The sequence below is a fragment of the Camellia sinensis genome, chromosome 6 (genome assembly GCF_055761805.1).
Source record: "Camellia sinensis isolate YWXY chromosome 6, ASM5576180v1, whole genome shotgun sequence".
Taxonomy (NCBI): domain Eukaryota; kingdom Viridiplantae; phylum Streptophyta; class Magnoliopsida; order Ericales; family Theaceae; genus Camellia; species Camellia sinensis.
In genome coordinates this window covers 87,562,209-87,634,297 of record NC_138966.1, presented here as the reverse complement: position 1 = coordinate 87,634,297, position 72,089 = coordinate 87,562,209, and the positions used below count along the sequence as shown (strand labels likewise).

General features: G+C 36.1%; 1 protein-coding gene and 1 long non-coding RNA gene across 2 annotated transcripts; one reads left to right on the top strand and one right to left on the bottom strand.

The window, feature by feature from the left end:
• Window positions 1-34,376: 34,376 nt before the first annotated feature.
• LOC114304636 (uncharacterized) lies at window positions 34,377-37,720 on the bottom strand. Its single transcript, XR_014332606.1, has 3 exons — window positions 37,437-37,720; window positions 34,805-34,882; window positions 34,377-34,671 (listed from the first exon to the last, which is right to left on the bottom strand). It is a non-coding gene; the product is annotated as an uncharacterized LOC114304636 (long non-coding RNA).
• Window positions 34,876-36,223, top strand: LOC145792756 (thioredoxin H-type-like). Its single transcript, XM_082874135.1, has 3 exons — window positions 34,876-35,605; window positions 35,722-35,844; window positions 35,928-36,223. The coding sequence occupies exons 1-3, from the start codon at window positions 35,255-35,257 to the stop codon at window positions 36,072-36,074; spliced, it is 621 nt and encodes a 206-aa protein (XP_082730261.1). The 5' UTR covers window positions 34,876-35,254; the 3' UTR covers window positions 36,075-36,223.
• Window positions 37,721-72,089: the final 34,369 nt, after the last annotated feature.

The window sequence follows — 72,089 nt, the reverse complement described above, 5'->3', positions numbered from 1 at the left end:
CGAGCCTGGTGCATGCAAGACTAATGAATGATGCAGGCATGCATAGCATAAGGTATGCTAAAGTAAACATGTCCTAATACTAACCATCAAAAGCAGGTAAGTAAAAGGGAGAAAGAAGTGGGGGTTGGAAGACATGCACACACGCACCCACACTTATTACAAATTTGCCCTCGCTCGGAGGGACCGAAAGAATAATACAAATTAATTAACCTATAAGCTAATTAAATATTACAGACCACCTAATTAATTAAGCAAATTAATTAATCTAATTTAAGCAATAAACAGCCTTGGGAAGAGGGTCCCATGCTTGCGTGCTCGGGTTTGCTCGGAAATCCAACGCTATGCACAAGTTTGCCTTTGTTTTCCCTGCTCTGCTCTTCTGAAAATTGCACAACTTTCAAGGTTGCTTCTCTGAGTGCTGTGGAGCACCACCGACCAAGTGGGAACACCACCGGCCATGTCCGGATGGTCATCGGCCATTTTTTGAGCTCTCGGCCATCAGTGGATGGCCGGTCGGCACTGAAGATGGCCGGCCGGCCAAATCTTCCTGCAGAATCTGTTTTTGACAGCAGCAGAGGGCAAAACATAGCATGGCAATGCATTTCAAGCAACGTATGCACCAATCACACCCCTTATCATATTCATGACTCAAAGAGATATGATTCTCGATTCTCGGACCACCAATCGCGCATTTCCATGCATGATAGCCCAAGGAACCAAGTATGCATTTTGATATGGAATGCAATGCACATAATCAAGCAAAGGGGTCTCAACCTCTATCATACTCAACTCAAGAGGTGAAGCATGCATGCCAATGCAATGCATCCTAGGTATGGAGGCTAGTATGCAACATGGCAATGCAATGTGTAATGTAGGTTAGGCACACAACCTAAGTAAAGAAGCATGTAAGGCATGAAGCAATACAACCTACAAGTATGCAAGACATAATATGGATGTTCAAGCATGCAAGCAAGCATGTGGCTTCATTCAATCATGCAACAACACACTAGTATGCAACAACACACAAGGTGAGCACGCAACAACATGCAAAGGGGTGGACTTAAACTAATTTAATCAGCCCTCAAACAAGCCTAAAACAGTGGCCAATGCTATGGAAATGAGGGCCTACACACACACACATGTACATGTTGATGGGCCAACACTTAAGCATCAAACAAGCAACCTTTAAGCACACTTAAAAGAGCCTAAACATGGGCAACTAGCATGCAATGTAAACTCTGGAAATCATGTTAATGATGGTGCCAAACCAATTTAAACAAGACAAACAGGGCATGCAATTGGTCCAAGTACTTGAGCCAAGCCAAGGAGACCTAAACCATGGCTAAGTCAACCTAGCCTCTCAAGGCCAAGAGGACTTAAAACAGGTTTAAGGCAGACCTAGACAATGCTAAGGGAACACCTAGATGGCATCTAAGTGGCTTAAACATGCAAGCATACAAAGGAGCACATTCATGGAGCGTGAGGCAACAACCTTTTAAAGCAACAAAGAAGTATCAAATGCAAGTATGCAAGCGTGTTATAAGGACTGAAATAACATAGTAAGTGGTTCCAAACCACTGAAATAGTGCAAGTAATGCATGCTACACACTCACACACCTAAGGCTAACAAGCCAAAATGCAAGGTGGCTATACTAAGCATGCTATGGTCGACCAAAACAACCAAGAACAGAGCTTAAGCATGCTAAAACAAAAACAAAAGCTTCACAAAGCTTGGCCAAAATCATGCCAGAACAAGGATTAAAACCTAAAGCATGTTAAGACCTAAAGATGGCATTACAAGACAAGTATGCTAAGCAAGCACGGTGTGTCTAAACCAACTAAAAACATAGCTATATTATGACATAATAAGCACAAAAATCAGTTAACGCATGGCCAACATGGACCTAAATTAGATGCTCCCTCAAGAGGCAAAAATAGCCCTTTTCAAGGACAACAAGGAGAGGGGGTGGCCCTCTCCTTCCTAGGACCTCAAGGCACCATCCTCATGTCTGAAATCCCTCAAGATTTCAGTGGTGAGGAGGCCCAAACACAATGGTCCTGGAGCTCAACCAAAATGGCACAAAACAAGGGCCAAACAAGCCTTAAGAGGGGTCAAACAACCCCAAAGCTTAAAACAAACTTAACAAACTATTTAGAGCAGACAAAAAGAAGAATTTTATATGTTATATTCTAAGCTCAAAAACAGATGCAAGATAGGCTAAAAAGCTTTGCAAAAATGGGGTAAAAAGGGACAAAAGTCTTACCCTTGTAGACCCTCTTCACAAACAATGTTCCAGCAGCTCTTTTGGTTCCAAACTAGTCCAAAAGCTTCAAGGAAAGACCTCTGGTACCTCAGCAACTAAGAAAAGGTGTGATGGTGGGTGTTTGTGTACAGAAATGAGACTAAACACACACTAAACACAAGAGAGAGAGAGAGAGAGAGAGGTATAGAGATAGAGGATATATTTAAACCCTAACCCTAAAGCTCAAGCTCTGAAAATGTTGTCTAAATTGTCTAACCCTTGAACAAGAGAGAAAATGTTCTCTTTTATAGACAATTAGTCTTGTAAAGCTTCCAAAGGAAGCTAACAAGAGGGCAATTCCTCCATACATGTGTATGGAGGGGGTGAAAGTGTATGCCAGCTGCACAAAAATATCTGCAAAAGCAGATGCACAGTAGTCGGCCGATGGCAACAAAACACAGCCGGTGGCCTCAAGCCATGGCCGGTGGAGTGTGGGGATGGCCCACAAGCCATTCCCTGCCCCTCCAAGGCAAAGCACAAGTGTTTGGTGCAAAACCAGACACAAAACAGTCGAGTCGAGAGATCCTGAGGCAAGGCGCGTAGCCGAGACCTCCGGGAACTCAAAACGAACACAAACATGGATGATCACCGAGTGTTCAAGCGGTGACGTCCAAGTCTTGAGGACGGTCAAAAATGGGGTGTCTACACTAGCCCTTGTATTAACAAAATTTGTTCAGAGGCATTTGGTAATCCTAGTATTACTGTTCGGTTATGACGCTAAACCTATAGGGGCAGGTTTGGGTCATGACGGGGTAGTTCAAACAGGATTGCAATTGATGACCGATGTTAGATCTTATTTATGTGGCTAGTAGTGAATTCTTTGCCCTAGGATTTTTCCAAAAATCAATATCTCAAACCCTAATTTTAATTGTCAATTTAGTTTCTAAATTTCATTATAATTCTTATTTATTCATTTTAACCATCAATCCTTTTATCAAAATTAATTAGGAACCTAACAATTAAATTAGTTTAATTTCTTAATTGTCCCTGCGGATCGATACTTGGACTTGTCATTATTCTAAAGAATTTGGGCATACTTTAGTATTTATTTTTTGTGAGCCAAGCGACCCATCAGATTGTATTGAGAAGAGTCAAAGAAATCCCTACCTCTTAAAGCGAACAGGAGAAATCCCAAAAATTGACATTGATGAAATTATTATCCAACTAGCTTAAAAAGAAACTCTTGCCGCAATCTACATTTTGGTATGAAAAACTAGAGTGAGATTTTGCCTAAAAATAGATGGATCTAAGGCTTGAAGAGCTTGGAAGCTAAAAAATGGTGGAAATGGGAGAGAGAGAGAGAAAGAGAGAGGCTGAAAATTGGGTTTTAACATGCTGTGATGACTTAAATAAACGGATCATCGCGGGCGTGACAGACTCTGCAGACTAGATAGTGGGATTGATTTTTTGTCACGGGCACAACCTTGGTGATCGTGGACGCGATCATAAGATCCCAATGACCCTAAACAATAACGTCATATAGATAGATAGGATCATGAATGCTCTACATCATAGTATATAAATAAGTGACTTTTAGTAATCCAAAATATATATACATAGATATATCTTTTCTCATAAGAAACGCACTTTGTCATTCCAAGAAAAAACTCATTTTCTTATTCTTTGCAAATCACCATTTTCAAGTCAAAAGATTACCAAACTTAAATCACAACTCGAAAACCAACTACACAACATTCTCCAAGACATCTACAATGTTTTATGGCCTTAAGCATAATGGCAAATAGAGCACCCACCACAATAGATACACTAAAAGAAACAACAATAATCTAAACACGTACTCTTATGTTTTACCGGTCACTGGCACAAAAGGCTAAAGGCGCACCCCTTGTAACACAACACATATGAAAAATCTAAAATCCCCAAGATATTGATTTATGACTATGTTTCAATTTAAAATAACAAGTAACAATCCCAAACAAACAATCAAGACAAATCAGCACAACGATTTGAAGTGGAAAAAATCATTATTGGAGCACCTCCAATTGTGATAAAAAAAAACCACGGGCCAAAGCCACAAAACAATCCATTAAGAAGACAAAAAAGAATTACACAAGAGTACTCTCAATTACCTAGCGAATCCACGCACGAATTGAACTAAACCTGATGTGCCTCTTCTACCACCGTCTTCACCTTAGAATTTTCTTGCCTAATGTTGAATCCACAATGCTGATGACGAATCTACGATGATGAGCTATTCCAGAATCTACTAAAGTTTTAGGCCCAAGTTCTCCGAAATCCATAGAAGAACACCGCTCTCTTTTGTGAATCAAAGAAAACAAACAAACCCCTTAATGATGTTAATATAAAGTTCATAGATCCATTGATCACTCTCAAATCATTAGGAAAACACTCAGAAAAATACCCTTCAACATAGAAAACCTTGGTAGTTTTGCTTTCCTAACCCTAAAAATAGCGAACGACGCACTTTATAAAAAACAGAGCCACGAAGACTGCTCGAGCGACCACTTCATCGCTCGAGTGAACTCATTAAAATGCGTGCCCATCGCTAGAGCAAAGACTCTACCACTCGGGTTGGATTTGCATCTAAAGACTCATAGTCTCACTAAAACAAAAGAGCAAATAAAATTACAACTGAAAGGAGTTTTGTTACACATGATTGCCAATTACAAAAACCTAACAACATATATGAAAACAAAGTAAACAACACTATCACATAAAACTATTCGGCTTCGTCAAGCCATAACTACAATAACATGTTTTATCGGGCTCAAGTTGGAAGGGAGCGATACTTATCTCAAAGTGCCATGCTATACCGGACCAAAGTCAGAAAGGAACGGAACTCAAACCCATGCTTTACCAAGAGCAAACTGGAAAGGAACGAAACCTATATCAATGCGCCACGCTTTACCGGACCAATGTCAGAAGGAAATAGACCGTCCATATAGCACATTCATCATCCAACACATCATATTTTCATGTTACTCTAAATTTTCACAAGTAATTGAACAGGATATAATACGCATAATCTATTCAACAATATCAATACCATCCTCCACTGATAGTCAAGGACAAAACCTTTAAACAATAAATACACAACTTTCATAGTTAAATCTTATTACAGATTCCATGATTTCGAATCACTAACATTATCAACATAATCCAAGGCAACCATTATTTCTTTCTTTTCTATGGTATATTTCCAACTCACAATGAGCACAATTATTCATTAATCTTAAAACCATCAGTTCTTCTCACTTTCCATTGTCAATTTCACATTTTACAAAAGAGTTACAACAACTTTTTTATTCCAAAACTAATCCCATTACTTCAAATCTCCAATACCACCCCATTTGCCAAAAACCCTTTTTAATTATCAAAATCTCAATTTGTTTTTATACAACATAACCCAACACATACACCATATTGACCAAATGATCACAACACTATTTATTCATTTTTAGCAATCATAGCTCTAATTCATTAAGGTAAACACTTAGCTCAACAATTACTCAATATTAACTCTTTTCACATTTTTAATATACAATATTTAATATGGTTCAACAAATACCAAGTCATCAAAACTTCACTTTCTCATGAACATTAAATAAACATTTAGGCCTTTTCATCACAACCCTCATACCTAGACACTCTATTTTGATCGATCTTAAGACTTAGGAGGTTTACTCTGAATACTCAATGATAAAAGTTGGAAGCTGCTATCTTACGAATTCCTCAACAGGAAAGCTGGTGTCACGACCCAAACCTGCCTCTGTAGGTTTGGCGTCGTAACCCACCAGTAATCCTTGGATTACCAAAGGCCTCTAAACAGATTAACATATAGTAAGGGGCTGCAGAAGCAATATATATAACATACATAGTCCATTAAGTTGTGTAGACATACATGAGACAGAGATTGCCAAAACTTAATTACGTACATACATGCATATGTGACGTCAAACTTCCATTGCTATCCATCACCATACAGGTAGTATCATAAGGGACTAACCCAGTGTACAGAGAAACAAAAACAAAAACAAAGTAACAAAACGTCCTTAACATGGTTCAGAAAACTTGATTTCTCAAAGGGAAATCTCCCCAGAAGGCACAGTGGCTAGTTGACCCAAAACTCTCCAGGCAGCAGCATAGGCTTGATCACGTGCCTGCTAATCTACATACATAATATAAATGGTGAGCCGAAGCCCAGTGAATAATAACACAGTAAAGGTTTGAATGAATGATGTTCGTAATAGAAATAAAGTCTTGTACATAATCAGATTTCAAATCAGAAACAGATTCATATACATAGTTATATTCATGTTCACAATTCATATATTTTTCAAGGTCATTTGTGGTACATCCCTTAGCGTTAACAAATTCGATGACCCGTAGAGGGATGACCATGAAGGCATTCTCATGACTCATGTTTACAGAGACGTTCCTGATGACCCATAAAGGGATGGCCATAAAGGCATTTCGACAACCCATGAAGGGACAGCCATAAAGGCATTCTGTTGACCCATAAAGGGACGCATATCATATGATGCTAAGGATGCCACGAATACATTTCAAAAACTTGGACAATAATTCATTCATACAAAACATAGCATTTTAGAAAACTGATCATTTCATATCATAATGTTCAGAAGATATTTAACATTGAACATAGCTTTACAAAGTTATTACTCACAGATGGTTCCGATAGGAAAGCAGAGAAAGCGGGCGATTCGGACAGTCTGTGGCGCGTGACCTACATCAGCACATAGTAAATATATATTGAAACATATGTTTGGAAGGCATTGAACTTAACTCTTTTCTTTCTTAGTGTATTTCCAAGTCTTATCCTCGTTATTATGTCTTAATTAGGGCTTAAGAATGCCTAGGATACAATGAGAATGCCAAAATGTGATTCAAAATACTTAGTCAAATTTGTTGAAAACAGGGTCTTTGCTTGAGCGAATGTTCAAAAATGTGAGTGGTCACTCGAGCACAACTTCCTTCGCTCGAGGTTGCGCTCGAGCAGTCTGTAAACTCTGCAAAAGTACTGGTTGCTTGATTTTTCCGCTTGATGCACACTCGACGGTCGCTCGAGCGTGAGACTGAGGTCTTCACTCGAGCGTAACTCTAATTGCTCGAGTGGTTTGCAAAACTTGTAAACTTTTGGGAGCATGCATTTTATGCTCAAGTCAACTTTTGGTCGCTTGAGCGGAATTGCAAAACAAAAGGTGGTCACTCGAGCGCAGGATCTATTGCTCGAGCGGATAAGCAGAATTCTAGAATTTCTAGATTTGCTCCCAAGGTCAAAACTCGAATTCAAAACCTTAGAATGTAACCTTTGGGGCCCAAAACTTGAGAAAACATGTTTAAACTTGTCAAATATCATGAATTCAAAACCTTTTCGCAAAATCAAGGTCCAAGAATAAGTCAATTATTCAACTTAAGTTTGAAACTTTTATGAATATAACATGCGTGCAATGTTATGAACTCAAACTTGCTCAAAACATGATCACTTTAGAAAAAACGGTGAGAAACTTGATAAAATCTCAAAACAAAGCTAAGATAGATCATGTGAGGTTTGTTTGAAATTCAAACTCAAAATGTGATGAAAATGCATGCATGCATGGCATAGCTTAAATTCACCTCTCAAAACTTAATTCTTGTTCTAATTCCTCTTGAATTCATGTGATATGTCTCAATTTCACAAGTAAAAGCTCAAATCCTTACCTAACCCTTCAATTAGGCTCTAGTTTGCTATATCTTTAAGCTTCCAAGCCAATTCCTTTTAATTCTCTAGCAAATTCTTTCCAATCCCAAGTTTGATCTCAAACCCTCTTGGTCTCTTCTTCCTCTCTCTCACGTTTTGTTTGTTTGTATAGGCTCAAACATATGATGAAGAAAAAAGATGAGTTGAGGCATACATAGGAGCCTTATATAGGATTGATTAGTGGTGATTAGTTAAAGCTAATCAAATGGACATTAACTTATTCTAATTTAATCATTTCGAATCGAATTTTAATTAAACCTACGATAAAATTCTAAATAACACAGAAACCCAGTCAATTTCATGGTCGGGTGCCGACAAGGCCATTAATTCGCAAAACAAATCAGAAATACAAACAGATATTTCTACAACAAACATATATAACCACAAATAATGCAATGCACATGTAATTAATTCAGAATTTCATCTTAATTTCTTATTAGGCATTCTTACTCATATGTTTTTAAGCTAATCATGGATCAAGGTTGTTACAGCTGGGTTCAAGCTTTAATCCCAACTATCCCAACCTAATACCCATTTTGGCCATGCTATTTTTGACCCTCTTAAAACCTTTTCTAAAAATGTTTTAGTTGCGTAGTTCCAAAAATTTCTACAATGTTCTAAGAATTGCGTTTTCGAACTCCAATTATTGTCTTTTTCAGTAGACTGAGCAAATGACAGAGTATGAGTGAATGAAAATAGTGAAATTCTCTAGAAATACTTGTTTTTCCTTTCAAATTATGCTAGCCTTACACTATTGAACTAACAGTACATTTTTCTCACTAGCCATATAACAACTTATGGCCGAATGGAAAATGTGGCCGCCCAGATGAATAATCATACGGTCGGTTGAATTGTCCAGGTACAGAGGATTTCAAAAAATTTAGCTTCCTCTGTAAGTTGTACATAAGCATCTTTGATATTTTTGTCCAAAATTCTATAAATGTATGTCTAAAACCTCTTTTTCAAGGGTTAAAAAATATTTTAAAAGAGCTAAAGACTTGTAAGAAGCATAGAGTACTCCCACACCGCCTCAATCATCTTCAACCTTCAATTCTCTTATACATACCACCTAAAACACCATTGAAGCTTGAGTCTTGAGCTCTTTGTTTAGAATTCAAGCCATATCCAAGGACCTTGAGGGTATTTGGAAGCAAGTTTGATAATCAAAATCTCTTTCCTTCCTTGAAAGTTAAGAGTTGAAACTTTTTTCATCTCTCTCTCTCGTCTTTCTCTTATTTTCTATAGTTTTCTTTGTTATTCTAAACATGCGATCCTTTTTGGGATGTGGATGGCTCATGTAACACTTCGTATTCCTTGGACTAGTGGGGTTGCTTTTGACACTTATTATCGTACTTGGAACCGCTTTGATTCATTTTAGAGTATTGATTGGGATGGTATCATAATGGTAAAATAGGATTGAACCAAAAAATTAATTCAGATAATTGTTCTATGAGCAGTCTTCACTCTTTTATATTTTTCTCTCTTTACACTTTAAATTTGGATGTAATGCTAAAACCATTGGAAAGCTTGTTTTCAGGGCTTTGATTTAGATAAAAGAACGACCTAAATCGGAGTACGACGAGGGAGTAATGCCCATTTGAAATTTGAGTACCTGTGCTAGATGCAAGTCTGCTTGAGCAAACTTTTTACCGTTTGAGCGGTCTGTTTGGGATTCTGAAATTCTGAGAGCTTAATTTCACCTCTTGAACCAAGCTTTGACCGCTCAATCGATCTGTTCGAAGTTAGGCACTTTAAAGTCACTTTTTGGCCCAAAGTTTTCATTCTTTCTTATTCTCTTCACTCCATCTCCTCCATACCCGAACCCTAGACCTCCAAACCTTGGTTTTATCTATTTTTCAAAATGAATCAACCATAGATCTTGCATTAAAGGTGAAGAACAAGTGAATATCAATATTTTGATCGATTGGATTGTGATTACTTCAAGGTTTGTCTTTGGGACTTCATCTTTTGCTCTCATCCTTAAGGTAGGGGTACTTTTAACTTGATATATTCATGATTTGAGATATATATATATATATATATATGGTTTTTTTTGTTAGTTATAGTAATATATGATATGATTTTGTACATAAAGAGGGTTTGATAAATAAAAAGGGTTTATACCCAAATATTTTGAGGAAGATTATGAATGTTTTGTTAATTATTGTTGTTGATGATACAAATTGACCCTTTAAGTGCAAAAGAGGGAAAAACCCTAATTTTCTCAAAAACCCTAGCTTTCAAATTTTATTAAATAATGGGGGTTTGGCTTAATTGACTCTTAAATCTTGAAATTTTATAAATAATTATGGAAATGGTGATGAGACATGAGATTATTGAATTTTCTTCGATATATGTATTAAAATAAATGAATATTGAGATTGTGGAAATTTGTGGGGTTGGAGAAACCCTTTATTGTTGATGCTAAATGCTGTTGTTAATTGAACAAACCTTAGGAAAATTGGATTTGAAAACTCATGCATCATGTGCATTATAATTTTCTCATGTGATTTTGCAATCTTGTGGATGTTTGGAAAATGTCAAAAGGGGTTGTAGCTCGACTTTTCGTGCTCCTTTTGGATACGATAGCCTTACAGTTCGAACTCCAGTTCTGAATCTGATCTCACAAGTGCAATGTGAAATAGATAAACACAAAAGAGTCCAAAGTTGGCAAATCTTTTGGAAAATCGATTTTGAATCAAAATGCCAAAAGTGGACTACTTTGCCAGATACAGAGTCGTCACCTAAATATTTTTGGAAAATTTAAGAAACCCATGACCCGTGCCAAAGGGCACGTGTCCGTCATCACCAAGATTATCTTGGCTCGAGAACTTAGGTACGAGAGAGGAAAGTCATGAATTAAGCACCCCACTTGCCCGATCAAAGATCAGCCTCTACTAATCATGATGTGATTCTTATTTACATTATATGCTCTTGTTCCAGTTATTAGGCTATTGTTACTATGTGATGCGCACACAAGTATAGACTAATTTGCAAAAATTGGAACATTTGATTTCAAGTTTGTTTTTGAAAATTGTTTTGAATATATACCACTTGAAAAAGTGATCTCATATGCACATTACTCAAATTATTCCTATTCAAGCAATTAGCCTTCATCTACAGGCATTCAAGAGTTATAGCACTTAAGCACTTAGCCTCATGGTAATCGTGCTTGAACTGGCAACAATTACACCCATGCGATATGCTAAAGCAATAAAAGCTCACCTAGTACTCCAAGGCAAGCCAAACAAAGCAAAATAATTAGAAAAATGCATGTTCCTAACTAATGCAATATGACTAATGCAACACATGCGATATGCAACTAATAAGCTCGACTACTAGTTATGACATTTGAAACAACTTGATAGCATGCAGTTTCAACACGTATTCTACAAAGTATGTAAACTACAATGCTTTGTTTAAAATGATGATCCGAACCTCATGTATGCAAAACAAATGGATGCAAACATGAGAAATGCTAAAAGAAACATGATGTTCTAAGCTATCCAACATAAGTGAGTAAATAAAAGGGAGAAAGATATGGGGTTGGAAGACATACACATTATTACAATTTGGCCCTCGCACAAGAGGGTCCGAATAAATACCCTAGCTAATTACTATGAATTAACTAATCTATTACAACCCAAATGAAATAAATTAACTATACTAGCTAATTATTACAACACCACAAATTAACTAACTAGTTTTAGCTAATTAAATAAGTACAACACAAAACTAATTAGCTATTCTAACTAAATTAACTAATTAGTTACAAGTCCACTACTTTAATTACGACATGGTACTATTACAACATTATTTCAACGGATCCCGAGAATCGAGGGATGGTTCATGCATGGATGCGGATTTCCACCTAAAAATGCTCTCTGTTTTGCTACTGGAATGCCTCTGTTGCATAATTAGAAAATCGCATTGTTTTTCCACCTCAGCCTCTGCTCTACTCTGCTCTGCTGGAAAAAGGACACTACCTAGCTAGAAAAAATGGCCGATAGGCCACAAACAGTGGCCTGCCGCCCAGTAAAAGTGGTCTGCCGGCCAGTAATGTTGGTTCTTTCCTACTGCAATAGAAAACTAACAGAGCACAAACAGAGCATTCTCAAGGGCTGTTTGTCTACCCTGCCTCTCCTTATCATCAAACAACTCAAAGGAGGGGTAGGCTTGATTCGCAAGACACCAATCGGTGCAATTTCATTGCGTGACGACTTATAAACCAAGGGGTACGATTTTGATAAATGCACAATAAAAGACTCTCAAAACCTCATCCCTATCATGGATTGATCAAGGGAAGTGGTTAACTTTGGAAACTTGAACCATTTCATCACTAACAAGTATGAAATGACCCAAATCTCCATGTGTTCAATTAATGTCCGATTGAACACCAAATCATTTTATTATCTTCTTTCATTTTAACCTCAATTTTATTACTCCATTTTAATTACCTTCCGTTCATTAGTTAATTAAGTCCAATAATGAAGATTAAGTCCACTAATGGAAAGAAGTGTCAAACAAAAGGTTGTTTTGGGCATGAGAGAAATGTCATGCCGTTGGTAATGAACCCCCCAAAGAGATTAAACCATTAAGCACAACGATCTCAATCTCAAGCTTAAATAATCAATCGGTTGAACCAACTCGCAAAACAAATAAAATGCCAAGAAAAGAGAGAGGTTGCAGAGATGATTAGAGGGGATCACAAGTATGGAAAGGTTGAAATAAATGCTGTCAACTCAAATAGGTTAGTGTCTAATGCCTAAAACACCAAACCTATGAGGACTATTACACTACAAGCATACTATACAAAGCATGAATGAAGCAAACACCTCAAAATAATCATAAATTAGACTAAAATAGTGCTGGAATTGATGTAAAAAATGCTAAAAGAGTAAGCTAAAATAATGGAGAATGTAAGCTAGTAAACAAGCATAAGGAGGGGTGGCTAACCCCTCCACTTATGGTACCTCAAAACAACATTTTCATCCTCTAAAAAACTCTGAAATTTAGTGGTAAAAAGCTCAAAAAAAATTGAGAAATGAATGGGAAACACAAGGGCAAAAGCATAGAGAACAAGGTTCAAAGAAGGGTGGTTAACCCCTCTACCTTTTGTAGCTTTAAACCACAAGTTTTAGCCCATAAAAACAGTGTAAAAAAAGTTCAAAATCAGCAAAAAAAGATAGAAAACAAGTAGTGTAAAGATGCTCAAAATTATACCTCTTGAAGCAAGGCAATTCTTTTGTTAACGAACCCACAAGTTCTCACTCTCAAGGGCTGAAATTTGGACTCAATAATCTCAACAAGGAGAGCTCTAATATTGGTTTAGGAAGTGTTTGGGTAAGGTGGGTGTGTTTCTAGATAGAGATATAGAGAGAATTTTAAGTTTTGGACTTTAAGGAATTTTTTGTAACCTAAAAACAAGAGGGTTGGCCTTATATTTATAGAAAAACAGCCTCCCAAGTCGAAAATGTCTGTATAGGAATAGCTGGAGCTTGTGGGGGACAACTGGAAAAAATATCTGGTTTTTTACACAAGTAAAGGGTAGGCCACTATTAGCCAGCAGGCAAAAATCTGCTTCCAAGCCCGACTTCAAACGGGCATATCTCCTTCATCCAAACTTGGTTTTAGGTGATTCTTTAGTCTAAATTGAAGCCCCGTAAGTCTACTTTCCAATAGAGATGGCCTCACATCTAAATTCTAAGTGTGAAAAGAGATATGCCTATTTTAGTGAAAGTTACTTATTTTTATCCTAACGGATTGATGCCCAATTTTTCTTCAACTCTAAACCTATAAATTAGATGTTTTTAAAGATTTCACCTCCCTTTCCTTTATTTTCACTTTGTCCTTACTCAGTTTACCGAAAAGTGTAACTTTTTTAACGAAATGCGAGCCTCGAAACATCGTAGAAACATTAGAAAAAATATTTTGAAAAAGAGAGTTTTAAGGTCTAAAATAGTTTTGGTCAAAAATGGAGTGTAAGGTTGGGATTTAGAAGCTCTTCTTGTTGAAGAAATCAAACGTTTATATAGCATAACTTTCATCATCGAGTGATCAACCTAAGGCGTCCAAGTCTTAAGGGCAGTCAAAAATGGGGCGTCTACAAGGGTAAATAGCATATGGGTTCGGGTAGTTGAGTTAGGTTTTGGTAATGGGTTGCGTGTTGTGTTTGGTACCCACGCAAAGAGTCAAGGCGCCCAATTGCCCTATATTGAGCTTATGGCCAAATGAATGTGGAAAAGACTTTTGGCGGTCCACGAGCCCGCTATTTTTAGAGTCGGCAAATGTGGAAAAGTATGATTTTGAGTGTCTACGAGCCCGCCATTTTAAGAGTCGACAAATGTGGAAGGGAATGGTTTTGGGTGCCCATCACCTTGTCATTTTAGAGTCGGCAAATATGGCAATATTTTCTATATATAAATCTATATATGTATATATGGTTTTGCAGCTCTTACTTGGTACGTCATAGCTTATTTGCCACCTGTAGACTCGACTTGCTTCGCAACCCCTTTCGAAGAGCTCGAATTGGTCCTACAGTTCGGACTCCTGTCGCGGTTCTGAATCTAATTTCACAAGTGCAATGTGAAACTGATAAACACCAAAGAGTCCAATCCGTCAAATCATTTTGGAAAATCGATTTTGAATCAAATAATGCCAAAACTGGACTGCTTTGCCAGATTATAGAGACGCCACCTAAATATTTTATTTTTTGGGAAATTTAGGAAATCCTGACTCGTGCCAAAGGCCACGTGTCTGTCATCACCAAAGTTGCCTCAGCTCGGGAACTTGGGTACGAGAGGGGAAGGTCCTGAAATGTGCACCCCTGCTCACCCAAACAAAAGATCGGCCTCTACTAATCATGATATGTTCTTTTATAAACCTTATGTGTTCTTATTCTGATTATTAGCTAACTTTACTATGTGACTCACACGCAATCAAATATAGACTAAGTCGCAAGACTTGGAACAAATCAACTCATGTTTAGTTTCGAAAATGGTTTGAATTTGCCACCCTCAAGTGGGCTAAAACGCGGATTTTCCATCAAACATGATTTGTCACATCGCAAAGTGGGCTTAAAACTCACATTTATCGAATTGTTCTAATTCAAGCAACAAAGCCTTCATCCACAGGCATTCATCCATTTAATCACTAAAGCACATAGCCTCATGGAAAGCATGCGAAACATGACATTTATGGCAATTACACTCATGCAAAATGCTAAAGCGTAAAAGCTTACCGAGTACTCCAAGCCAAAACAAAAACTAGTTAGAAAGATGCATGATCCTAACTATACAAAATACCTAATGCAACACATGCAATAATGCAATTAATAGGTTCGACTAGTAATATGGCATATGAATGCAACAATTTGATAACATGCTTTGAAACACGTATTCAAATAAGTATTGAATTGACAATGCAGTTTGAATGATGCACCGAGCCTCGGTGCATGCATGACAAATGGATGATGCAAACATGCAAGCATAAGGTATGCTAATCGAAATATGACCCAAAACTGACCATCGAAAACGGTTAAGTAAAAAGGAGAAAGACATGGGGTTCGAAGACATGCACAAACGCACGCACACTTATTACAACATTGTGCCCTCGCGAATGAGGGTCTAAATGAATAAGCTAAGCTACACTAAGCTAAGCTAATTATTACAAATCAACTAATTAACTAACTTAGCTAATTAATTACAAACCAAATTAACTAATTAAACACTTAACTAATTAATTACAAAACGACTAAGCTAATGAACTAATTAGCTAAACAATTTAAATGAACGGCCTCAAGAAGCGAGGGATGCTTGCATGCTCAGTTTGCTTCCTCCCGAAAATCCACCGCCTTGCCTTTGGATGCCTCCATTTGCACTCGTTTGATCTCTGAAAATTGTGCCAACTCCCAGAATGCCTCTGCTCCAACTCAGGAACATACTGATGCAAAATTCATTTCTGGCCGATCGGCTACCAATGGAGGCTGTCGGCTACCATTGGTGGCCGGTCGGCTGCTTCAACTAGCCGGTCAGCCACTGATTTCCTAGATTTCCTTTTTTGCTGCAACAGAGAGCAAACAGAGGCAAAGCAGTGTATTCCAAGGAATATGTGTGTGTACTTTTACTCTCTTTATCATTTCTCAAGCTCAAAGGAATGTAGCTGTTGGCTCTCAAGCCATCAACCAAGCATTTTCAATGCATGATGGGTAGAGCATCAAGCTTGTACGAACTTAGTGAATGCACAAACAAGACCAACACAACCACCACCCTATCATGCATGATCAAGGGTGACGGTGACCAAGAAAAATAACACGTTTCATCGCTTTGAGTATGAAGCATCCCATTTTCCTTGTGTTTGGATTAACGTCTGATTCAAACACATGCAATGCAACAAAACATGCTTAACTTGCTCAAGTTTTACTTGTCATGTTTTATTTACCCATTTTAGATTACCAATCCATTCTTTAATCGGTCAAGTCCAAGGTGAGTGTCCTTTAATGAGAGAGAGTTCAACCAAAGGATGACTTAAGACATGAGAGAGATCATGTCGTTGGTTGGTAGAAACCCTCAAAAGAGGATTAAAACCATTAAGCACAAGTCTCAATCTCAAGCTTAAGCACAACCTAAAGGCTAACCAACCTCAAATAAAATGGAAAAGTGAAGAAATGAGGGAGGTTATAGATATTTCAGTGCTGAAATGACATGCAAAATGACACTAAATCATGCAAGCAACACATGCAAGTCATGTTAAAAAGTCTAACTCACTAAGCTAGTGAAGATCACAACACTATAGCCATGCAATACAAAGCACAACTGACCAAACCAACTCCGAAAAGAGCTAAAATATGCCAAAATAGTGGCTAAAACATGCTGAGATTAAGGCATGAAAGGCTAGAAAAACATGCTTACATGTTAGCTCGTAAACAAGACTCAAGACACAACTCTCAAAAGCAATGAAAGAGTGATATAAATGAGCATGTGACAAAGCTGTATACACTAAAATTACATGTTAAAAGGCACTACAACATGCAGTCATTCAAAGCAAAACATGTTTAGAGGCCTAAAATGCCAAGCTAGTGAAGCCATTTGCACTATAACTATACAAAACAAAGCCCACATGACCCAAGCAACCCAAAACAGAGTTAAATCATGCCAAATCAGAGGCAAACACATGCTGGAAATAAGCTAAGTTAGACTACAAAAACATGCTACCATGTGATGCTAATTAGGCATGGAAGTGAGACACAAGGAAGGGAGGCTAACCCCTCAATTTTTGGACTTCAAAACATGTTTTTTACCACTAAAATAACTCTGAATTTCAGTGGTTTAAAGGCCCAAAAGTGTGACTTTAACATGCTAAAAGATGGTGCAAGGGTTCACACAATTAGGTAACAAGAAGGGTAGGCAACCCCTTAGCACAAAATGACTTCAAACCAACATGTTAAGGCCCAAAAATCAGAACTTTTTGTAGTTGAAAACTACGCCCAAAACAACATAAAGAGATGGAAAACAAGTATGTACAAAGAGCTTAAATGAGGTAAGTCTTATACCTTTGAAGCACAGCACAAAACAGTCACTCTCTTAGGCTCAAACAGCTTTCCAAAAGCCGAAAATAGATTCCAGGAGGCCTCAGCTCCAAGGTGGTCCAATTTGGTTAAGGGCTAGTGTGTAAATGTGTAGAGAATTCTAATTATCAAGCAAAAAACAAGAGGAGAGAGAGAGAGAGAGAGAATTCTAGAGAGAGAGGGAGAAATTTGCTCAAAAATATCTAACCTCTCAAAATGAGGGAGAGACCCCCTATATATATAGAAAATCAAGCTAAAGGCTTGTATTCATCCCTCCATACACGTGTATGGAGATGAGCATCAGTAAACAACAGCTGGCACATCTGGCAAATAAATATTTAAAAAATGAGAAAAATGGCCATCGGCCATCATCAGTGGCCGACCGGCCATCAATGTAGCCGACCGGCCATAAATTGGTGGCCGACAGGCACAAGTCAAGTCATGGCCGGTAGGCTAGGGCGATGGCCGATAGGCCACCCTCTCCTCCAGAAGTGAAGCAACAAGCTCTTGGTCCATAACCAAGCACAAAACAGATAAGATTAAAGGTTCCAAGGCAAGGCGCTCAGCCGAGACCTTCAGGGACTCAAAACGAACACGAGCAAGCACAATCATCGGGTGTTCAAACGATGACGTCCAAGTCTTGAGGATGGTCAAAAATGGGGTGTCTACACCAGTCCATGGTTGTAGATGAGATTTTGAATGGAAATCCTGCATTGAACATTTTTGGTTTTGAAAGAGAAACTATGAATTTTATCCTAACCAGTGCATGGCATGATCATATGCATCTTGATTATTTATATGTCTTGTTAATAGTATTTCCTAGTGGACATTAGCTCATCCTTATCATAACAAACATTTCAGGCTGTGATGATGTGCCTCCACTTAGCTAGGAATTGGTAGAGATCTTGATGGAGCATGGGAGCTCACTTTGGATGTTTTATGTGATTACAACCACTGGGCTTATGTGTTTAGGATAGAGTTCCCCTTATGTGTGTAATCAAGGCCCTAGTATTGAAAGGCATAAGCCTTTTTTGGGCATTTTGTTGTATTTCTTTTATTTTTTGAACTATAATGTGTCATTATTTCGAACACTAATGTTGTAAAGTGAAATGTAACTTCTATGAGAAATCTAATGGAAAGAGATAAATATTGGACTTGTGTAATGGTTGTACTTTACTTAATTTTTTTTTATCTCTTTCTTCACATTGTGAAATTAGAGATTAATAAAAGATCGATAATTATAAAATGGGTTAAAATATTTGGGCATTACAAATTGGTATTAGAGCTAACTAGGTTTGAATATCTTGAGCTTGTAGGATGTGGTTTTTGCCACAATGGGTTTATCATGCTAGGAAGGGACGTTAGTTTACCTTACATGCTTTATGTGTTTGTGTGACCATGTGGGTATGGGGTTAAGCTTCTAGATTACAACTTGTGCCTATTGCATTTATCGAAATCTTTTTGGACATGCACCTAATCAATACTTTTTCCACTTGGAAACTTTGAGTGCCGTGGGACGAGTTGATATCTTAGGAGAGTGATCTGTATGTGTTCTATGTGACTATGTTCTTATGTGGTTCGCATTATGTGAAGTAGATACATGCATAGGCATATATATAACCGCATGTGGTGTGTGAGATCTTGTGTGGAGTATTTAAGTGTGGGTTAAATCTTACCTCTATTTTTCTTATAAGATGTAAAGACGAGAGTGACCCCAAATGGGGGAAAACTTTTGGGACTTGAATTATTGGCACCACTTTATTGGCAAGGTATATTATTTTAGGATAGCATGAGAATGCGATTGTGAGATTTGTGTGGAACCTTAATTTATCGACTTTGTAAGTTCATGAGAAATAATTGTGACCTTAAGATAGTAAAGATTTTGTTGTATGGTGAACGGTTTGTTGTTATGAAAAGTTTTGAAAACAGAATGAGATAGAAGTTAAACCTATTGAGCGTGGTATGGTCCAGTTGAGACTTTATTGATGATTAGAATATACTTAGAACAAATGTTGGAAATGGGGATGTCAGAACTAGGGAACTAAACCGAATTTTTCAAAAAGATGAAGTTAGTCATGTTGGAGTTGATTGTTGAGTGGAGTAAGAAAAGGAGGGTATAATTAGAGTACCAAGTATAAGTGTATTTGTTTTGAACGTAAATTTTAAAGTTAACATGTAAAACTATTAAGATTCATAAGAGTTGACGATAGGTGTTTTAAAATTTACAGATGTAGTTAGAATTTAGGATTTTTTTTATTTTTAATTTTTTTTTTTTTTTGGGGGGGGGGACGGGGGGGAAGTCTTGTTGGACATGTTGAAATGAACTAATGTCAACCGCTATGGTCATTCTTAACAATAGGTAGAAATTTCCAAGGTAAGAACCGTAGGTGAGGCTTTGGAGTTGGTTTTGGTGTATTTTGACTATGTGATTTGGGTGCTTGAAATGGAGATCAATCAGAGTCCTTATTCCTTGTAGTAATGATTATTTTGTATTACGCGTGTGGCAGTCACAAAATTTGTGTAGTGATTGTCATCCTACTGTGAGTATAATGGAAATATGCATCATTGATATACAGGTTTAGTACCGCGACTAAGTTTAGTGTAGGATATTCAATTTAGAGTAATTAGTATTGTCATTTATGGTTGTTTTAGGGAATGGTCTTAAATTTCGTGAGGGTTAGAATTTATGCATGTGTTTATAAATGAATTGGGTGTGAGTTGTGATTGTGAATTGTGTGATTAGAGTTGAAATTCACTCGTTTGTTTTACCCCTTGAGCAAGGATGACATTTTGCGCTATATTATGTTGAAATAGTTGTATATGAGAGTATCAGTTGTTTAGTGAGAATGGAAATGATTTTATTATAGTTTTGTTATACCTTGGGGGTGAGGCAAACCTTGGAAAGTATGAACCTTGATCTACCACATTATTAAGTTGTAACATAATTAGGCATGTGTGTTTGCCGGTAGGTGGCTAACAAATACCCTGAATTGAGAATGCTTAGAAAATTTTCAACCATTGCCTTCTGACCTAGTTATTGTGTTGGTCCTAGTGTTGTCTTGAGTATACCTTGGTGAGTTCTACTCTTTGAAAGGTGAATCTAGTTAGTGAGTGTTTACTATTGCTTTAAGCCTTGAGGGGTTTCAGAATATGTGGAGTGTGAAGATACTTGCTCTTTTGGTGGATGAAAACCTTAGAGGGAAATCATTAGTTATGTAACGGGTAGAAAGTGTGCTAACCAATATCCTTACCTTTTAATTCTAGTGTTAGAATGATGCGGTAAGTGGTGCTAGCAGAGTTGTGGAGCTATCTTCTTTCCTCTCTCTAGCTCCGAAAACCCTGGACTTATCTCTCTAGAAATCTCCCATTTTACTTATATTTGCAACCATTTTCCCTACAAGAGTTAGAGTTTGGGTGAAGATCAATTTTTTTCACCGATTGGATTTTTGTTTCTTGAGGCATTCATCTCTTGGCTAACTTTTTTGCTTTGGTATTTGAGGTAGGATTACTCTTAACCATGTATCTACTTGATTTGAAGTTGTTTATGTGGTATTGCCATTGATGAATGCTTGAGTTTATAAATTGAAGTCTTCTTTCAAAAATAAAGATTTTCATACAATTTTCTCAAGATTTCTATTATTAGCTTTGGATTATGGAAGTTTTAGATAAGAACTAGTATTATATATGTTGGAGGGGCAAAAGCCCCAACTTTTATGAAAGCCATAATTTTGAAAATTTAGAAATAATATGATAAAATGAAATTGATTCTTAATTCTTTAAATTGATGATTGGATTATGATATTAAAGTGGTATTTGAATGGAGAATTGTGAGGTTGGATTGTTCTTGAGATTTGATTTGAGATTTTGAAAATGGTCACTTTATGTTTGTCTCAATTTCTTAGGTGGTGAAAGATTACTTTTATTCTTAAGAATATATAAATATTTGGAAACCTTGGAAAGAATGTTTAAAGAGGATGGTAAATAGCGTGTGAGTTCAGATAGAGAGTTTGTTTTGGGAAAGTGTTGTGTGTTGTTGGTACCCGCCCGAAGAAAGTCTAAGTGCCCAATTTCCCTTTCTTGAGCTTATCGCTGGACGAATGTAGGGAAAGTGTTTTTGGTTGTCCACTGGTCTTGCCGTATTGTAATCGGTAAAAGTAGGAAAACAGATAATTTTGGGTGTTTATTCCGTACCGTATTAATAGTTGGCAAATGTGAGGGTATTTTGGATATAAACCTATGTAGATGTATGTGTTGGGACACTCCTTATGGGTTTCATGGCGTATTTATCCCCCTGATGTTTTATGAAATTTGTAGAAACTGTGAATTCATGTTTTCTCTTTTAAAGTAATATTATGAGTTGAACTAAATATGTTTTGGTTGTGATGATGCCATATGAATCTTTGAATAATTAGATACTCTGTTAAAAGTGTTGTACAAATTGAGTAATTAACTAAATAAATAAATTCATGATTAATCCAATTACATTACAGAATAAGAAAACATGCTGGAATTTACAATCATATTGTACAGAAACATACAATACAATAAAATGGTAAAGAAAGAAAACCAAAGCCTGTGTGGTACCACAGTCTCCTTAAAACAAATTAGCCGTCTCACCGTGGGTACTGGAGGTACGTTAACTTCTGTCTCCCAGGATGCGACGGTTTAGACTGGCTAATGCAGAAGCACCTTCTGATAGCTTTGGCAAACCGACAATTGCAGCACTCTGTCATACAAGAAGAAAAATTATAGGTAGAAGCAAATTGACTGTATAAATTCTGGAAGAAAAAAAATTATACCAAAACCAAAGAAGATGGGTCTCCTTATATACACCATGGAGGAGAGAGGAGGAGCCCCAGCCATGAAAGCTAGCAACCAATGCCCACTACTCCTACAAAACTGCTAGAGTAATAGACCAAAACTGATAGGACAATAATATCTGAGATATATATTCTGTATACACAAGTGTATATATCTGCAGCAGACTTGGCCCCAAAAAATTTAAGTTGGTGGACCACCAATCCGGCCCAGCCCAAACCTAACCCATTCCAGTAAGCCTCAATCCCAAGCCCAAGCCCAAGATCTAAGATCCATGACCCACGGATCACAGACTACGGACCTGGCCCAGTTCGGGCAGGCGAGCGGCGCGCGCTTGTGGCAATTTTCCCATAACCAACATGGACCATAGTCTTGGCCTAAGCCTATCCTTGAAGCATCCATAACTCCCTTCCTTAGGAAAATTTGAATGCCCCAAAGAGCTCATGCCCTTATCAAAATCTTAAGGTTTAAATACTCATCAAAGCTTTCCTCTGCAATTAATGTAGGATTAGTAATTATACATAATTCTCAGTACCTCATTCATGAGGCCATCTTTATGAGACAATTTCTCATTCAATTCTTACTGGTTTTTGGTTATTCTTTTTGTGGTGTAAAGACCTTGTTACAAAGAATATAAACCCATTTAATCCCACATTACTCAATGGTTAGGACCTACTTTAATTTCACATTAAAGTTACCAAAAAATCTATTTTTCCAACAATCTCCCACATGAATAAAAATTGACCGAATAAAGAAAACGGACAACATTTACAACAAAGACTCAGAGGGAGAGCACACAGACTAACCTTGCATCAGAAAAGGTCGTTGTTGGCCTTGTACCTTTCGTAGTGAAAGCATATCGGATTTACTAGCTAACCAGTGAACGTGATGCCTTGAACTATTTTGCCATTTATGTAAATCGAGACAATAGACCTCACATAGGAGTTACTCCAACCATTGTTCTTGTTCTCACTGGTGTCTCCGGTATGGCCCTGGAACACTAGCCTGGTTCAGTGAGTGGCTTTAAAGAATTCGACCTTACCAATTCTTAAAGAAGCGGCTCCACTTCGCACTCACATAGGTGACCTATATAAGGTATCTCATTATATCACAGTTGACTATTCATATCACTTAGGTCATTAAAAGCATTAGCTTAACCTTTCACCCCCATAGGGTATCACTGTACAAAGGAATGGGTAAGAGGATTGACCTCTTCAGTAACTCACCCGTTACACGAAATTAGGTTATCCCTTTGAACCTAGATCTTGGGATCTCTAGTCAACTAGGTTGGGTTCGTTCCGATAACATTACTAAAGGCCTTAACCTTTGACGACGTTTCTACTAACTCTTGGGTTAACCCTTTGGTTAGCGGATCCATAATGTTGTCTCTAGACTTTACATAGTCTAAAAAGACAACTCCATTAGAGAGTAGGTTTCATATGGAATTATGTCTACAACGGATATGTCTAGACTTTTCATTGTACATATGACTCTATGCTCGTCCAATCGCCAATTGGCTATCACAAAAAATGCAAATAGCAGGCATAGGCCTCGGCCAACGTGGAATATCCTCAATGAACTGGCGAGGACATTCAGCTTCTTCAGTTGCTTTATTCAAAGAAATAAACTTAGATTCCATAGTTGTTCTTGATATACAGGTTTGCTTGCAAGATTTCCAAGACCCGACTCCCGCTCCGAGGGTAAACACCTAACCACTAGTGGATTTGGAGTCCTTTAAATCAGATATCCAATTAGCGTTACTATACCTTTCTAGTACCGATAGGTATCTGGTATAATGCAACCCATATTCCCAGGTGTAGCGTAGATAACCTAACACCCACATAATGCCTCTCCAATGAGTGACATTCGGATTACTCATGTATCTACTAAGCCTGCTAACAAAGTAGGCTATATTCGACTTTGTACAACTCATCAGATACATCAAACTTCCAATGACTCGAGAATGTTCTAGCTGAGAGACACTCTCACTATTATTCTTGGGCAAATATAGCCTCACGTCTACTGGTATCCTAAATACACTTGTATCTGATTTACAAAATTTCTCAAGTATCTTCTCAACATAGTGGGACTGAGAAAGTACAATACCACTAGATGTTCTGGTAATCTTAATATCCAGAATGACATCTGTAAGGATCATATCTTTCATGTCAAACTTAGAATTTAACAATCTGTAGGTAGTTCGAATCATTTCATCATTACTACCAACAATGAGTATGTCATCTACATATAGACACAAAATGACATAACCTTTGTCAGTGTCTTTAACATATATGCACTTGTCACACTCACTGGTTCTAAATCCATTTGACAACGTAGTGTTGTCAAACTTTTCATGCCATTGCTTAGGAGCTTGCTTCAAACCATATAATGATTTGACAAACTTATAGACTTTCTTATTTTGCCCTGGAGCTGAAAACCCCTCGGGTTGTTCCATGTAGATTTCTTCATTTAAATCTCCATTTAAGAAAGCTGTCTTTACATCCATTTGATGTATCTCCAGACCACGTAAAGCAGCTATCGCAATCACCATGCAAATGGATGTAATCCATGTCATAGGTGAATACGTATTAAAGTAATCCAGGCCTTCTCGCTATCTGTATCCTTTGATGACCAGCCTAGCTTTATACTTATCAATTAACCCATTGGCTTTCATCTTTCTTCTAAAGATCCATTTACTCTCCAAGGCCTTATTGCCTGGGGGTAGATATACCAACTCCCAAGTATGGTTCTGTAAAATGAAGCCAATTTCACTTTTAATTGCTTCTTTCCTTAAGGGACTTTCAGGTGAAGTCACAGCTTTATAAAAAGTTTGAGGTTCTCCCTCTAACATATAAGTCAAGAAGTTCGAACCAAAGGACTTGGCAGTCCTAGCCCTCTTACTCCTTCTTGGCTCATCTACTTTCTCTTCTTGATCATCTACTTGATTATCTTCAAGTTCCTTCTCCAAACTTTGATCTTCTCCGAACTTTGATCCTCTTCTCAAGTTCGGCAAGGAAATACATCTTCAAAGAAGGACGTATTCCTTGACTCCATTATGGTATTATTGTAGGAATTTGAAATATCAGACTTGTGTACAAGAAACTTATATGCACTACTATTCTGTGTATAATTAATGAATATACAATTCACGGTTTTCAGACCTATCCTAACCTGCTTGGGTGTAGGTACCGCCATTTTTACAAGACACCCCCACATTCGTAGGAAATTATAAGAAGGCTTACAGCTTTTCCATAATTCATATGGAGTATTGTCTACTTTCTTCTGAGGGATTCTGTCTAGAATGTAATTTGCAGAGAGAATTGCTTTCCCCCACAAGTTCTGTGGCAACCTAGAACTTATTAACATTGCATTCATCATTTCTTTTAACATTCAATTCTTCTGCTCAACAACACCATTTGACTGAGGGGAGTAAGGCGCTGTGGTTTGGTAAATAATCCCAAATTGAGCACAAATCTCAGTAAACGGGGATTCATACTCACCATCACGATCACTTCTTATAGCCTTGATCTTTCGGCTTAGTTAATTCTCAACTTCATTCTTAAAAAGAATAAATTTATCAATTGTCTTATCTTTACTTTTAAGTAAATACGCATAATTGTATTTAGTGCAATCATCAACAAAAGTGATGAAGTACTTGTTGCCACTTGTAATTTTACTACTTTCAAGTCACACACATCACTGTGCACTAAATCCAAAGGCTCAGTACTTTTTTTAACCGAATAAAAAGAAGTCCTTGTCATTTTTTGCTTCTACATAAGCTTCACACTTATGATTTGGATTAATCTTAAAAGATGGTATGTGATCTAACTTGATTAATCTACGTAAAGAGTCAAAATTCACATGACTCGGTATACCATGCCATAAATTAGGGGACTCGAGCATATAAGCAGAAGAAGAATATTTCTCATTAAGTTTTGGGATAATAGTCATTACATTTAGTTTGAACATACCACTAGACATATATCTCTTCTCCACATAGACCCCGTTTTTGGTCAACATGACCTTATCAGATTCAAATACCATGCGGAAGCCATGCTTGCTTAAGAATGACCTTGAGACAAGGTTCTTATGAATGTTTGGTACATATAGGACATCGGTCAGAGTTAGTTCTTTCCCTGAAGTTATCTTCAGGACCACCTTGCCATTTCCCTCAACAGTTGAGGTTGCATAGTTACCCATGAACAACTTCTCACCGTTTGAAACCGGTTTGAAGGTTGTGAACATTTTGTTCTTTGTACAGATGTGGCGAATGGCCCCAGTGTCCACCGACTATTTCTTCGGGTTGGACCCCACCATGTTCACTTCAGAGACGACAGCTGCCAGATGCATGTCGTCCATATTTGGTGATCGATCCTCCATCTCAGCCATGTGTGCCCGGCTTTTGTTTTGTGGAGGATACTTGTTGTAAGGCTTCTTATTCTTGCCCATCGCTTCCACAGTTGAAGCAATTTCCATTGAACCTAAAAGTAGATTCCTGCGGCTTACAGATCGATCTTTTGGAGACACCGCCTCTTGCCCCCAGCTTTGAGCTTTTTCCTGTCGATGACTTTTTCTTTACCCCCGAGGACTGGCCATGCTCAACCACATTTGCTTTCATAGTAGAGGCATTCCCTCATTTCCTCATATTGTCTTCCTCAATCCGGAGTCTGACAACGAGCTCTTCGACTGTCATCTCCTTTCATTTATGCTTCAAGTAATTCTTGAAGTCTTTCCAGCCGTTAGGCAACTTCTCAATCAGAGCTACGGTCTAGAATGATTCACTCAAGAACATTCTCTCTACATGAATTTCGTGCAGAATTACTTGGAACTCTTAAACTTGACCGATGACGATTTTTCAGTCCACCATCTTGAAGTCCAAAAACCGACCAATGACAAATTTCTTTACCCCAGTATCCTCGATCTTGTACTTCATGTCCAAAGCATCCCACAGATCTTTTGCCGACTTCTTGACATAAAACACGTTGAAAACTGAATCTGCCAAGCCATTCAGAACCTAGTTCCAGCAACTGAAGTCTGACTGCTTCCAAGTATCTAGAGCCATGAGCTTCTGTTTGTCTTGCTTATTCTTCTCCACAACTGGTGGATCCTCACTCAAAACCCTCGCAAGGTTAAGAGTAGTCAGGAAGAACAGCATCTTCTGTTGCCACCTGTTGAAATTCACTAGCGGGAACTTCTCTAGGCGCTCGTAATGGTCGAGCGAGCCTTCTAGAACAGCAGGAGCAGCAACAGCGTTGACCATAGAGGTCACATCAGTAGGGGTTTGCAAGCTAGTTGTCCCGGGGTTTAGATCCCCACCAACATTAGTAGTAGTAACAACATCGGTGATAGTTGTCATTTCTAAAAAATACAACAGAATTTCACTTTCTGTGTTTCTAGAAATTAAACTTAACTCTACAAAATCTCACAGCTGGAAATTTAATTCAAAACTAGTCTCACCACTTAACCTAGAATCGAACATGGTCAAGAATGTTCTCAGGAAGACTGGAAGGATCACATAGATTCCATTTAAAACCCAATTAACCTTTTGACAAAACTTTCAAGAGCATGTTGACTCCTAGTCCATAGGAAACAATTTATAGAATCAAGTTTTTCCAAGAGATGAACTAGGTTAAAAGAAACCAATGTCCAACAATTACAAGCAATTTTAGAAAATTGCTAACCAAATTAGAAGTAATGTAAAAAATTGCTACAACAATACAAGCAAATAAAACTTTCTTAAACACATTGGTGAATAATCACAATTAAAACTTAAGCAACACATTGCTCCAAATTTAAAAATTAAAAAAAAAAAAATGAGACCAATCCAAATAAGGATTCTTATTTGTGTAAAACTCATTTCCTCGCTTAGGTATTTTTGTAAAGAGAGTTAGCTAGAAATGTAAGAAAATACAAACCAAATAATCTAAAGAAATTGTACATACAATCAAATATTATTAAACCTCCTAGCAAATTATTCGATAGGGGGAAAAAATAATCAATTAAAATACTACATAAGTTATCAAACCTTATAGCTCCTAAATAAATAAATTGAATTACTAGGCATGAGTTACACAAATAAAACTAAAACTCCAAATGTATTTAGGCAAGTTACAAACATTGTATAACTTCAAATACATTAAACTAAAAATGAATAGGCTAGAGTTACATAAAATTTAATACAAAAGAATAACCATGTAATACACATGTGAATAAGGTCATACACATAATTTTAGAAACAATAAGCATGAACAAAAAATTAAAATCTTGAAAATTTTGAACATGGAAATTATGCTATAAAATTAGAAAATAAAAAGACATGCAAAGTATGGTAGGAAATTATGAATCATACTCATATAATAAAATTATATTAGAACCAAATAAGCATATAGATTATGCAAGAAAGACTAAGCATTCTGATTAAATTAAAATCGTATAAGTCACACCTACCATTACATATATAAATTTTCTAATCTAAATAGAGATTCCCACCACTCACCTTCAGCTGCTGACAAACAGTTGTCCGGCTCAACTTGGATCACTCCCACAGGACAAGTATCCCTCTCAGGGCGACAAGATGTTGTCGTCTTCTGACTATCTTCGATCCTCTCCCATTCAAACTGCCCCAATACAGCTTCCCCTTTAGTGTCTGTAGTTTCCACAACACCCAAATCTTAGGTTTGTTTTCCGTACTACTGCTCTCTAGCACTTTCCCTTTTTCCTCAACTTTTTTGGCTACCCCTGCTGCCACGACTTTCCTTTCCTCCTGTTTGACTCCGATTTCCTCTTCTTTGTCAAATTCATCACTTAGCCATCCCCTATTGTCATTCAACAGGCTCAGATCAAACCAACCGATCTACATATTGCCTTGGTCTTGTTCTTCGAACTTTTGTAAATTGTCCAAATCTTCTTCATGATCCTCAAGATTATCCAACCCTTTGCTTGGATCGTCTTCCTTAAGCATGTTAATGTCGACTGAGGTCGGCAATACTACCTCAGGCCTGGCTTGAGTAACAAGAACAATGTAGTGGCTCGGATCATACTCTCCCTTAGATGATTCCCTAGAAATTCCCAACGACAGACCGATAACCCCCTCTGAGGTCAAAACCTCCTCTTCTTCAGGCATTGTCACCACAAATTTGTGAGGCTCAGGTTGTGGGTTAGATGTGTTCATCATGCATAAGTCTATGTCTTCAAGGATGAACAACACCGGCTTTGGTAGGTGGAAGGGGGTGATATAGACGCTTGGGTCGAAAGTGGGTGGCAATGTATGGATAATGTGGATATTTTTGGATGGGAGGACTTGGTTGTGGACAGGGAGCAGGTTGGTGGTCACATTTATCTTTTGGAGTGGAGCTATGGCTTTGTTATTGATGACATCTTGAATCTCATGACATAAGCGGAAGTACCGGTCCATTTCGTGGTCGTGCTGTTGATGGAAAACACAGTATTTGGTGGGATCGTGCTTGGGTGGAAGGAGGTCTGGAAGTGGTCAAGGTTTTAGGGGTTTCAAATGCTCTTTTTTTATTAACACTTGCATGGCTCAAGATAGAGTCATGTAGAGCTGATTGAAAGTTCTACCCAGAGGTCGGGTAGGGTTGGAAGTTTGTGGGCTCATATTGGCAAAGGGGTCGTCGGTTTTGGTTATGGTGACAACACTCACCTCTGACAACCTCCTAACCATGCTACCCTCAGCAACATTGGAATTGCGAATAAAAGGCCTCTTGGCTGGCTCTTTGTCATCTATGATAATCCCTGCTTTATGGCGTCTTCAATTTGAACTCCCATTTCATGAAGTTCCTTAAAGGTAAATAAGGGGAGAAAAATCATTTTCTACAGCAGCTTGCCTTGAAGATTCCAGACAGCAATCCAGATTTGGTTTTTCTTTGAGGGTCTGGTGGTCATCATTGATGCGTTGGCCCTCTACCTAGTTACAAACTCGGAGAAGCCCTTCTTCGACTCTTGACGCGTTGCTTCAGGATCACGAGTTGTGACCTTGATCTGTGTGTTATAGGAGTATTGAGTAATGAAAGACTTAGCTAACTCCTTCTAGTTTGGCTTCACAGAGTCCTCCAACGTAGCATTCCAGATAGTAGCTATACCCGACATGGTTCGGCTGAAGAGTGACAACTTCTGCAGCCTGGTTAAACCCATTGGTCGTAGGATATTAGAAAACAGACGTAGATGTACCATTTTGAACTGCTCCAAGTAACTACAGATTCAGTGTACCCATCCTCTATATTTGGAATAGAGTTGACCCCCTATGCCTTCTTGAATAGTTTTTCTAGTTTGTTCACTTTGAGAATGGTTAGGTCAATCTCGAATTCAAAAGGTGCCTCAGTCTGGTAAACTGGGGCTCTAGGTGTCTGTCTTGGAATTGGCTCTACTTGAACAGGAAAAGCCAGAACACCCTCAGCTTGTGGATCCTGAGCAGTAGCAGCATTGGCGGTGGTACCGAGTCTGAGGATAGTCACATTAGGTGTCTGTGAAGCAGAAGCCGTAGCTGGTTACTATTGCTGTTGTTGCAACCTAGTTGTGACCTCAGATTGGCGGGCCATTTCGTGCTGGATTGAGTCGACCGGCTGTTGCAGACAGATTAACAAGTCTTCCAAATCTGATGAGGGATATTGAACCATTCTAAGAATAGATGGTTGTGTCTGAGGTGAACTGAGTGTCAGTGAGCTAAGGGGTGATTACTGAAATAACTGAACTGGCGAACTTTATCTGACCCTTCTTCGCCTTACAACTGGTAACAGTAAAGTGAACACTGGCTGTCCTCGAACAAGATCTTTGACCTTACAAAGTCTTCTGACATGGGTCCAGAGTACTTGGGGGATGCCAGAACTTTCTGAAGCTATGGTTTTAGACTACCTAGCAAAAGAAATAAAGAAAAAGCAATAATAAAAAATCGGACAACACCTCAGCTACGATTTCATCATAACAGATATGATCAAAGCTGTAAGACTGTACTCCCCACTAAATTCTGCCTCGCAAACTGATACCAACTGTACCACTGATATGAAGCATTCTTGTACAGTTTTACTGTAAAGCATATACCAGGTAAAGAGAACCAAAACACCTCTATTAGGGGGTAAGGTTATCCTGTTTTAGATTTGACGTGATCTAGGATTTTACTACTTCAAGCAAGCAGTTTCACAAAATCCTACATATGGGTGAGCATCATGTCCTATGTTGGAATAGTCATTATGGCTTTCCTATATGTAGCTAGGCCGATTGGTCAAAAGGGGTACTTCGGCAAGATTCCCTAATATACCTCGCACACCTAACACTGAGAAGTGAAAAGAGGATCAACTTGTACAGCGATAATCTAGATCCGAGGGTTGTGTTTCTAACATGGCAGAGCCCATGATCGGCTAGCCTTTTGGCAAGCTTTTTAGGCAAGCCGTCTAAGAATAGTAGATGAAAAACACAGTGACTTAAGAGCACCAATGCAAATGCAATGCAAAGAACATATATCATTAAATAAAATTTCACATCATGAAGTTCAAGTCAAGTTCTCTAATTTCCCTAGTAGAGTCGCCAGAAACTGTAGCTAGTCTCTCGTGCTCCTTGGAGGCGGGGTTTAGTCTCCTAAAATACAGTAGCCCTACAGTTCGGACTCCCGTGGTTTTGAATCTAGTTTCACAAGTGCAATGTAAAATAGATTAAACAAATGAGAGTCCAAATTCAGAAAATCTTTTGAAAATCGATTTACAATCAGAAATGTCAAAAATGGACTGCATTTCCAGATTTCAGAGTCGCCACCTAAATGTTTTTGAGAAATTTAGGAAATCCGTGACTCGTGCCAAAAGCCACTTGTCTGTCATAACTAAAGTGTCTCAGCTCGGGAACTTAGGTATGAGAGGAGAATGTCATGAATTGAGCACCCCACTCACCCAATCCAAAGATCAGCCTTTATTAATCATGATGTGATTTTTATGTACATTATATGCTCTTGTTTCGATTATTATACTAACTTACTATGTGAGGCACACAAGTATAGACTATGTCACCCACTTTGGAATACTTTGATTTCATGTTTATTTGGAAAGAATTTTGAATATGTATTACTTGAAAAAGCGAGCTCATATGTACATTAATCGAAATCATCCCAATATAAGTGAAATATCCTTCAACCACAAGCATTCAAATAGTTTATTCCAAATAAGCACTTCGCCTTATGGTATTATGCTTAATATGGCAACACAAATATACATGCGATATGCTAAAGCAATAAATGCTCACCTAGTACTCAACTGAGGCAAGCCAAAGGAAAGAAAATAATTAGAAAAATGCATGTTCTTAATTGCAAAGTGACTAATGCAACACACAAAAAATGCAACTATCGGATTCAGCTTCTTAACATGACATATGGATCAATTTAAGGCATATGGTAGTGCATGTATTTAAGCAAGAAATAATCGATGTTTATCAACTATGATGAGCCAAATCATAATGGATGTAAAAATGGATGCAAGTCATGGTGATGATATGAAACTAAAAATATGATACTATATGCAACCATCGTAAGCAAGTAAATAAAAGGGAGAAAGAATGGGGGTTGGAAGACATACACAATATTATAAGTGTTTACAAATTTTCCCTCGCACAAGAAGGTCCGAATGAATGTCCTAATTAAACTAATTATTACAAACCCAAAGAATTAACTAGCTATTACAAATTTGAATGAAGCCAACAAATTAATTACAACATACTAAATATTTAAGCATTAATTTAATTGAACATGAGGCGAGGAACCACATGTGCGCAACCGAGAACATCCTCCCGAAAACCTCTCTGTTTGCTGCCAGAATCTGCTCTGTTTTACAGTCAGAAAATTATTCTATTTTGATCTCAGGTTTTGCTCTATTCTGCCATAAAAATGCCACTACCTGGGACAAAATGGGTGGCTGGCCAGCCTTGAGAACTGGTCGGCCGTACAGAATGGTGGCCTGCCGGCCAGCCACTATTTTTAAGAAATGCCCTACTGCCACAAAGTTGAAACAGAACAAAAACATAGTGTTTCCAGGAGATATTTATCCTCTCTATCGTTCCCTATCATGAAGATGATCAAGGGAGGAGTAGATTCAGTTCATAAATCATTCAATTGTTGAAATTGGTTGTGTGATGATCTATGAACCGATAAGACAAAAGCTCAATAAAAGGAAATGAAAGACCAACAACACCTCTTCCCAACACTACAAAAAAATTGACTTTTTGCGACGGTAAAATACCGTCGCTAATACTCCTAATGCCGTCGCTAATACTTTTTACGACGGCAAAATGACTTTTTGCGACGGCAAGAGGGGGTCGCAACTGCAGGGGTTGCAAAAGAGTTTTTGCGTCGGTAAGTGCCGTCGCTAATGTTTTGCGACGGCATTTTTTACCTTTTTGCGACGGCACCGTGCAGTCGCTAATAATTTGAAATTTCTTGATTTTTTTGCGACGGCCCTATTTTACCGTCGCTAAAAATGTTATTTGAGACGGCAAAAAATACCGTCGCTAATAGTCTTTTTTAAAAAAAAAAAACACTATTTTTTGCGACGGTGTGGTGCCGTCGCAGAAAGTATAAAAAATATGAAATTTTCTATTTTTTGCGACAGTGTAATACCGTCGCAAAAAACATTAAAAAATAATAAAATTTTTATTTTAAATAATAAAATTTCTATTTTTTGTGACAGTATAATGTCGTCGCAAAAAGTAAAACCTATAACAAAATTAATAAAAATATTAAAATTTTCTATTTTTTCCGACGGTGGTACCGTCTCTCACTCTCTAAGAGCTGATTATTTACATTCCATTCACAAAAACATCATAACAGAAAATAAAAATAAAAATTGATCAAACCATCAAATTCAATATTTTACAAAGAATAATTAAACTGTACATGTTCATAAAAGCATATTTAAATTATAAAGTTCACCCAAATCCTAAAAAAAAAATAAAATAATAAAATAAAATCTAAAATTCACCATTATTTTCCATTTATTTAAAAAGGCCTACAATGAGAACTTTCGCTTTTGGAGATTATAGGGCAGCCCAAATCCAAGCATTCAAAACAAACAATAAGTCTTTCGAAAGGGAAAAATATAAACATGTAGAGGATATTGCTGATCCTGTTGGTGGTGGTGCCGCCACTGAGTCACTGCTAACTCCGGTCTCGGTTGTTGAATTCAAGGCCGAGGCTGGCTGATCCTGCCCATTTCCCCCTTTGGTGAATGTTGTAGTTGAAGCCAATGGCAGTCCTGCAACATATAATATATAATTTTTCTTTAAGTTCACACCTCAATCAATTTAAACTACTTACAGGCCAAAGGAAAGACAAATGTCACAACCTTTGGTGAAATAAATTCTCTTAACACATAAGCCTCAACAAACCTTTGGGAGGGGAATGCGGGAAGTCATGAGACAATATCAATTTCATGCGGAAAACACCATTCTCGTAGGGAGTTCCAGCTGCAAGGTTGATATTTGGTCAGTCTAAAAAATAAATACCTTTAATGATCATACAAGGTTTGAGAACAATAGATATTCGATAAAACTTGTGATTTCTGAGATTGAAAAATGATACTAAACGATAAAAATGAAGATTAGTACCTGTATAGTCGTGTTGTCAATTGGAAGGCACTTCAATAGCAAAATCAATAACAACTCTCTTAAAAACACTTCTATAATTTTTTAATACAAAAACACACGTAACTTAACATTTAGGTGTGTAAACCTTTATAAAAGAGCACCTTGTCACTTTTGTTTATATCATTTTGTTTTAATATAAATTTGGAGAGACACTCCAAATTAAACTTCAACCGTTAAAAAATAAAAGGACCAATGTCAATGACAAGAATCCTGTGCTCCACTTCATATTTTAAAAACAGTTCACATTTAAAACTTCTCTACTCTCCACTATCATCAATTCTATATAAAGAGCTTTCCCACCAACTATCAAACTCCAAGCCAAAAACCTTCTGTCAAAAGATCAAATTCAGTGACAACAACAAGAGAGAGCTTCGTTCAAAGTTTCAATTTCCTTCTACAATGCAGCATGTTAGAAGATCGTCGTCGACGTCGTCATTGGTGTCGATGCAGACTTCATCAATGAGAACTTCTCAAGTTCTTGCATTCCATTCCCCATCAAAATGGAAAGCCCATTTTGAAGCCTCCAAAGCAACTTCCAAACTGGTAATTAACCACCCATTCAACTTCTCTTTTTTTTTTTCATCTGAAATTTACAATCAAATCTTGTTTTTGGGTCTGCTAATCTCTTTATTTTTGGGGGGTTTTGTTTTGAAATGAAGATGGTTATTTACTTCACTGCCTCATGGTGTGTGCCTTGTCGCTTCATGGAACCAGCCATTGATGAGTTTGCTGCTAAATACACAGAAGTTGAGTTCATCAAGATAGATGTGGATGAGTTAATGGTATTTCTCTTTAAATTGCCTCTCTCTCTCTCTCTCTCTGAAAAATGAAGTGCTGCTAATAGGTATGAATGAATGAATTGCAGGATGTGTCTCAAGAATATGGGGTGCAGGCAATGCCGACATTCATATTAATAAAGAAAGGGAGAGTAGTTGACAAGGTTACAGGAGTCAGAAAGGAAGAGCTTCAGAATAAGATTGAGAAAAACAGGGCTTACCATTATTGTTCTTAAAAAATTGTATCAATCATCTTCACCTTCATCTACATTCTACAAGAATCATGATGATACTCGCCAGCTACACGGTGTTTAAATTACATGTAATAGAATGCACTATAAATGACATTGCAATCCTCTACATTAAATCAATGTCCCTTACTACACAAAAGCCAAGTGAAGAGAACAAGAGGAACATCCAAGTCACTGGATAATAGTAGGATTTTAATTTTCTGAATAAATCATACATACACATAAACACATATGTATAAATTAGAAAAGCGAGAGTAATGATTAAAAAGAAAATCCTTAAAAATTAAATTGACATATTAAGGCTAAATATTAATCTTAAAAAGCTTCATTTTGCAAGACGTAACTTAAAATGAAAATATTCTACTAAACAACTTAAATATCAAAATGCAATGCTTATGACAACTTTTAACGATTTTACCAAGAAAGATGATTAGAAAAATGTAATTGGCCCTCTAAATTTTTTATACATTGCTAATGTAATTTTTTTTCTTAAATAATATAAATGCATATAAATTAAAAAATTAGTTTGAGATAATTTTTTATAAAAATAATTTTAATAGTTCAATGCGAAAATTTTAGAAAATTTGAATGAATAAATACGAGTTGTAAAACATAATTTGATTTTTCAACCATATGATGCATCTTATTTCAATCTTCAATAATTTATATAGTATATATACGTGTAGAATTATTTGTGTTACCTTATGGTGAGGATGCAGTTAAGATCAAGTTAGACCAATCTAATATTTGGGTAAACTCTTCTTAATCCAGCCAACTATAAAGCCAATCTTATGGTTCAAATTATAGGCCACTATTTTAATTTTTTAATTGTAAATAATTTTGTTCAAATGTTTCTATAATTTAAAATATATATATAAATATATATATCTTTATATAAAATAATTTAATCAGGATAGGCCATAGAGTTACTATTTTTGCTTACTTTCTAATTTGTACTTCAAAATCAAACTATTTTATTAGTCAATTATTAATTTATGAATAAAAACCCTGATCTAGAATTGATTTTTTTTCGGACCAAACTATTTAGACTTGAGAGACTGCTCAACCATAGTTTAAATTTTTTTTCTTCCATTTTCAAAAGTAATGCAGTTTAATAAAATTTGGAAAAAAAATTAAGGATCAGGCAAGAAAAAAAATATTAGAATTAGAATCAACCAACATATAAATTACTAAAACATGAAATCAATCAACCAAAATATTAGAATTCTTTGATATATTGAGTCTGAAACTATAAATATAATTACCCAGTCTGACATCCATCACCATTCATGTTCATACAAACATAATCTTCACTAAGGAGAGATCAAAAGAAGCAGGGTTACATACCTGAGAAGAGTTCAGATCATTCTTCTTGCATATAAAACTCAAAGCTGCTCCTCCGATGCTGCTCCGACGCTGCTGCTGCTCCGATGCTGCTCCTCCGACGACACTGCTCCTCCTCCGCTGCTCCGACGCTACTCCTCCGCCGCTCGCCGTGGGGTAGGGATTGAGATTGGGGATTTGTGGGTTTGTGGGTTTGACATTGGGGATTTTGGGGGGGAGGGGGGTAGTGATTTTTGGGTTTGAGATTGGGAATTTGTGGGTTTGAGATTAGGGATTTGGGGGGGGGCGGGGTAGGGATTTTTGGGTTTGGGGTTTGAGATTGGAGATTTGGGGCGGGGGGGCGGGGGGGGCGGGCGGGAATGGGAAAAAAAGGGGCGGTGAGATTAGGGATTTGGGGGGGCGGGGTAGGGATTTTTGGGTTTGGGGTTTGAAAAAAAAAAGGGCGGTAATAAAAAATAAGAAAATATTTTTTTTTAGTCACAAATGAAATTTAAATAATAAAATAATATCGTTAATTTTTTTTTTTTTTTGTGACGGGGTTATCGTCGTCAAAAAATTTTATTTTTTGTTAAAATATATATATTTTTGTAGTTAATGAATTTTTTTAAATTTTTTTTTTTTTTTAGTTACTAAGATTGAAAATTTATTTGTTTCATTTTTATTTTAATGAAAAAAATATTATTATTTTTTATTTGGTAGAAGTAGGGGTAATATTTTAATGAAAAATAATTTTCACTAAAATAAAAATTAATTTTCTGTAGTTAATGAAAAATATTTTTCTGTGGCCTATTTTTTTGGGTTACTAAAAATCACGATCTAATTTTTTATGGTAGAGGAAATTGAGTGGCAGTAGTGGTGGTGGTGGTGGTGATGGTGATAGCGAAAGAGATTAGTGGTGAAGTTGTGGTAGTGGTAGTGGTAGTGTAAATGGAGTGGCAGGGGTGAAAAAGAGGGAATGGTAGTAGTAGTGGCAGTAGTGGTAGTGGTGGTAGTGGAGTGGTGGCGATGGTAGTAGTAATGGTGAAGTGGCGACAGTGGAAGTAGTGGTGGTGGTGGAATGGTGTTTGCAATAGTGGTAAAGGTGGTAGAAGAGATGGGTGGTGAGAGAGAGAAATGAGTAAGAGACAGATAGAAGAGAGAGAGGAGAGAGACAGAGTGATGAGCGAGAGAGAGACAAAGTGGTCGCTAAAAGTGCATTTTCTTGTAGTGGATCGATAAATCGAGAGGGAGCTCAGTAAATAGAGAAGACGAGAGTGAGAAAGTGAGCAACGCAAACATAGTAGGAGAGAGAGAGAGATAGAGAGTGAGAGACAGAAAATAGACATAGAGAGAAGAGAGATGGACGAGAGAGACAGAGAGAGATAGAGAAAAGAGAGATGAACGAGAGAGATAGAAAAAGATGAGAGATGAGAGAGATAGAGAGAAGAGAGATGAGCGAGAGAGATAAAGAGAAGAGAGATGAGCAAAAGAGATAGAGAGAAAATAAATGAGAAAAGAGATGAGAGAAGAGATAGATGAATGAGAGATACACAGAGAGAAAGACAGATAGACAGATAGACAGAGAGAGAAGAGTAATGAGTAAGAGAGAGAAAGAGTGATGAGTGAGAAAGAGACAGGGAGAGAGAGATAGACAAAAAAAGAGATAGAGAGAGAAAGAGAGAGAGAGATAGAGATAGAGGGAAAGATAGAAAAAGAGAGAGAAACAAGAGATGAGCGAAAGATAGACAAAAAGAGAAAGAAATAGAGCGAAAAGAGATGAGCAAGAGAGAGACACAGAAAAGGAAAGAGACAGAGAGATAAGATAAATGGGCGAGAGAGATAGAAAGATAAGAGAGAGAGAGAGAAAAGAAATGAGACAGATAGAGAGAAGAGAGATGAGCGAGAGAGACAGAGAGAGAAAACAGATGAGAGAGATAGAGAGAAGAGAGATAGGCGAGAGACACGGAGAGAAAATGAGAGAGAAACAGACAGACAGAGAGAGAAGAGTGATAAGTAAAAGAGATAAAGAGAAGAGAGAGAGATAGAGGCAGAGAGACATGAAGATGAAAAAATGAATGAAAAGAGAAATGTTACATCAAAAGAGTAAGAAGACATTGTTTTTTTAAATTTTTTTTTGTGAAAGAAAAAAGTACTAGAATTTATTCAAACCATTTTGTGACTGTATATATATGAAGCTGTCTCAAAACCACAATCACTATGCTAGGTTAGAGTTTTCCAAAAACTCTTTTGAGAAAATTATAATTTCTTGTTTTCCGTGTTATATTGTTTTTACTGAATTTTTTTAATATTTTAAGTATTTTTTTTTAATTTTTAGACATGCCTAATATAAATACACCTAAAAATTTTAAAAAATTGTAAATTTTTTTTTTTTAAAAAATTCACTAAATATCAAAAATACAATACATTTTTTTTTTATTTTTATGTATTTATTAATTTTTAAAAATATTTTTTCATAATTTTTTTTTAGATACATCTAAGTAAGGTGCATCTAAAAAAAATATTTAAAATTTTAAAAATATTCACTAAAAATTAAAAAAAAACACGAAAGTCACTCTTTGCGACGGCAGAAAATGCCATCTCAAAAAAGCAGAGTATTTGTGACGGCACCATTTGCCGTCTCAAAAAAGCAGAGCATTTGCGACGGCACAATTTGCCGTCTCAAAAAAACAGAGTATTTACGACGGCAGAAAATACCGTCGCAAATGCTCTCATTTTTTGAGACGGCAAATTGTGCCGTCGCAAATGCTCTGCTTTTTTGAGACGGCAAATGGTGCCGTCGCAAATACTTTGTTTTTTTGAGACGGCATTTTTTGCCGTCGCAAAAAGTGACTTTTTGAGACGGCAAGTGTGCCGTCGCAAATAGTCCCGTCTCATATACCCACATTTCTTGTAGTGCAATCATGGAGTTACCTCAAGGGAATGGGTGGATATTGCTTCTTGAATCATTCAACATCACTAAAGAGTATGCAATGAGTCAAGACGCAATAGGTTAATATAACGTCTGATTGAACCCAATTCAATTTTATTACCCTTTTTTTTCCTCTATTTTTATTAGCCCTTTTTTTATTACCTTTTCATTTCTTATCTTTTCTTCTTTTTTGTCCAAAAGTGTAGATTACGTCCACTAAGTCCAAAAGCGATAAAGAGAGGTATCAAACAAGAGATTGTGCTTAGCATAAGAGAGATGTAATGCCATGGTAATGGACCTCCAAAGAGATTAAACCATTAAGCATGGGAGGTCTCTTTCTTATGCCTTGAACATCAATCTTTTGTTTGATTCAACTCTTTATCAAAATAAAAAAAAGAATGGACGAAGGTTGCAGAGATGATTATGCAAAGGTAATTACAATAGTATGAACATGTATGAAAGCTATAAAAAAGTGCAAGAAAAGGCTTTCAACTCAAATACACTGAAAGCTATATCCATGAGGACTTACAACAACACATCTACAATATTCAAAACATAATTTAACACATGACACAGCATTGAAACATCACAAAAATAGTGCTGAAAATTAGGTTTTTGAGGTGGGAAAAATGAGGAAAATAGGCTAAAGCCAAGAGGTTTCAAACAATCAACAAGCCTAAGAAAGGGTGGCTAACCCCTCCTCTTTTTTGTGTCTTAAAATCACACTTTTAAGCTAAAATAAACTATGAAAAACAATATGAAAAGGAAAAGAAAAGAGATATAAAAGATGGTATAAAAGCTCAAAGTATACCTCTTTTAAAGAGAGGATGCTCTTTAGTTCACAAACCACAAGTTGAACACTCTCAAGAGCTGAAATTTCGGTTCAAGAATCTCAGCAAAAGGCCTCAAGTTTAGACTTAGGAAGTATATGTATATTGCAAGAGAGAGAGGTAGTGTGTTGGACAAGTTTTGGCACTTGGAGAATTTTTCTAACCCCAAACCATGAAGAGAGGTCATGTATTTATAGAAAAATAGGTCCTCACGTCAGAAATATCTGTAATGAGCTAGCTGGTGCAAGACATGCATATGGGAACAGCTAGCAGCCAAAAATATTTGTTTGTTGCTGAATATGGCCTGCCAACCATAAATGTAAACGGCCGGCCAACCAAAAAAATGGCCTACTAGCCACATGTTGGCCAGCAAGTCTCTAAGTGGTCAGGCTAGAAAAAAAAAAAGGTTTTGGTTCAAAGGGGGTGCAAGGTTTAGGTTTTAAAACTTGAAACCAAAGCCTTTTGCTAAAGAGATTGAACGATTGTACAACATAACATTTCATTATCGAGTGTTCAGCATGAGGCACCCAAGTCTTAAGAGTGGTCCAAATAGGGTGTTTACAACTACATAATCCATCAAAGTTAATACTCTTATCCATTGTCATCAGTCTAGAAATGAACAACAAAACAACCTGAAGAGGGTCAAACTAAGGTAGCTACCTGGCACTCCGATCTTGTTCAATCCATACTAACCTTTAAAACACTAAACACAACATAGACAAATAGAAGCAAATGGGATGCCAAAGTAAACTTCTATTGATATCGAGAGACCAAACCAGAGTGCACAATTTTACATGATATATATATTGCACAATGTTCCAAATAATTCATCCAACTAGAGTGTCAGTCTTAATTGTGTCCAACAGTGAAAATTATTTAGTACTCCTGGGGCAAAACCATGTGGTGACCCAACTTAATTTTGATTAGTTAAATTAAACAGTCGAACCCATCACTTTTATGAACATTGATCACTCCAAGACCACCAAATAACCTCGTAATCCAAAATATGGTTAAGAACGCAAAAAACAGATTGATCATATATACATCTCACATAAATTTTTATTATACCAACCACTTATTTTGACTGAAGAAAAGTATATAAATGAGTGTACAATGTCTGCATTTGAAGGTATTGTGGTTCTCATGAAGATATTCATAAAACATCAAAAAATTCACACCTAAGATGATGAAATAAAGTTTTTTTGTTTGTTTGTTTGTTTGTTTATTTTTATTTTTATTTTTTTCGTTTGGTTTCTAAATACTAAAAAGCAATAAAAAAAAATTACAAATTAATGTTACAAGATAATCCCTTATACCAATGAGTACAGATGCTTGTGGTCTGATCAGAAGCTATAGCCATTATTGGGGACTTGAAAGCTTCATAGAGAATCAAAAATCTCTACAATTATAATCGAAATTATAAAGAAAAATATGTACATATTGAACAGAAGAAACAAAAGAGTGGAATTAATTAGGTAAACGAATGAACCGTGGAATATTAAACTAACGTATTAACTAAAAAAACTGTGCTTTATAATGTTATAATTTTGCTCAATTTAGGTTTTGTCCAAACTAACAACTTCAATCAGGCCCCCTTTGGGCTAAACTTTTTTTAGCCATAATAGAGGTGTAAAATTGGTCTGTGGGCCACTCGAAGCCCGCCTACGACCTAGGTGGGCCTGGCCCATGAGGTAGCTCTAGGCTCATATTCAAGGCCCGACCTGACGCTCAGTGTCATTTTTCATAGAAAAAATAAAATTTTGATAAAAAAAATAAAAAAATTGGTCAACGTGACCAAGGCCCGCCCTAAGCCCACCAACCGCTCGAGGCCCAAATACCCACTAGGTTTGGGCCTAGTTTTCTGGCTCGTAGGCCGGCCTAACCCAAATTTTGACGAAAGCCTAAGCAGCCTAACATAGGCTAACATGAGCCAAATTACAACCTTAGCCATAGACTGGCTAAAAAAATTTTTGTATGGAATAAATTTTTGATTTTCTTTAATTGGTTTGATAATTGTGAGAGAAAAAGTAAAATGATTGTGGTTTGTATGTGAAATTTTGCCTTCTTAGCTAAATTAGTCTATCTTGCTTTTTTGTTCGCTAATTCAACTGCAACTAATATGTCAAACATGGCCTCAGAGAGAGAGAGAGAGAGAGAGTGATCTATAAACTTTTTTTGATGATTTTTTTTGTTCACAGTTCATATGAAGGATATGCATGTATTTTTTTATTTTATTTATTTATTTTTTTGAGCAATGCTACATCCATCGAATTTAGGCTCGTTCGAATTGTCCGAATTTGTGCATGCTGGTTGTCCGACCAGTCATCCGGGAGGTCGTCTGGCCGGTCATCCGGGCGAATGCTGGTTGACACACCAGTTGACAAGGGTGACATCCGCGGTTGACAAAGATGACATCGATTGTCCAGCTTATGTAATTCAGATAATTCAGACAAGCTAAAATTCGAAGGATCAATCATTTTCCCCCTCAAGATATTACATACTGAACGCTAAAAGGTCATTAAAAATTAAAGATTATTTTTATTTACTCTACTTTTTGCATATTTTTTAGTAAATTTTAAAATGTCAAATACATTTTTTTTGTCTCATATTTTAGTTTAAAAAAATCAAAAGGTTACTAAAAAAAATCTGTTCTCAAACAACCCTATGTATTTCTATGGTTATATTACGTATTTTTTTATCAGATGTATTTTTTTGATGATGTTATCAATTTTTGTAATAAAATTACATATTTTGTCATAATGTTAGATATTTTTGTGGTTAAAATATGTTTAAATAAAAAAATGTGTAACATTATTTTTAAAAATTAAATGACATTACCACAAAATACATAATTTTATTTTCTGAATTACAAATTATCATAACTCCATTACAAAAATACCTAACAAATGCTATAAAAATATCTAATAAGGTGGATACGGTACACACACTATAGACATGCCGTACATGGACATGGGTGGTTGATGTGCCCCGCATAGCAGCCACTGTTGTGCTGTCAATGCGAGCAATTTTGGGATCTATTTCGGTAATTCAAACAGTTTAATTTTTAAGAATATTGAGTAAAATATACTTGTAAGAGAGATCAAATTGATCAGATACCGATAACTTTTTTTATCGAATTGCATTTGTATTAAAAAAATGAATAGCAAATGTGATTTCAATTCAATGAAAAGGTTATTGATATTCGATCAACTTAATTGTTTATCGCTATGTTTTACTTTAAAAAATGAATGATTCAAATTATAAAAATAAACTACTAAATGGATCCACGCATCGTCTACCTATATCCATGGTAAACACTTGGAAATGGGCATTTTAGCCCTATCAGTGGGAGCCGTCCATACCCAATCCGAATGAGACGAATATTATCTGACCCGACACAATATAATTAATAATATATATATAATTAGACATGAGAAAACCTAGAAGTAGAGAAATCTAAAAGTAGTGTATAATTTTGTACATATTTTTGTTTGGAATATGAAATGTATGTAAGGCATTACAATTTGAAATGTGGTATGTTTGATTTTTTTTTTTTTAATTTTTTTTTCCCTTGTTGCTTCCATTTGTTTTGGCAATTTGAAATGTGATTGGGTATCAGGTATTTGCGGCGCAGGGGGGGGGGGGGGGGCGAGATGAGGTTAAAAAATTACACACGTAACGGGGTTGGGGCAGGAGATGGAGTGTGACTTTATTCACAGGGTGGAGAGGACAAATTCGCTGCAAACCCACCCCGTGTCCATCCCTATACAGACCCTACAAATATAATAGTTTTTCCCATGGGTAGTTAGAGAATATAGTCACGTGGTGCTCAATTATAGTATTTTTTGTAGAAAATGTGAAATATTGATTATTTTTGTTCAGTAATTGAAAAATATTAATGGACATAACAAATAATGATTGATAAGAGAATATGAACACGTGGCACTCTGAGACTATTGTATAATTTTCCGTTTCCCAGGAGATGACATATCATCCCATCTCTCAGCCACCAACAGCACGCTAAAGCTGAAATGCGTTGTGTACACACTCCACATTTGGGTTTGTCTTAATAGACATGAGTGGGCCGGTCCCTTTTTTGTTTGGGTCAAGATGCCTTTTCGGTTGGGCTTATTGGGTTATAGCACTCCAAGTTGCTTCAGCTCTCTGCCTAATAACTTTGGACTCACATTACTTAATAATAAATAAATAAATAATGTAAAGAATTTTCTTAATTCTTTGGTAATTGCATATTATAATTGTAGAGTTACAACGTAAATTAGGTCAAGCTATATTGCAGTTTCTTTTCGTTATTTTGATGAGATTGAGACATCATAAAACTTTGTTTAGATCCTAGATTTGTGAGAGACAACACTCTTATGTAGTATCCTTTATATGCACAATATCGTGTTGTGAGTTTTTGAAAGCGTTCTCAAATTTATTTTAATAATTTGAATTGTTCATAGTGTAGCGCTTGTTGAGTAGATTATTTATGAAAACATTCAAGCTAATTAAACATATGTAACCCACAATATGACCACATTTATATTTAGAAAAAATAAACAGTTACTATGATTTTAATAATTTTTTTAAAGTTATTATTCGGTTTGATCATAGCATTATACTTATCCAATTAAATACATATTTTTTTATATGAATGATATATTTAACGAATCTTATAATATAAACGGATCTGATTATGAAAATATGATCCGAATAAATTTTACGGATGTGACAGCACCAACACCAAAACCATGTATAGTGGCTCAATGGTTATACGTTTTATTAGTTTTACTTTACAATAGCCAAAAATAAAATTAAAAAAAATAATAATAAATAAGAGAGAGAAAAAAAAAAGAATTAAAAACTACAAACAACAAAATATACAAAATACAGAAATTTTATAAGAAATAATTTTTTCTCAAAACATTAGACTAAGATTAGTTTCTAAAGAGTTTTTTTTTTTTTTAGAGCATGAAAAATCAGTTAAATTAAAGCAAAATAAATAACATACAAGAAAAGAAAATGGAGACTTACGTGTAGGTCTTACTAAGTGGATTTCTTGTTCAACAGTCCCATGATAATTAATGGTAATTTTTATCATACACTATTAAAAAGCGTCACTAATTGTTAATTTTCAGCAACAGTTTGAAAATTTTGTTATAAAAAAGTCACTAATTATAAATTTTCGTGATAGTTTAAAAAAAAATTTGTCACAAAAAAAAAGGTCACTAATTTTCAACTTTTTGTAACAATTTGAAAAATTCGTCAAGAAAAACGTCATTAATTGTAAGTTTCAGCGATAATTTATAAAAATCGTGACAAAAAAGCCATTAATTGTCAATTTTTAGCGATATATGTAAAAAATAGTCACAAAAGATTATTTTTAGCGATGATTATACTAGAATTTATTTTAAATAGAATTTGATGAAAACTAAGTCCAACTATTAAGATCTATTGGTAGTTAACCTAAAAACGAGACCCTAAAGAGCCAAGCAAAAATGAAACAACAAACTAAAAACAACAAATCCGTCAAAAAAATCTGTTTCGATCCTAGAAAAACTATCGATATTCTCATAGATGTGATTTGGAAAACTAGATCTGCATCAAACCAAGCAAAATCTACATCAACGTCTGCCGTTGCCATTGACGTCATCTCCACTACCCAATTCTCCTATCGTCATCGCCTTACTTCGGACACCGCCAGAAGCTAGAGTTGAATAGGAAAAACAGCCACAATAGTATAAAAGAAGGCTTGAGAGAACAGACAATTATTGTGTGCGTCGAAAATACAAAAAACTATGTTGAAACCGAGGGAGAAATACCAAAGAGTGTTAGATGGGGAGATATTAATCAACTGAAATTTGTTTAGTTGGCCAGAATCTGTATGAATTTTTGTTTGCTGTATTACTTTTATTTTTAACAGATCTTGTTAATAAATAAATAAAAAAATGAGAAAAGCATGATACAATTTTATAAATTTCAAAAACAATTATTAAGAAATTTGAAAATTTTATTTTTTGGATTTTTTTATATGTTTCTAAAATACTTTTTATCTGAAACTCAATACTAAACAATGTGCGAAGAACAATCTATGAAATTTTCTTTTTTTTAAAAAGAAAAAAAAAATTATTTACGTCCAAATCTAGTCAATTTTCTGTTAAAAGAGAATCCCAAGCGATTACCTAATATTTTATACTAGTGTTGGAGGTGCACATTGTGAAGAATATTTTGCCATCCAGCCCGGTTGTATCTTCTTCTCCACCTAACAATTCCCTTTTGCTTAATAGGTTGGCTTGTCCATTGTTAGGTTTCCTACTTTATAGCTCTCTCCAATACTTTACTTCAATATTTTTATTTTATTTATTTGATTTTTTTTTCTTTCTTTTTTTTTTTTTTTTTTTTTGAGACTTCTGAAATATGAGTCTTAAATTTGTTCACGTTAATGTGGATTACTCTATATCAATTATTGATTAATTTTAAAATCAATTGCTAAAAATTGAACCTTCTATTATATCATTAAAAATGAATTTAAAGATCATGTTTTAAAAGATATGAAGCATTGCTTTTCTTTTTGTTGCGGCAACAAAGTACTTTGTGCTAGTCTTTGGCCGACATAGCCAAAACAATTGTAGCATCCAATGGAAAGCTTAAAATGTGACCAATTAATAAATTGATCAAGCTATGTGATATTCCTAATTAAACTAATTCTATATATATATATATATATATATTTTTTTTTTTTGAGAAAAAGACAATTCTATTTGAAGTATGGTTGTTCCACTTCGCATAGTGACACATGAGAAGGTGCAACAACTTGTATTAGTTTGCCTTTCCAAACTGATTAATGTGGGTTTGATTTCGGAGAAGGCTATAAAAATAGTGTATATAATATGCATTTTATATAAATATATATATAATTGTCATAAAAAAAAATTTAATTTTTTGTTCATCATAAAAAATATAATTTTATTATAAAAAGTATAACTTTGTCATTCATAACTTTAACGCTGTGTTGATTTGAGGGGGGATTTGGAAAGGAAAAAGGAAAAGTTCGGTGAAATGTGAACAAAATATACTTACATTTCACCTAGTTTCACACACCTTTTCCCTTTTCCTTTCCAAATCTCTCTCCAAATCCTCCAACCAAACACAGTATAAAGGTACGCATCATAATTTCGTCATTCATAATTTCTATCACAAAAATCACAATTTTTTCTTACAATATGAACCTTTTCTACATTGTAGCATTTGCCATTCATCTAATACATATGAACATATTTAATGAATTTTTTTTATACATTTTTAATGCAAAAAAGATATTATGATCTTCAGATAAGGATTTCTATGTATATTTTTTTAATGGACCAGTCAGCATGGCTGATGTATGATTATATTACTTCTTTGTTTTTTTAGAAAATTGTTAATAAGTGAAATAGTCTTAAAATAATTTCATTACAAGTAGAATATTTTTTTGAGCAACTCAAACATGAAAGACTTGTACCAAATACAGAAAAAGACTTGCACCATACACACGAGAGTTGTATCACTATAGAAATGAAATTATTTTCCCATTGTCCAACTGGAACACGATTTCTCTTTTTTTTTTTTTTTTTTTTTTATTGTATTGTACATATATGTTTAACATCACGTACATATTGACCTAGTTTAGTACAATTTATTGTAATCTAAAAATTAATAATTAGAAAGCATAAGCCAATGTAGAGTTGGGAGAATTAATTAAAATCAGGCTGGCTCTTTGGGCAAAATATAAGCTGCAAGGTGTGATCGTCTCAGTATCTGACTTTGTCTGCTACCTGGCCTCTATTAAGGATTAATGTAGTTGTTAGCTTTTATCACGTTGCTGTGTGTCTATTTTGAGAAGATGGTAAAAAATAGTTTTTTGGTTTTTAATTAAATTTTTAATTTTTTTAGACAAATGATTTAGAAAGTTGATAAAAAGTTACTTTTGGTTTTTTTAATTAATATTTGTTTATGATGTCAAATCATAATAAAATGACCAAACTACCCCCATTTAGTTTAAAATATTTACAACTTCACCCATGTAATACATTTTGACCCATGAGGGATAGAATTATAATTTCACCATTGGCTAAAAATCAATTTTTAATTTTTACTACAAATCAAAAAAAGTGACTAAAAGCCAACTTTCCAAAAGAGCCAACTTTTAGATGTATGTTTTATAGCTTTGGTTGACCTCTCCTCAACCTTTGAATGGTGCTGTAGATGGTGCATTTTATTTTTTTTGGGTCAGTTTAGTTGGGATTAAAGTTAATGTTTTGACACTTATAGTATGATTCTTTTGCTTTGGCTTTTCTTTATTAATGTATGATGTAAGGTTTCACCTTAATTCTCAATTAATAAAGATTTTTGTTTGTTGATCAAAAAAAGAAAGCATAAGCCAAAAGTGTTCATCTTTTAGTTCCTAGATAATCAATTTTTTAAAACTTATTTAAACTATTTTTACCCAATAAATTATGAGTAAAAGTGACTATTGATATTTGTGTGAATAATTTATTTTTAAAATTATAATTACTGTTGACACAAATTTGATATAATCAAGTGACTATTAATATTTAATAAATGTGATTTTTTGTAAGGATAAATTTCTCGACGAGTTTTATACATTAAATAATCCGAATTATTGATATGGGTTTTGTGGCAGGACCATGGAAGCCAACAATACACGCCAAATTCGGACTAGAAAAAAGTCACTGCCCAAAATTTTCATAAAAAAAAAGGGGATTCTTTCTTTTCATGGATGAATCAGCATCACGAACAATATATGACTATATTTCTTTTTCCCGACCAGCTAAATATTAGAATCAATTTAATATTCCAATATTATATGGGGGGAATAATATGGCTGTGATAAGACATTATCGTCCGAACTAAATTTAGTGTGACCCATGAAGTTGCACCAAAAAAAGATTCATGCTAGATTTCTTTTTTAGGCCACTTGTGAAAAAATAAATACGAAAAATGAAAATAAAAAAAATATGTAAGGGAAAACCACTTGTTTGTTTATACTATGTTCTTTGTAAAGAGGTTTACCAAATTGGTGTTTATTATTCATTATAGTGACTAAAGACCAAACCTATCTATTTGTTAAATATGTACAATTTCGTATTCTATATTTTTTTTTTCAAGCAATGAACACTCAAATTTAATGCAATAGTACACGCTTTCCATTTTTTAATTTTCTTCTTACATGGGCCTATTTTGGTAAGTAAGTTAAAAGTTGATTTTTTAATTTTTTTTATTTTTTTTTAAAAATATATAAAAAAATAAAGAGATAGTATAACTTAAAAAAATTAAAAATTTGATTTATAACCACAACGGTGCTAGGGACCCCGTGGGGGCACCCCCAACACCCACAGTTTTTTTTCATTGGCTAGAGTTTTTTTTTTTTTTTTCTTTCTTTCCTTCCAATCACCCACAGCCACGTGGGGCTGAGGGTCACTAGGAGTGAGGGTCTGCCGCATTTTTTTTATAACCGTATTGCCAAAATAAGTCACACTCCGTATATTGTTTTGTCTGAGCATATTGTAGCAATAACAAAGGCAACTTATGTAAGCTCCTATTGTTTGGAGTAAAAGATGCATAGATTATAATAAATTTTTAGCACATCTAGTTGTCATTTCTTTGCCCAGCTGATAGGTCGAATTTGATTTGATTGGATTCTCCTATTCTTTCCATCATGACCTTCATAAACCACATGATGGCTCATTAGTCTATTACGAGCTATGATAGAGACCACTAAAAAATTTCATCACTAATAGTTCTAATGAATTGGAAAATATAAAAAATAAAAGAAAAAAGAAAAATATAAGAGACAACCATTACATCAAAGGGAGAGCCACCTCATTAGTGCTTCCTTAGTGCTCCCTTTTTAGTGCTCCAAAGCATTAATCGTCTATTACCACACAACATTGACTAATCACCCAATAAGCACAAATAAAGGAAAAAAGGAAAAAACAAACTAAAAATAAAAAATTATCGAACAAGTCACAAGAAATGATCAATATGTGGGGAAAAATCTGTCCATATTAGTTGTTGTGACAAGGTTCATGTACACAATTTCTTATGAGAATAATATTGTCTGGATTGATAAATACAATAAGAACATATGAATTGAAATGTTCAGTTAGAATATACTTTAATGCTTAAGTTAATAGTTTAAATGTGTGTTTTTTACAAAAGAAAAAATATGAGCATTGAGTTGAGTATCTGAACTCAATATTTTTAAAATTAGACCGGATTGGCTAATTGAATCTTTGATCATTCTAAGTTCTTGTCTAGGTAAATCCCTAAACCATTTTGAACATAATTGGCATATTTTTTGAAGAACTGTAGATAAATTAACTACCCATTTAAACCGTTATCTAATTCAAGAAGACCGATCTAGAATTTCAACCTTTTAAGACATATACAATAGTATTTTTAGAAATACCAAAAAGTTATTTTTAAATGTTTGAAAATTATTTTGCACACAAATTAAAATAGTATAAAAAAAAAAGATGATTTTTTAAATTTTCACTATTTTTGTTTTTGAGAAAATGAAAAACAAAAATTTAGAAAACAAAATACAACCAAGCATTTATGCTTGAAAGACAGACATTCCCTTTTGAGAGAAAAACATGTTTAGGTTGTGTTAAAGATAAAAAAATTTAGATAGAAATAATATATATACGTCCACAAAGACAATATATGGTCTAAATTAATTTTCAAGTGTGAATCCGACAATATAAGAATTGAATCTATACTTTCTTTATACTTTTTTGTGTTTAGCCTTTGGCATTAGTCTTCGCATTCTTCCCAAACAAACTAAAAACAAAAAAAATAATATTAAAAAAGGTCATTCTCCAAAAAGGGTTGTGAGTGGATCCATATCACAGAAGCAACATGATTCTCGTTCAATAAATAAAAACCCTTACTCTTCTAAACAAATATAAAATTCATTTGCTTCTTCATAATCTTAGTAAATAATTATATAAAGTGCTAAATATCCCAAAAACAATAAAAATAAAAAATAAAAAAAAGAAGAAGTGATTTTTCAATGGAGCAAGGATCCTCTAGAATTTTTTTTTACTAAAATTTCTTAGAGTGATATGTTGTATGGTTGAAATTTAATAACAAATCACATCAATTTTTTAATATTAAATCTTACCCATACAGCACACGAAAATTTTTGGGAAAAAAAAGATCCTTGGTGCTTTCAATGAGTCTATAAAGAAACATTTTTCACCGTTTGGATTCTGAAGTTAATGGAAGTTATTATGGGGAGGCACTTTCCTTTTTCTTGGTCCGTGAACTTATATCATTTGGCTGATGATTGACACTTGTCCACCTTTTTTTATTTTTATTTTTTTAATAGTTGGGAGGCATGGAAATCCTATATTTTCAATTATTTTAATCCAAGCCCTTGATTCTCGTCCATATTAATCTCGAAGTCCCCCCCCCCCCCCAATTGGTTGATTTCCATGTACGATGGAATCTTATTGGTTCACCAATTTTTTTTCACGTGGGTTTGGCGAACTGATGAAAGCGAGCCCCGGGAACACTTCCCAAACCTTTAAATTATTATTTTGAATAAATTACATTCACATCGATTGAGATTTTTGATAATTAAATAGGTTTCTTTTTTTTTATATAGATAAATTATATTGACATTTTTTGAGGTTTATGTTTATTATAATTCTTTTCTTACTTTTTAGAAATTATATCTCTCTCCTTGAGGTTTAAAGTTTCATTACAGATTACTCCGTCAGTTAGTTGACAGATTTTACTGATGTCAACAATTTAATTTGTTTGAATACCAATTTTGCCCTCACTAGGTAAATTACATTGACACCCCTCACATTTTAAAAATTACAATCCCTTCCTCAAGGTTTAAAGTATCATTACCAATTGCTTCATTGGTTAGTATTAGTTGAAAAAAAATTCATTGAAAAAAAAAATTAATTGAAAAAAAATTTTGTTAGTCAAATTTTTAAATTTCTGTTTCAAAATCAACGTAAACTTATTTTTTAAATTTACGTTTTTTGCTCAAATTTATAAACTGAGACAACCATTTATAAACTAAAAAAATTATCAAATAAGTTTTTATGACAGTTTTTTAATTTTTGTAAATATAAATACCAAACAGGCCTCAGATTGTAAAAATGTCGTAAAATTAACAAATAATTAAATAAGTTATCAGCGTAAGAAATGACTTATCAAAAGATTCTTAGGTTATGTATGGTTTTATTTTTTAAAAAAAAAATTAAAAATTAAAAATTAATTTGGTTAAGAAATAAAAAAATAATTATTATTATTTTTATATAATTTTTATCTTTCGAGTAGTTAAAAATAATTTTTTACAAATTGAATATATTTCTTCATATTTATTTTTATTAAATTAGTTTAAATGTCAGGGAGGATCTGTATCAAATTGAAACCTTAGGGGGTGCCAATGTAATTTGCCCTTTAAAGTATATGTAAAGGTTAAGGGTAAATATGTCATTTTAACTTAAAAGTTAATACCGTTAAATAATTACACTGACAAGGGTGTCAGTGTAATTTCCCAAATGTGAGAAATGAAACTGTAATAAACATAAACCCTAAGAGGTGTTAGTGTAATTTACCTTTTTTTTTTTTGTTTTTCTTTTTCTTCTAAAATTATATGGGCCTCTCATAAGGTTTACTCTTGATTTGTAGTTTTTGTTTCTATTAATTGACCGTTAGTTTGACTAACGGTTTTATATTATTATTTTTTTTTAAATGAAAGTCAATAATTAGTTGTTAAATTAACCCATAAAAATATTTTGATTTAGTTTGTATCATATTTGAATTGATTGTTTATAAATTAAAAATAAAAAATTAATTAATTATTTAATAAGTAAACAAACTAGTATGAATTATTGAAACCAAACGAAAAATATAAGAAATTATATACATATATAATGCAATAAATTATATATTTATTTATTTATAGTCAAAGCATATGAGTATTTAGAAATACTATTTGATACTATTCAAAGAAATATATGTGTCCCAATTTTTTTTTTTACTAATTTTGATAATAAGCCTCATCAATTTTATCTTTTTTTGTTTTTAAGACAACTAAATTGTATGATGTCAAGTATTGATTAAAAATTACCAAATAATTTCTATTATATTTATGTAATTAATTTTTTAATTTGTTTCGTCATCACTTTTGTTATAACACTTATTTTAGAATATACGTCATTTTATGTGTACTTTATACAAATTATAATATTTGTGGTGCTGATTACCACAAATATCATAATTAATTTTTGTTTCCAGTCATAACTTAAAAAAATGAGTCATAACCAAACAGTACATAAAGTATGACTAAAATAACAATCGCACATTTAATGATTATCAATAAAAATATATTTAATGTTAAAATTACTAAACTAACCCTTCAATTAACGCTGTTAGTCACACAAGATGTCAATGTAATTTTAGAAAAATAAGAGGAGACCAATGTAATTGTCAAGAGAGGTGACTCTAATTTACCCTATTATTTTCAATAAGGGTTTGACTTTTCTCATATTTAAATTTCAATGTAAGAACTTGAGGAATTCATGAGACCTATCATGAATTTTGTTTCGTTAATTTGAATCATTCATTTTGCAAGTCCCTTAATATGTATCATATATGAAAGAAAATTGGATTAATTTGATAATTATACTATTTTCATTTTGTCACGTTTGTCTTTTGAAAAATAGACGATAAGTATTTTTTAGAAATATGCCATATATTTTTTTAAAGACAAATACAATAAAATGATAAAGTTATGACTATTGGATTGACTTAATTTTTTCATGAATGATATGTACCTTGAGTTTTACAAAATAAATAGTTTAAATAATTGAAAAAGGACTTGTTGTAGACCCTATGAGTTTCTCAAAGTTTTGTCAAGTTGAGATTTGAACTTGAAAGAAGCTCAACCGATAAGAGTGAATTACATGCACCTCTTCTTGAGTAGGGATGTAATTGGTTCGGTACCGTTAGTATTTAGGTAAAATTTTGTACCGAACTGATAATGTCGATTTTATTATTTTGAGCACCAATATAAACCACTTCTCTTATCAAACCGACCAAACCGTACCAATTAAAACGATTCGGTTCAATACAGTTTAATTGGTTTATGATATTTCAAATTTAAGCCATTTTTAGTATAGTCACTCAATTATATAAAAATATTGAAATATTGAATTAATCATTCGCCAGCCATTTCAAATATATCTAATCTATCCATTTAATTACAATTTCTCGATTAACAAAATACAAACAAAAAAATAATAATAAATACTAAGGTTTCAACAATAGTGAGTTAGAGTTAAGATTATATATAATTAGGGTATCCTAACTTAGGTTAAAGGGATGATAATGTTAACTAATTAAGATTAAAAATTTATTATACTTATTAATATCATTATATTATTAAATATATATTACAAATACACTTATGTTGAAGCGGTCAGTTTCGATTTAATTCGGTGCATAAGGTGCTTAAATTGATACCAAATTGAAAATCGCCAAACTAAAAAAATTGCACAGACCAATTCGTATTAAAAAATAGACCACATATAGCCGGTTCGGGTCGATTCAATAGGTTTGGTCGATTGTTTTCATTTTTCTTACATCTCTACTCTTCAGGTTTAACGAAATTACGGTTAATTTTATACTTTTTACATAATTACACTAATCTTTATTGAGATTTTAATTCACATAACAGTTTGACCATTTTACATCAATAATTTGTTAGTTATATGAATAAAAAATAATATTGTCATCTTTTTTTTACTAAATGTATATTTATTTTTCTGAGAAAATTTATTTTATCCCTACGTAGACATCTCATTTTTGGTTGCCTGCAAAACTTGGACGCTTTGTCCTACGCACTCGATGATGAAAGTTGCATTAAGTGTGGTTCAAGTTCTCAACGAGGGATTTAAGTTCAAGCTCCAAAACTAATCCCAAACCTTTCATATTCATACTGTTCTTACCCCAAAAATTCATTTTTGAACATTGTGCCACTCTACATTGAGTTTGAAACAGTGGAACAGGGGAGTACATTGGGAGCCGGCCGGCTCTCTTTAGTGAGAAACACTGTTCTGTGCGGGAATCAGCTAGCTGTCCATTTTTTAAGATATTTTTGACCTATTTTGCTCAAATTCTATAAATACGAGCATATATCTCAATGTTAGAAGTTGGAAAAATTTCAAAGAAGCTAAAACATAGTTGAAAGCCCCTTCTTCTTGTTCAAGCTAACTTTGAGATATTTGGTCATCCATGCACCATATCTATATACCATACACAACCTTGGAGCCATAACTTAGAACCTTGGTTGAGCTTTGTGAATCACAATTCAAGCTTCAAAGTGTGCTTGGACCAAGTTTGGTTCACAAACAAGAGCTTACCTTCTTCAAGAGATATAAGTTCACCACCTTTCTATTGCTTTCATTTATGTCTTTTTCTGCCTATTTCTTGTGTTTTTGTATTGCTTTGATCCTATTTCAAGTGTTGAAACTTGGGTTTGAATAGCTACCAAAGGGTAGATAACCCCTTTTTTTGCACTCTACTTCATAGCTCACACCCTTGTTTTACACTATTTTCTTTGGCTTTTAAAATGATTTTCAGAGTTTGAAAAAGGCTAAAAAATCATAATTTGAGGTCTCAAAAATAAAGAGGTTAGCCACCTCTTCTTGCTCTTGTTCACCAGCCTTGCATTGCATTATTCTTTCCTACCATTTTTTATGCTCGTTAACATGATTTTTGGCCACTGTTTTAGCATAGTAAGGGCTATTTTAGAGCTATTCTAATTTATTTAATTAGTGTAAGCTTTGAATATCTAGCTTGTTGTGTTGTAAGTCCTCATATCTAGCTTGTTGTGTTATGTTACCCATGTTTTTCTTTGGTTAATTTTATGTTAAAGAGTCTTATTCTAATAATTGATCGCACAATCATTTCAGCAACCTCCCTTTTTTCTTCTCTTCTTTTGTTTGAGAGTCACTTTAACCGATCGACGGTTATTCAAAGCATAAGAAAGAAACCTATGCTCAATGGCTTAATCTCTATTGATGTTCATCGTCAAGGCATAGGCTCTCTTTCATGCTTAGGATCATTTCTCGTTTGATGTTTCTTCTCATTTAGTGGACTTAACCATCACTTTGGACAAATTGATTGAAGAATGGCAAAGACTAACAAAATCGGCTCAATATGAACTAAACTGACATAAAGAAAATGTTTAGAGTTGGTTGGATCCGGCTGGATGTTATGCCGAGTCCATTGTTCCGAGATTTGTCACGTATGAATCCATGATATGTTGATGAGACTTAGGGCGTGTCTACTTCCCTTTTTGAGCCTACATGATAAGAGAGAGGGGTGGTTCTTCATTGCATTTATTCAATTTTGTCCAAACATGCCCGAAATCCTCAAGCCATCAAAATGTGCTTATTGGTGATTTCGAATTCGAACGCGTTCTTCTCTTGAGTTTCCCATGACAGAGAGAGAAAGGACAAACAAGGCCTAGAAAGGCTATGTCTGCATTGTTCTCACCTCAAAGCACAAAATATTTTTTCGGCATAAAATTTAGAGCCGGCTGGCACTCTTTTGGCCCGATCGGATCTCATTTAGGGCCGGCCGGATTCCAATGTTTGGTAAATAGAGACCTTTTGGTAGAAACAGAGGGCAGTGGCTGTGGGTGAGGTAGAGCAATCTGGGCAAACAGAACAGTTTCTGGACATTGTGCATGCCATCGTTGTGCCTCATTGTTGCTCGTATTAATATTATTATTGTGATTATTATTGTTGTAAATATTATGGTTGCAATTTCATTGGTATATTATTGTTATAATTAATACCATCATAATACCCTTGTTGTAATAAAATTAGATAGCTAGTTAATTTTGAATTCATTCGAATATGTAATAAGTAGTTAGTTTAGCTCAATTCATTCGTTTGATGTTGTAATAGTTAGCTATTAATTCGGACACTTGGGCATTCAGACCCTTTTACACAAAGGCAAAATATGTAACAAGTTTGTATGTCTTCCAACCCCCATTTCTTTCTCCCTTTTATATACCCGCTTATAATGGTAACATAGAACATCATATTTACTTAGCATTCCCATGTTCGAATACAATTGTTACATGTACATTAGGGTTTGGCTCATTATACTAACCAATGCCAATTTCAAATCATTGCTTGAAAACGTGATTTATCACATGTCTTGAATTGGATTATATACCATACTCATAGCCGAGCCTATAAAAATTGCATAAATGTGTGTTTTGCATTAGTCACATTGCATTGTTTAAGAGCATGCACGTTTTCTAATTATTTTTCTTTGTTTGGCTTGCCTTGGAGTATTAGGTGAGCATTTATTGCTTTAGCATCTTGCATTGCCTGTGATTGTTGCCATGTCGAGTATGCTTTCCATGAGGCTAAATGCTTAAGTGATATACTTGTTTGAATACCGATGAATGAAGGCTAATTGCTAAAATTGGGATAAATTGATTAATGTACGAACTCACCTTTTCAAGTGTCGAGTATCAAAAATAATTTTCAAACAAATATGAAATCAAATGTTCCAACTTTTGCAAATTAGGTCTATACTTGCGTGCATCACCTAGTAAAGTTAGCCTAATAAATCGGAACAAGAGCATATAATATAATAAGAATCACATTATGATTAGTAGAGGCCGATCTTTGATCGGGCAAGTGGGATGCTCAATTCATGATTTTTCCCTCTCATACCTAAGTTCCTAAGCCGAAACACTTTGGTGATGACGGATAAGTGGCCTTTGGCACGAGTCCCGGGTTTCTTAAATTTTCTAAAAATATTTAAATGACGACTCTGTAATCTGGCAAAGCAGTCCATTTTTGGTATTTTTGATTCAAAATCAATTTTTCAACAGAATTGCCGGATTTGGACTCATTTGCATATATCTATTTCACATTACACTTGTGAAATTAGATTCAGAACCACGAGAGTCCGAACTGTAGAACTAATCGTATCCGAAAGGAGCACGAAAGGCAAGCTACACCTTATAACCCTCGAAATAAGTGCCATAAATCCATTCAACACTATATGTAAATAACAATATGAATCAAAGTATAATGTTCTTTCATTTAATGACAGTTAATATTTCAAAAGAGTTTAGCTAAATAAATGCCTTACAGGCTTACATCTTTCCAAGGCCATACTTGGTTACAACAAAAGCAGATATAAATCCAATATATGCAAAGCCATTGGCTTGAATGAAAACAATAACGGAATACACAAAAGAGAAGCCTTTGCTCCAAATCCCTCCAAGCTACTGTTTTGGCGGAGGCATTGCACCGGCACCTAAAAATATTTTTCCCCAAATAGGGTAAGCCAAAGCCTAGTAGAAACAATCTAATACAATATATGAATCTTAACAAAGGTATAAGTATGATAAACATATCCAAAGCCCATGATAAAATCGTTTATAACTTTTGCACAAAATCATGCCATGTCAAGCTTTACATCTCAATTCAATTTATCTCAATTTGTAAGCCATTCACCATTTCATTTAAACAACCAAACTAAAGGCATAACTCAATGAGTCTCTAACCAACACAACCACTATACAAATACTTCCATTTTGTCATTTTATGAATATTTCGTCTGTGGGAATCGATACCCATGTATACGCGTTGTTTTCGGGACTATCACCATGGACACACAGGCTAACTTAATTCAATAGAGTCCATCATCTTCTTCTCCCAAATATCATATATTTAAAATGTATTAAAGACATAGTCATATTCAATGACAACGAATAAGATATTAGTTTCAATTTACCCAATTCTCATGCAATTTCTACAACAACTATAGCTATCCTCCACCGATAGCCCAAAACAGATATTTATAAATATATATATAATCTCCAAGACAAATAAATTATCCAAATTTCTATAGGTGAGAGGTAATACATATCCAACTCCACCATTTATATAAATATTCATCCAATTTTACATTCCCAATACTAATTTCATTTATTTATGCAAAATAACTATTTGAGACATTTTAGGACAAAACCCCCATCTGTTTCAAAATGCATCCCAAGTACCCAAATCAACAAAGTTATCACAATACAGCCACATACCTATCCCCAAAACCATTTTAATACCTACATTGAAAAAAACGTCTCCTTTGATTTTAAACCAAAACCCTAAGTTTGTTCAAAATGTCCCAAATTCCAATATTGCTTACACATCAACAAATAGCTAAGTTAAAACTCATAGAAGAGTGTAGAGAGTCCCTACCTCAAAGCTAGAGATCAAAGAGAAAGATGAGAAATCTCAAATGAACCGAAGCCTACTTTTGTTCAGATGAAAAGAGAGCCCACAACGTGCTCTATCTTCTTAACAAATGCACACGGGTAGAGAAACCACTAGACCTAGATAAAAATGTAAAGAGAATGTAGATTTTAGAGAGAGAGGGTCTCAACTTTAGGGTTTTGAGAGAAAAGATATGAAAAAGTGATGTAAAAAGTTATTTTCACGAACTGCTATATGCACAGTCCGCTCGAGCGCAAGAAGTGACGCTCAAGCGTCAGACACAATAAGTTGTTCTGTTTGAGCGCAAGAAGTGACGCTCGAGCACAGAATGCACACTCCCAGTAGTTTTGCAGACAACAAACCAACGCTCGAGGGCAAGAAATGCCGCTCGTGCTGAGCCCACTCGAGCGCAAAAAGCACCGCTCGAGCATAGAATACACTATCCTAGTAGTTTTATAGACCTACAAAAGTACTAAGAGTTCACAAAGCCTGCTCGAGCGCAAGAAGTGTCGCTCGAGCGGAGCAGCAAAATTCTGGGTAATAAAAGATTGGAAACCAACCAACCAACCTACCCAAAATACAACCATAATAATCCAATAGCCAAAATTTAAGGAATTACAAGGGAAGCCAGGTATGAGTAACGATACAAAACCATGAAACCCGAATCCAAAATACAACAAGGGTTTGGGTCAAAACCGGAATCGCTATAATCTCCCTCCCTTAAAGAATTGCATCTCTATAATATCAAGTCAAATTTTAAAGTTATGTTTAAACCAAACACAATAACGATAATTTATCAATTCCAATATCATGACCCATTTTTCGGTCATCCATTGCCATCAACTCGATACACAAGTTCCAACCTTGAAGTTAAAATTCACATTTTCCCAAAACATTTACAATGTTTACATTGAAACCATGTTTCCAAAACATACACAACATATACAATGTTTCCATATTCTCAAAACATATGCAATGCTTTCATATTTCATTAACATAATAAAAACTTTAATACATGTTCAAACATCAACAAATAAGTCTGGATACTTCTCACGGACTTCTAACTCACATTCCTAAGTTTCTTCCTTAACCCCGTGATATTTCCACAATACTTTAACCAAGGGAATTGTCTTGTCTCGCAAGATTTGGTCCCGAGTATTCAAAACTCTCACCGGTCTCTCCTCATATGAGGCATCCTCATCTACCTCTAAGTCGGTTCAATCCAACACGTGCGGTAGATCCAACTCATACCTCCAAAGTATGCTAATATGAAACACATCATGAACCCCAGAAAGTTGCGACGGTAAGGCCAAACAATAAGCTACCTCTCTAATCCGCTCAAGGATTTCAAAAGGCCCAATGAATCGAGGGGACAACTACCCACTCTTTTCAAACCTCATCAAATCCCTCTTAGGTAATATCTTCAAGAAGATATGGTCTCCCACTCCAAAAGACCAGGGTCTTCTCCTACGGTCGGCATAACTTTTCTAGCGACTCTGGGCAGTAACGAATCTCTTACAGATAAGTGTAACTTTCTCCGTCGTCTCCCAGACTAACTCTGGACCCAACATAGGTGCATCACCCACCTCTGCCCAATATGTAGGAGATCGGCACGGTCGACCATACAAGGTCTCAAATGGTAGCATGCCAATACTCGATTGGAAGCTATTGTTATAGGCAAACTTCACTAAGGGTAAATGTCTATCCCACGACCCCTTAAAGTCAAGAACACAATCTCGAAGCATATCCTCAAGGATCTGAATAGTATGCTCTGACTGCCCGTCAGTTTAATGATGATACGCAGTGCTAAAGGTCAATCTCGTACCTAAGGCACTCTATAGGCTCTGCCATAACCGAGTCGTGAAACGCGGATCTCTATTCGAAACAATCATCACAAGGACTCTGTGCAACCTCACTATATCCCTAATATAAAGGTCAGCAAGATAATTAACAAAGTCACTCACACGCATAGGTATAAAGTGCGCCAAATTAGTTAACTGGTCAACTGCACCCAAATTGCATCACTACCTCGCTGAGTCCTCGGAAGGCCCACAACAAAATCCATCGTGACATGCTTTCATTTCCACTCGGCTATATGCAAGGATTGCAACAAATCCGCTGGCCTCCGATGTTCAGCCTTCACTTGTTGACAAGTAAGGCACCTCAACACAAATACAGCCACATCCTTCTTCATTCCCCTGCACCAAAACTAGCAACTAAGGTCATGATACATCTTTGTGCCTTTGGATGCACTACAAGGCATGCATGGTGAAACTCTCAGAGTACTTCCTTTCGACAAGACTTCGGCACGAAAAGACGGTCAAGGTATCCAACACTCAAATCAGGGTACACATTTAGGCCTTTCTCCACCTTTCCACTGGAGATCTTCTTCCAGAGGGTCCTGAATGGATTCTACCTCAAGGTCACCCTTCTATGCTTTTATCACTTGGTTTACAAGTGTAGGTTATGCAACTACTAAAAACAAGGCTGTCGACTCAACGGACTCGCCAAGGTGCAAGTCAAACTCACCGATAGCACCCAAATCTCCTATTCCCAGATGGCAATACATGCTACACTGCTAATTGATTTCGTACTCAAGGCATTGACCACAACATTGGCCTTTCCCGAATGATAATTTAACTCAAAGTTATAATCTTCTATGAACTCTATCCACCTTCTCTACCTCAGATTCAAGTTTTTCTGTGTAAACAGATATTTCAGACTCTTGTGATCGGAAAACACTTCAAACTTCTCACCATACAAATAATGCCTCTAAATCTTTAAGGCAAAGATCACCACTGTTAACTCTAGGTCATGAATAGGGTAGTTCCTCTCATGTGTTTTCAACTGTCGCAAGCCATAGGTTATTACATTTCCCTCTTGCATCAAAAGACTGCCCAAACCTTCCCGTAAGGCATCACAATACACCGAATAGCCTAAACGCCTCTCCAGAGTAATCAAAACTAGAGCAGTGGTAAGTCTAACCTTAAGCTCTTGAAAAGACTTCTCACAGGTCTCACTCCACACAAACTTTATCTATTTCCTTGTCAGTCTAGTCAATGGTGAGGCTAATCTAGAGAAATGCTTCACAAATCTAAGATAATACCCGGCTAACCCCAATAAACTACGGATCTCGAAAGCATTTTTAGGTTGTCCCCAATCTTGCACTGCCTTTATCTTAGATGAATCTATAGTAACCCTTTCCCCAGATACTACATGGCCAAAGAACTTAACTTTCCTTAGCTAGAATTCACATTTTCCAAACTTAGCATACAGTTTGTGGGCTCTAAGCAATTCAAGCACCACTCGCAAGCGTTGCTCGTGCTCGTCCTCAAAGGGTGAATAAATCAAGATGTCATCCATGAAGACAACCACAAAATGGTCCAAGAACTCACGCAAGATCCGGTTCATCAAATCTATAAACACAGCTGGTGCATTGGTTAACCCAAAGGGCATCAGTAGGAACTCATAATGGTCATACCGTATACGGAATGCTGTCTTCTGGATATCCTCCTCCCTTACTCTTAACTGGTGATAACCGGATCTGAGGACTATCTTAGAGAAACAACAAGACCCTTTCAATTGATCAAACAAATTATCTATACGAGGCATTGGGTATTTGCTCTTAACAGTTACCCGGTTCAACTTCCGATAATCTATACAAAGTCGCAACGTACCATCTTTCTTTTTTGCAAAAGAGTCGATGCTCCCCAAGGTGAAGTACTAGGGAAAATAAAACCCTTATCTAACAATTCTTGGAGTTGAATCTTCAACTCACTCAACTCAGCAGGTGCAAATCTGTATGGTGCCATAGAAATCAGTGTCGTACTGGGCACTAAATCAATAAAGAACTCGATCTCTCGATGAGGAGGTAAATTAGTAAGATCCTCAGGAAAACGTCTGGATTTTCATAAACCACCCTTGGCAACTCAACTTGGACTTTATCACACTCAGTACTCAAGAAGTTGGCAAGAAAGTAACTAAGTTTATTCTGCCCACGCGGGTCGTACACCGATGATAGGACTCTATCAACCCGGTCCCCTAAGAAATAAAAACAATCACCGCTCAGGGTACATATAATAACCCTTTAATAGTAGTAATCTATAACAGCCCGATATGATGACAACTAGTCCATTCCCAAAATAATATCAAAACTAGACATATCAATCAACACAAATGCAAAAGGAAGTCGGATTGACAACTGGCAACCTCTATGTCACAACCTCGACACCTCTGCTTCAAAACAATCTCACCACCAATAGATGACTCTACATAGAGAGGATATGCTAATTGAGCCAACTCTATCCCCAAAATTGATGCAAATACAGACAAGATAAATGAATGTGATGCACTCGTATCAATCAAGACATTAGCAACTGAATTGTAAAATAAGAAGGTACCTCTCACTATGGAATGAGCTAGTACAAGATCTAGCGCAGTAACTGCATACACACGCCCTATAGGTCTCTGCTCAACCTACTCACCCTTCGATGCATAAGCCTGATGCACTGACTGAGTCGAAGAGGCTCCCTGATTGGCCCTCGAGGCCTGTGATGACGGTGCCGACTAGTGGCTCTGTGTATGCCTTGAACCAAACACACTAGGTATATCGCCCAACTGAGAGCAAAATCTTTTTAAGTGCCCTACCTACCCACACTAATAACAAATGTGCAGCTAGCCTCTCTCCTAACTCTAGTTCTAAGAACGAACCGAGGATGATACAGACTGTTGCCTTCCTCCTCTCTGCTAGAAAGCTGGACACTTATGGCCTAACTAACCACACTTGAAACAGGTGACATCTCCCTGACCACCTCTCCCAGAACCCGAACTTGGTACTAGAAAAGTGGACCTCGACTAAGCTCCCTAGGACTGCTGTGGGTGAGAACCTCTCTGCCTCGTACTGTCCCCCTAAATATCTTGACTCCTTCTGGAGCCCCTCATCCGCTCCTCCTCCACCTGCATTATGGTCTCCAGATGAGCCGCCGCCTCCACAAGGCATCCATAATCTCTAATCATTGATCTGACCACTTTGAACATAAGTCTGGTCCTTAATCTCTTCTCGAACTCTAAACAACGACACTCCGCAATCGCCATGAGTTCTGGTGCAAACCTCGACAAGCTAATAAATGTGGCCTCAAACTCGGCCATCGGAGTGTTCAACTACACAAGCTTGGAGAACTGATCTCTCAACTTCTCCTTAATAGTAGGAGGCAAAAACTTATCCTGGAAGGCGCTGACAAAAGCCTCCCAAGTCACTCCTATGCCCCTACACGCATACTTCCACCACTGACCCCTATCTTCCTTCAGTTGGAAGGATGCCAAGGTCACTCTCAACTGATTGTCCTCGATGCCAAGCATCTCAAAGGTTTTCACTATTTGCTCTAGCCACTCATCCGCTTTCAGTGGCTCATTGGGATCACTCAAAAGCTCATCCGGATTCGACCGGAAAAACTACCGCTTCAAGAAAGATGGCCCTGCCTCAGCTATTTGGCCTTGGACTTGATTCTCAGCTCTGGGAATGTCCATAGACTCCCATAATTCTCCGGTCATTTCGAAGGCTAAGATGCCCATGGCTTGTTGACCAACTAGTTCGGCCACATTGGCCTGACCAACCCTTCTTCCTGAGCCGAAATTTCATTCGGTAAAGGCATCTCATTCCTTCAAGGCCTACCACGCCTAGCACCACCACGTCTACGTCTTAACATCCTAATGAAGGTAACAAACGAGATTAGCACATTTACAAATGTACCGAAGCTAGCTCACTCGTATCCTAATGTCGTGGACAATAGTTATTCATTCCACATAAGCATGTTGTCATATAAACACATATGAATATCATTTTTTGTTAATGACCGTCATACGGCGTTGCCAAAGTTCCAATTACAAGCAGCAGTGATCAAGTGCTCTTCTAATAGGACTTCTAAAAACCCGTAGACTCAATAAACATCCTAGAAACTAAATCTCATACCCATATAACCACATAAGCATGTAATCATGTAAGCACATCGTATATATTAAAGTATCTATCAAGTGAGACAAACCCATTGTGGCAACAACCACTTCCCACGTACCCAAAGTATTCATACCCGGTACGCTCTGATACCAAGTTGTAACGCCCCAAAATAAATGCCATAAATCCATTCAAGACCATATGTAAATAATAATATGAATCAGAGTATAATGTTCTTTCATTTCATGACAGTTGATATTTCAAAAGAGTTTAGCTAAATAAATGCCCTACAGGCTTACATCTTTCCAAAGCCATGCTTGGTTACAACAAAAGCGGATATAAATCCAAGACATGTAAAGCCCTTGGCTTGAATCAAAACAATAGCATAATACACCAAAAAGAAGCCTTTGCTCCAAATCCCTCTAAGCTACTGTCTTGGCAGAGGCATTTCACCGGCACCTGAAAATGACTTTTCCCAAATAGGGTGAGCCAAAGCCCAGTAGAAACAATCTAACACAATATATGAATTTTAACAAAGGTATAAGTATGATAAACATATCCAAAGCCCATGATAAAATTGTTTATAACTTTTACACAAAATCATGCCATGTTAAGCTTTATATCTCAATTCAATTTATCTTAATTCATAAGCCATTCACCATTTCATTTAGATAACCAAATTGAGGATATGACTCAATGAGTCTCTAACCAACACAACAATTATACAAATACTTCCATTTTGTCATTTTACGGATATTTCATCCGTGGGAATTGGCACCCATGTATATGCATGATTTTCGAGACTTTCACCCTGGACACACAGGCTAACTTAATTCAATGGAGTCCATTCCCTTTCTTCTTCCAAACATAAAGTACATCCATTTCTTCTCCCAAATATCATACATTTACAATGTATTAAAGACATAGTCATATTCAATGACAACAAATAAGAGATTAGTTACAATTCGCATAATCCTCATACAATTTCTACAACAACCATAACTATCTTCCACCGATAGCCCAAAATAGATATTTCTAAACAGATATACAATCTCCAAGATAGATAAATTATCCAAATTTCCATAGGTGAGAGGTAATACATATCCAACTCCACAATTTATATAAACATCTATCTAATTTCGCATTTCCAATACTAATTTCATTTATTTATACAAATTTACTATTTAAGACATTTTAGGGCAAAACTCCCATCTCTTTCAATATGCATCCCAAGTACCCAAATCAACAAAGTTATCACAATACAACCTCATACCTATCCCCATAACCATTTTAATACCTACATTGAAAAAAACCCCTCTTTTGATTTTAAACCAAGACCCTAGGTTTGTTCAAAATCATCCCAAATTTCAATATTTCTTACACATCAATAAATAGCTATGTTAAAACTCATAAAAGAATGTAGAGTGTCCCTACCTCGAAGCTAGAGATCAATGAGAAAGAGGAGAAATCTCAAATAAACCGAAACCCACTTTTGTTTGGATAAAAAGAGAGCCCACGGCGTGCTCTACCTTCTTAACAAAAGCACATGGGTGGAGAAACCACTAGATCTAGATGAAAATGTAGAGAGAAAGTAGGTTTTAGAAAGAGAGGGTCTCAACTTTAGGGTTTTGAGAGAAAAGATATGAAAAAGTGATGTAAAAAGTCACTTTCACGAGCTGATATATGCATAGTCCGCTCGAGCGCAAGAAGTGATACTCGAGCGTCGGACACAATAAGTTGTTCCACTCAAGCACAAGAAGTAACGCTCGAGCGCAGAATGCACACTCCTAGTTGTTTTGAGGACAATAGACCAACGCTCGAGCGCAAGAAAGGCCACTCGAGTTGAGCCTGCTCGAGCGCTGAAAGCACCGCTCGAGCGTAGCATACACTCTTCCAATAGTTTTACAAACCTGCAAAAGTACTGAGAGTTCACAAAGGCCGCTCAAGCGCAAGAAGTGTCGCTCGAGAGGAGGAGCACAATTATGGGCAATAAAAGATTGGAAACCAAGCAACCAACCTATCTGAAACGCAACCTTGATAATCCAATAGCCAAAATTTAAGGGAATACAAGGGAAGCAAGGTATGAGTAACAATACGAAACCATAAAACCCGAATCTAGAATACAACGAGGGTTGGGTCAAAACCAGAATCGCTATAATTCCCTTATGATTTGAGGCTAAAACACTTTACCCCATATGGTTCAAATATAATCAGAAAGTCCTCTCGTGGTTTTGGACCAAAGTTGAATTGTTAATACCGTTAGCTATAGATACAAAATGACTATAATGCCCTCAAAACCTATGGGTGTGTTTGGTAACGTTTACGTTTTCAGTTTATATTTACAAAAATTTTATAAACTGATTTTTGTTTATTTTTTATTTATTTTTAGAAAAACATAAACTACAAACGCGTTTGGTAATTGACAAAATGTTTACAAAATTTAAAAAATATAAAAAAGAGTAAAAAATGGCAAGTAGTGGCAAGTGGCGGCGAAAGAAGGTGGTGGCAAGTGGCAGCGAAAGACGGTGGGTGGTGGGTAGCTGGTGGTGGTGGGTGGTGGCAGGTGGGTGGGTGACGGTGGCGGGTGGTAGCGAGTGGGTGGTGGCGGTGGCGAGTGGTGGAAAGTGGTGACGGTGGGTGGTGGGTTCCTGGTGGTGGTAGGTGGTGACGGGTGGGTGGGTGACGGTGGTGGGTGGTAACGAGTGGGTGGCAGTGGTAGTGGCAGCGGTGGCGGTGGCGGGTGGTGGATAGTGGTGGCAGGTGGGTGGCGGATGACGGGTGGTGGTGTAGACACCCCATTTTTGACCGACCTTAAGACTTAGACGTCACCAGTTGAGCGCTTGGTGATGTTGCATATCGCGCTCGTTCAGAAGTTTCAGAGTCGCGGCCGTGAGCCCTGCCTCCGGATTTCCGAACCCTCTTCTGTGCCTTGCCTCGGTTTGCGAACCAGGCTCGGTTTTCTTTGTTTCTTTTCCTGAGGGGAGAGAGAGGTCTTGTAGACCATCTCTCAGTGGCGTGGGCTACATTTTGTGGCCGTAGGCCATTTTTCCCATTTCGGAGTCCGGTTTCCGGTTTTTCGGGATCGTTGGCCGTGTGCCTCGGTTCGGGACCGCCTAACCATCTCCGTTTGCTCTGATTTTTGGCATACATCTTATTTTCTCCCTTTTAAGGGACACTGGGGTCTGAGAAACCCACTTCGTGGCCGAATGCCACTTTCGGTGCTTAACAGCCCATTTTCGGGACCCCGAACTGCGTGTTTTGGCCCCCGAACATTTGTTTTGCAACGGTTCTCGTTCATTTTTGGCAGGTACCTCTGTTTTATCACCGGGAAGGTCACTGAAGGGTGGGAGGCCAGTAATTGTTGCAGCAACCAGTTATACATCCTCCGACGCCCTCCGGCGCCCGTTTTTCACACTTCCGGGCTAATGTTGAACACCTTGGGGTCACATTCTTGAAGTTTGAACCACATATTTGTGATGTACACATTTGGGATGATCCTAAAAGTTCATGGCCGGCCACTAATCTTGCCTGACCCTTTTGAACCCCTCATTCCGGGCCAATGTTGAACACCTTGGTGCCATTTTCTTCAAACCCAAACCACATATTTGTGATGTACACACATGGGAGGACCCTAAAAAATGGTGGCCGGCCACTAATGTTGCTTGACCCTTTTGAACCCCTCCTTCCGGGCTAATGTTGAACCCCTTGGACCCACATTCTTGAACTTTGAACCACATATTTGTGATGTACACACATGGGAGGACACTATCATTTGGTGGCCGGCCACTAAATCAGCTTGACCCTTTTGACCCCTAGCCGGCCGGCTAGGGGGTGTGGCCGGCCGGCCACCTGCAGCCAAAGTAACTGGCCGGCCGAGATCCTTGCACTGTTCACTTTACAGCTGTAGAGCTTTATCCCCCAGAAAATATCAATATCCGGGGGATATTTTGTGAGGGAAAGCTTACCTCCTTTTTGCCCCACCTTTACACCCTCCTTTTGGTCCTTATAACCAGCTGCCATGGTTTATTTTGGAGGTTGGAAAATTTCATCTTCAAACTTGCATACAAAAATTCCTCTCCATCTCCCTCATTTCCTTGAAAACCTTCAAGCTCTACACCTCATTTTCTTCATCACCACCAAGCTCTACCACCACCACTCCATTCCAGCAGCAAGGAGAGGAATTCCAGCAGCTAAGAGGCAACAAATTTGGTCCAAGAAGCAACAAAAGTATTGATCTTCAAGGGTGAGTTGCATCTTTCCCTTTTTGGCCCATTTCTTGTATCTTTTGTAAGCCATCTATGCTTTTTTCTTTGAGCTCCGGCCATAACTGAAAGTGGCCTTATTTTGAGCTCATTTTCTTGTTTCATTAAGGGCTCAACCCTGTTTGAGCCCTCCATATTGCACTTGCTTCAATATCCTCCTTAAATACCGTTTTCTTGCATGCTTTGGCAGCCTATCATGATTCCATTTTTGGATGATTTACAGGCCTAGAGATGGCCTTATTTTGACCTTCTTAACATGTTTCATTAAGGGTCTTTGGCTGTTTGGTGAATATTTTGCATACTTCATGTTATAGCCTCTTTTGAGCCTTATTTTGCATTGCATTTCTAGCATGTTTGTATACTGTTTTTGGGTTTTTACAGTTCTGTAAACATGCTTATTTTTGGTCCCTCTTCAATGTTGTAGAAGGGAATTTTTCAATTTGGGCTGTGTATATACCACTTGCCTCTTTGGCCACCTTTTGGTCCGTTTTCTTGCATAAAAGCTTAGCCTTATCTATGTTTGTTTTTGAGGTTTTTACAGTTCTGTGAAAGTGCTTATTTTTGGCCCCTATTAAATGTTGTTGAAGGGTCCTAACCTGTTTGAGGACAGCAGCTATGAGTTGCTTCTTAATCCCATGTTTAGGGCCATTTTTGCATGCCATTGTTGCCCTATCTTTGTTTGCTTTTTGGCCATGATTTGTACTGGTAAAATGCTTATTTTTGGGCTGTCTTGCTTCTGTATTTTCATTCCATGTACCAATTATGCATGCTTTGTATAGCTGTAGTTCATTCTATGCGCCTAATTTGCATTTCGGGAGAGATTCCATGCATCGGGTATGTTTTCGCCTCATTTCGGGGCTGTTTTCTCCCACATTTCAATGCTGAATTTCCATGTTACATCTTTCATGCCATTTCCATGCCATTGCCTCGGTTTGTGTGCCCGTGTGCACGCATTTCGAGGCACTTCATTTTCATTCATCGGCCTCTTATGTGAGTGCGGCTGAGGCTCTCTCATGTTAGTATAAGTCCATGTTGCATTCTATATGCCATTTCCATGCCATTGCATTGCATATGCCATTGCCTCGGTTTGCGTGCCCGTGTGCACGCATTTTGAGGCACTTCATTTTCATTCATCGGCCTCTTATGTGAGTGCGGCTGAGGCTCTCTTATGTTAGTGTAAGCCCATATCACATTCCCATGTCATTTGCATTGTATTCTGTCATTTTCTCGATTTGCGTGCCTGTGTGCACGCATTTCGAGGCATCTCATTTCCATAGCATTCTGTATGTTAGGATTGTATCTTAGTTGCATTTCATGCATGTCATGCATATTGCATCGTGTTCAGGATAGAAGTTAGCCCGGGCAC

Bases quoted from the DNA above. Each gene is read 5' to 3' on its own strand.
- LOC145792756 (XM_082874135.1), top strand. From the start codon at position 35,255: ATGTCAATGACAAGAATCCTGTGCTCCACTTCATATTTTAAAAACAGT. The intron at 35,606-35,721 runs GTAATTAACCAC...TTTGAAATGAAG, and splicing joins CCAAAGCAACTTCCAAACTG to ATGGTTATTTACTTCACTGC. The intron at 35,845-35,927 runs GTATTTCTCTTT...AATGAATTGCAG, and splicing joins TAGATGTGGATGAGTTAATG to GATGTGTCTCAAGAATATGG.